This window comes from Phragmites australis, chromosome 15, assembly GCF_958298935.1.
Source record: "Phragmites australis chromosome 15, lpPhrAust1.1, whole genome shotgun sequence".
NCBI classification, from domain to species: Eukaryota; Viridiplantae; Streptophyta; class Magnoliopsida; order Poales; family Poaceae; genus Phragmites; species Phragmites australis.
In genome coordinates, this window is record NC_084935.1 from 28,049,401 (window position 1) to 28,120,854 (window position 71,454).

Here is a 71,454-nt window from a genome sequence, read left to right on the forward strand (position 1 = left end):
AATGGATTTGGTCCCACCTCAAAACTCGTTCGGAAAGTGGAAATAAATATTGCAAGAAGTCAACTCGGTCTCATAATTCGATTCGGATTCAAACAGACAACCGTGTGGCAAACAGATCATGTGTTTTTCATATGGAGTCCTAGGGAGGCGTTTAAATATAGCATGGAAATGATATGAGATAATCTTTCCATCAAGTGGCATAAGAGCCTCCGTTGTCCATTAGATAATCTCATTTTTTTCCTTTGTTTAGTTGTGTTCCATCACCTAGAGTCCAGAAAATTGCCCCACAAAAAGACTATGTTCTTCGTTCTTCTGCTGTCCAAATCACTTTGTGCCAGTTGCAATTTTAATTTAGATTTCATGTTGTTGAATTTGAGTCCATCGTCGATGTCTTTGTTGTTGGTCTATTCATTATGTTCTAAGTTCTAAATCCTTAAGTTTCCACCACCAATTTAGAGTTTAAGTCAATTCGGACTAGAATTCAATTTGGAATCATAATGGCAGCTCCACCTCTCTTCGGCCATATTTCTCACATCCGAACTCGGTTCGAGTTGTTTGAGTACAAGTTGGAAAGCTTTCATCATGTTCTTTCCAACCAATCCAGCCCCATTAACAGATTCAACATGAGCACTTCGAAATCATCAAAACAAGCTGACATTGTTAGCAGTTAGAGATAGAATAGGATTTTTCTTCATAGTTTACTTTGCTACGGATATTTCAGAATTGGGAATCTTTGCCAACAATTGTTTGCACAAGTTGCTTGTTGCATAGGTATTGATTAGCTAGAAGCTTTACTAGCTTATAATATTGTTGCAGCCAAAGTAATATTTATTGAGTTGTTATCAATTGTAGCTATAGCTTGAAAAAAAATAGAAAAGAACGAAGCAAAGTGCCAAAAGAAAGAGTAAAAAAAGAAGCAAAGAGTGCAAAAAGAAAGAGTAAAAAATCAAAAAAAGGGAAGGAGTAAAAAATGATAAAAAGAAAGAAAAATCATATTCGCATTGCAGCCCTTTTGTTCCATTGTGCTTGTATTGTATTTTTAGCTTGCTTGAATTAGTTCTAGGAACGCGTTCGGGCCAACAACCATAACGAGTACCGTAGACTTTTATTTAGCTTTGTTAATCTAAATTCATTATTGTTATTTCTTGCTACTAAATATTGCATGTCAGATCTCCACCTTCTCTTTATCAAAATAGGTTTCCCCTTGCAACCACCTTACTCGCTCTGATTAAGGTATCACAAATCAGCCACTGGTTATGTGATCTACTGTGATTGGTAAGAACACTTGTAAGAGCGTGGTAAGACACTTGAGACTGTGCGATGCAACTTTCACCACCTAGTAGTTGATAGGGATAATATTTTTTTGTTATCTCTTGTTTGCTACGAACCATGACAGGTAGAACGTTTGAGGAGGAGATGTAGGAGTTAATGAGGATTCAAGGACAGAAGATCGATGAGTTGCTTTAGATCGCGAAAGCTCAAACTAAAAAGATAGAGGAGATGGCGAGCTCCACTACCATTGTTTTATCTACTCCTGTGGTTCAAGCTAACCTTTTGTAGGATAAGAAAATTAACAAAGCAATGGATAAAGAGAAGAAGAAGAAGGAGAAAGATGAGACAGTTGCTACCCCATGCATGTTTCAAAAAGGTACAAATGGTAATGCACCTATATCAGCTGAAGAAGAGAACAAAGGTAATGAAAAATGTGCTACAATCACTCAATGTGAGAATTATTTTGATGTGCAGAAATCGTCCACCAATCATGCTATTGTAGAGCAATTGTTAATAGAACCAATTCATGATTTACCTTTGTGAAAAGATGATTTCGAATGTGTGCCTTCTCAATTGCTCATGAGTTGGCATTTTTTACCGCTATATATAAACTACCCCGCGATTCATTTGTTTTTACCGAGCCTCTACGTTCAAGCACGCATGCACGCTCATCTCTCTACTCTCTGCACGAAGCTGTTTGCCACCTTTCACACTTTGGACCGAAACCAAGGCAGGTTGATCCAATGGCTTCGAGAAGCAAAACAGGTAAGCCAAAGACCTACTGGATAAGGTGATCGAAAGTCCATGAAGCAGTCCTTGCCGGTATTAAGAAAGAATGTCTAATAAGTGATATATCGAAAGGTCAGACTCCCGAAGGACTAAGAGACTCCGACGCCAGAAGACCACGAAGCCCTTGTCTTCATGGATTACTTCTGAGCTAGACTTCGACTACCCTACGATGAAATGGTGGCAAAGGTCCCCAAGATGTTTGATATCTTTCCCCATCAGCTAACACCGAACGCCATTGTTCAGCTTAGCCTTTTCACCAGGGCAGCAGGGTCAGAAGAAACGAAGGCCTCAGCCAGACCCTTCGTTGCCACCCACTAGCTCCATGACCAGCCAAAGCCAGTTTTTGTGGACGACGTTCAGAGTGAAGCCCACTACGACTACATGAGCTTCTCTTATCGAGTAGGGTTGGCTACACCAGTTGTGGCCTACAAAAACAAATGAACAGAGGAGTGGACACACTGGTGGTTCTATCATAAGGTAGATAAGAGGGATTACCTTGTGTCGAAATGCCAAGATTACAAAGGTAATCGCACCCCGGATGTGCAGTTGAAGACCTCCCAGTGGGTAGCGTTCGAAGCCTTTATGAGGTATGCAAAGCACTTGAGCACTCGTGACCTTGTCGAAGAGTTCCTTGCAGCATGGGTCTGGCCACTAAGCGAAGGGTGGACCATTCCATCCTTCAGACCAAAGGGGCCAGAGGGACTTTGCCGTCCCCAGTTTGATTTTAGGGGAAAACTAGGTATGTTTCTTGGCCCAACTCCCATTAACCTTCAATTTTCTACTATTTCTTAAAAATTTTGTACTTTGAAATGACCGTGACAGTCGCCGAGGTGGAGGCCAGAGCCTGGATTCTTCTAAGGAAGGTCACCTTAGCCGAGGGCCAAGCCTGTACTGAAAAGGCCCTTGGCCACCGGCTCAACTGAATCTTTGAGCTGCGGGACCTCGCTATGGAGATAGGTAAAAGCTGTCTGGGTCCTTGGAGGCCATGGCAAAGAGGTTTGTCCCTCGAACGCTGGCAACGGTGAGACCTCCACCACCCAAGCCCAGAGGAAGAGAAAAGGTGGAAACCTTCTGGCTTAAGGAGGCAAGAAAAAGAAGGCCATTGCCTTGATGAAAAGACCTCGCCAACTAGCCTTTGGCAACTCTAGGGGTGATGATGACCTCAGGGGCCCCGAAGCCATTCAAGCGGTGCCCCTTCGACAAGCGCCTCCAAAGGACACATTAGATGTGCCCATCTCTTCACCGAAATGTGCTACAACTTCTGCGTGAATTGACTTGGCCCCTCTCATGATTAATAGCAATGACGATGACAATGAGCCACTGAACTTGTGAGTTGTTGCAAAAAATAGTGGAGGAGAGGGTGACCGCGGTTAAGCATGATGAGAGGGTCAAAGGGGCAAAAAATGTCGAAGAAAGTGGTGATGAGTCGGACAGCTTTGGCCCTGGCTCCTTCGAAAGTCAAAGAGCTATAGAGACCGAAGAGGAGGGAATGCTTCACCACCGTCGGGCAATCACGGTGGCAAAGACCTTATGTCAATGAGTGCCTCACGCGATGCTAGAGTTATTAAGGCCAAAGCACTATGACTGAGTTCATTTGAGCCAACAGTTGGAGAGGTGAAGGACGCAAAGAACATCTTCGATAGCTTCGCCCTCCCCAAGCTCGAGATACTACTAGTGCATAAACCTACTTCTAAATGCACGGATGCCTTCGACGTTGTGACAGCGAAGGTACTTTTTATTATTATTATGCTCTCCTTCGCATAGTCGTACTTATAATCTTGTTAAAGGGCATGCTTCTTGCGCGTGCTATGCGCAAGCGTTCGGAACAAACAAAGGCTTGCACGAAAGGGGCACGTGCGATGAAGGACATGCTGCTCCAAAGAGCTGAGAAGGCTGAAGGCAAGCTTGGCGAATATGTCCGGTAAATGAAAATTATTGTTCTGCACACTTAGAAATTGGAGATGGAGGTAAACACCCTTTGTCAAGGCGCAGAGGTGTCTAAAGAATGTGCATGGCCGAGAAACATGAAAATCAACGCCCAGCCGAAGCGTTAAGCAAGGAAAAGCAACTTGCTCAGGATGCGGTCCAAAAATGTGTTGAAGCTTTGGAACCAAAGGCGCTAAGGGCTAGCGAGATTATTGGAAAAACTCTTCAAGAACTAGGCGCTTTGACCTTAACTCCAGCCTTCGACAACGGTGACCTCGATGGCCTTCTTGGGTGGATCGCGGAATCGTCTCAATGCCTTCGGCAAGCAGGCCACTTCTATAGCGATTTCTGCACCACAATTTCTAGCCGAAGTCTTATACAATCTTCGTAGATGATAGGTTGTGACCACCACAAGGTGTTCTAAAGCCCTTCGTTCTGCTACCCACCGGACATGTCGACCGGGGCAGTGTCGAAGGCATCGAATGCCACTACCAAAGCCTTCACCAGCAATTACTAGTGCCAACACGGGCGTGACATTGCCCTTCGAGACGTGGAGAACAACGTCTCGCATTATAGTTATAGGAACAACACCTTCGACTACCTGCATAGAATCCGAAGGAAGGACCTACACAGGAAGCAAGGATTTTCAAAATATCTAACAAATGGGGCGTAAGTATATTACAAAGTTTTCTAAAATATCAAATATTCTGATCACAAAAGATAATACGGAGCCACCCATTGCTCACACCTGCTCTGGATAGTCTGGCACATTCGATGCTTCGGTAGTCTTTTGCGAATAAGTAGGCGGCAAAGTAGATGGCACAAAGGTTCTTCTAGCGGCCAAAACATCCCTGGTCTTCGCGGTAGCCTACAACAAAAGCCAGACATAAATAAGTGAGAGAATTAAAAAATGCTGGGATTCATTCCATTACCACCAACCTGAGATAGAATTTGATAAGTATTAGCGAGCGAAGGCTAAGGTCTATGATGCTAGAAATGCTAATTCAAAAGCATTTTGGGAGTCATTTATGTCTTCGGACTTAGAGATCCGAAGAGTGGAACTGGAAATCCATAGGATAGAATGTGGAGACCCTAACCCTCCATCAGGGCTTCTTGAGCCGAAACCTAAACAGATTGATGAAGAGTACAACTCGACCTCGTTCATGCACTTTTCTTACCGGCGGCAACCTCAGCCTTTGTAAGGAGCACCATTTATTGAATGTCATGGTGCTCCGCTAATGCTCTCACCCCGCACTTCCTCGGATTGTTATGTCGGGTCAGCATTGGACCTAATGGAGCCTTTTCCCATGAGGCGAGGTATCGCTTTCCAAATTGGTCGTAGTCAAATGTATAAAAATTTTGTAGATTTTGACATTGATGAATTTTCAAAATGAATTCTTGTTATTCTTTCTTGTATTATTTCATTGAGCCTTTGGCTCTCGACTTTTAAGTCATAGGGACCTTCGACAACACCATGCATGAAGCGTAGATAAAGAAACACCATCGCCTCCCAACTTTTAAGCAGTAGGGACCGTTGGCAACAATGTGCGTGAAGCGTCGATCAAAAAAATTCCATCCCCCACCGTAGGGACCTTCGGTATCAACATGTCTGAAGCGTCAATCGAAAAAATGTCGCCCCTTCCCCTCGTCTTTTAAGCCGTAGGGACCTTCGGCAACAACATACGCGAAGTGTCGATCAAAAAAACATTGCCCCCCACCCCCCTCGACTTCTAAACTGTAGGGACCCTTCGACTTCTATCGAAGCAAATGCTTTCCTGGGGGTAACTTCCTATATTGTCTCGTAAAAACCTCATGCTCTGATGAGGGGTTCCCCCTGTGAGGAAAAGAGCACAACACATGTACATTGCTTGAATTGAAATGCAGAATTTAAAATGGCATAAACATAAATTTACTATAGGTGCTTTGCCTATTATTGCAGAGGCCCCTTTTGGTGTCTTCGATTACACATAATACTTGTGAAGGTTGTCTGCATTCCAAGTGTACGGAAGCTCTTCTCCTTCGAGGGTAGCCAAGTGATAAGACCGAGGCCTCTTTGAACTTTTCACCAGAACAGGTCCATCCCACTTGCTTCATAGCTTTCCCACAATCAAAGAATTAGGAAACCTTCGGAGCACAATGTCCCCTAGAGTTAACTCCTTTGGGGACACAATCTTGTCCCTCCATCTTTTTGTTTCCTCTTGGTACTTCGCTAAGTTTTCAAGCCTACATTATGATTTCTTCCAGTGTATCTTTTGTTACCAGCTCTTTGTTCTAAGCTATCTCAATGGTGACATGAAACGACTTATTTTTGCATTTCTCTGGAGTCATAGCCTCTTCACCGAAGAGCAAGCAAAGGGCATGAATCCCATTGATCTGGTTGTTGTCCTAAGTGACCATCGTACCTTCGGTAGCTCCTCAACCCACTTTCCCTTCGAGAGACCCTGCAACCACTTTGCCACACAGCCAAGACGTTGACATTCATGCTTTCGACAGCTCCATTCAACTGAAGATGGTATACCGAAGCAAAGCGAATTTTGATACCCATGTCTTCGCAAAACTATTGAAGCCTTCGCTGTCAAACTGCATTCCATTGTCAACTGTTACTTCGTGTGGAATGCCGAAGTGATAGATGATGTTCTATCATAAGAACTTTTGAACATTTCTTGATGTGATCTTTGCCAATGGAACTGCCTCTACCTATTTGGAGAAGTAATCAACTGTCACTACAGCATAGCAAAAGTTTCCTAGAGCTGCTAGCAACTATCATATGATGTCAATCCCCCACCGAGTCAATAGCCAAACTGGTGGGATGAGCTGTATCAATGATGAAGGCTTGTTGGAGCTCTTGGCCATGTATTGGCATTTTGTATAGCTTCAAATTATGGCCTCCACATCAGAGATAGCCTTCGGTCAATAGAATCCTTACATGAATGCTTTTTTGATGGGTGCTCGAGTGCCAATATGCAAGCCACACAACCCTTCGTGTATCTCTTTAAGTAGAATTTATCCTTCTGTATGGGATATGCATCGAAGCATCGGTGCACAAACTCCCATCTTATACAAATCAAACCCCATAATTTTATAGTTTCTAGCTCTTTGCATCATACGCTTTGCCTCTACTTAGTCTCCAGGCTCATAATGGCCCCAAAGGTAGGCCATTATGGAAGATCGCCAATCTTTGCTCTCAACTATGGTGACATGACAGTCCACCTGCTGTAGGGCTTTGATAGCTGATAACTTTAGATTCCGATAAAAAATGTTAGGAGGTAGCGACCGCTATTGTGCCGCAGCTTTTGTGAGGTCATCAGCTTCAGAATTGTCATTTCTTGATATGCTCGTGATAGTGAAACCCAAAAAATGCTTTTCCAGGCTTCGCACAGCTGCCTTGTATCTTGCCAACTATGTCTCCTTCGCCTGGAAAGTTTTGTCAACTTGGACTGCGACTACCTGGGAATCTGTCCTAACTAGCACCCATCGGGCACCTAGGGCTCATGCCTTATGAAGGCTGAGGAGGACTGCTTCGTATTCTACAACATTGTTGGTTGACAAAAAATAGAGTCTAGCCACGTATCGCAGCTTAACGCCTGAAGGCAAAGATATGACTGTTGCAGCTCCACCTCCCAAAGCCCCCCAATCTCTGTCAAAATATATGATCCACATTGGGTCTAATTGTACTTCTTCTTCTTCTTGGCCTTCGGCCTGCAGTGTCCAATCTGCTAAAATATCTATTAAGGCATGAGACTTTATCATCGTCCGCACGATGAAAGATAGCATAAACGGTGCTATCTCCGTGACCTATTTCCATTTCTTCTCGTAGCTTCTCAATTTTTGAACATATCGTGAAGAGGGAAAGAGGTCAGTACCATTATCTTACGTGCTATGAAATAATGGTGAAGCTTTCGTGAGGCCATCACTACTGCATATGCCAATTTTTCATCTTAGAATTGAACCTCTTCAATCCCGCCAATGCCTCTGAGACATAATATACCAGAAAATGTTGTAATTTTTCATTGACTAGCATTTCTTGCACAAGTACTACGCTTACTATCGAAGGGGAAGGCACAATGTACAGCAACAACTCGGCCTTCAGATATGGACTAGTCAATGCTATGAGCTTCGTCAAGGATTCTTTCAAATCATCGAAAGCATTGTGCTGCTCTACACTGCACCTAAATGGATCAGAGCATTTGATAGTTTTGAAGAAGGGCAAGCTTCACTCAGCTGACCTGGCAACGAATCGGCTTAGGGCTACCAATCTTCCAACCAATCGTTGTGCCTCTTTCCTACTCTGCGGATGTCTCATATCAAGTATTACTTGTATCTTTTTCAGATTTACTTTGATGCCCCTTTTGACACCAAAAATCCAAACAACCTCCCAAAGCAGACACCGAATGCGCACTTTTCTGGATTCAACTTCAAACCCACACTTCATAGATTTTCGAAGGTTTCTCGCAGGTCATTCAAATGATCGACTTGTTTGGTACTCTTGATGACTATGTTATCAACATATGCATATACATTCCTTTCCAATTGCGACTACAGTATAATCTAAACCAATTTGGCGAAGGTGGCCCCAATATTTCGAAGGCCGAAAGCCATTCTTATGAAATAGCATATTCCAACGGAGGTTCTGAAGCTTGTTTTTGCCTCGTCCTCCTTCGCCATCGAAACTTGATGGTATCCCAAGTATGTATCTAGAAAGCTTAACATTTCACAGCTAGTTGCGGAGTCTACTACTTGGTCAATGTGTGGCAAAGGAAAGTCATCCTTCAAACAGGCTCTTTTTAGGTCTGTGAAATCAACACACATTCTCCATTTACCATTGCTTTTATAGACTAACACTGGGTTGGCCAGCCATTCAGAGTGTAATGCTTCGCGACTGGCCCCAGCATCGATCAATTTTTGCACCTCAACCTTCGCTACATCTTCTCTTTCTTTTAACACTTTTTGAAACCTTTGCTTCTTTGGCTTTGCCTTCGGATCAACGTTCAGAATGTGTTCGATGATATCTCTGCTAACCCCTTCCAAATCTTTCAGTTACCATGCAAAAACATCTTCATTATTGTGAAGGAATTCTATCATTCTTCACTCAGCTTCTTCAGTCATTTCAGCTCCTATGACCACTACTCTTTCTGGTCTATCCTGACACAGCAATACTTTCTTGGTTTGGCCTTCAGGTTTAGCCTTTGGCATACACTGTCTCTGGAGTGTATCTTCAGCTTCTAAAAGCTTTGACATAGGTTTTGTCATGACATGAATTTTGCACTGGCCCTGAGTAGTTCCCACATCAATTCTACGAGCCATTTTTTGATCTCCCAACACCGAGATGATGCCTTCAGGGCTGGGTATTTTCATGCACAAATAACCATGTTGTGGTGTTGCCCCAAACTTGTTTAGTACCCCTCTTCCAAATATTGCATTGTATGGGTACGGTATATCAACAACATTGAAGACAATACCTTCTGTTTGAAAGTTTGATCCTTCGCCAAAAGAGACAGGTATCTCGATCTTGCTCAAAGCGTTGATTGCTTTGCCACCGAAGCCCAGCAATGGAGATCCAGCCTACTATAAGACATTTCGCTGCAAACCTGTCCTATCGAAGGCATCCGCAAAGATGATCTCTGCCAAACTACCGCCGTCTATAAGAATCATGTGAACTTCATTTTCTAAAATGTTAGTCGCAATGATGAAGGCATCTGTATGCAGGTATTCCAGGACCCTCATGTCCTCTTGTGAGAAAGTGATGAGAACATGAGACCACCTCGAATGGATGAAGGCAGGGCTTATACCGACATGGTTAACCCTTCAGATTCTTTTCGATGCCTCTTGGACTCAGTTTCTTGGTTAGAGCCACCAGTGATTTCCAACACCATGTTCAATCCATGTGTTAGTGTGTTGGCCAACCTTCTGGTTTCTAGGGGAGCTTCGATTGTAGACCTTGGCGGAGGGGGTGGAAGCCATGCTTCAAAAGCCACTGATTTTGCATAGGTCTGATCTAGTTTTCCATGACAAGATTGAGAAAGGGCAAGCTATATGCTTTTCGTGGATGATCAAGGCACTTTGTGGTTTGGAAGACATCTAGTAGTTACTAAGGTTCCTGAGCTAAGAAAGAAAATTTTGGATAAAGTTCATGATTCTTTGTTATCCATTCACTCGGGGAGTACCAAAATGTACCAAGACCTCAAGCGGAGATTGTGGTGGACCCGCATGAAGCGTGAGATCGCTCGTTATGTCACCGAGTGTGATGTTTGCCAGAGAGTCAAAGCTGAACATCTCAAGCTGGCTAGTACGCTCCAACCCTTACCTATTCCCTCTTGGAAGTGGGAGGAAATCGGTATGGATTTCATTACCGGGCTACCTAATACCTCTCAAGGGTATGACTCGATTTGGGTTATTATAGACCGGTTCACTAAATCAGCCTATTTTCTTCTCGTCAAAACTATGTACTCTGTCAAGCAATATGCGGAGCTATACCTCACCCGAATTATTTGTCTTCATGGTGTTCCTGTGAAGATAGTCTCCGATCATGGTTCCATCTTTGTATCTCATTTTTGAAAGATTCTTCATGAAGCCATAGGAACTGAGCTTTTCCATAGCACTGCCTACCATCCACAAATCGATGGTCAAACAGAGAGGTTAAACCAAATACTTGAAGACCTATTGCGAGCTTGTGCTCTCACATATGGAAAGCAATGGGAGATTTGCTTGCCGTTTGCAAAGTTCTCTTACAACACCAACTACCAATCCAGTATTAAGATGTCACCTTCCAAAGCTCTCTATGGAAGGAGGTGTCAAACACCATTGAATTGATCCGAGTCTGGCGAAAGAACCTTTTTGGGCCCGAATTTGGTCAAAGAAGCAAAAAAACATGTCCTGACCATTCGCAAAAACCTTCTCATGGCTCAATCTCATCATAAAAGCTATGATGATCATCGTCGACATGAACTTATGTTCAAGATTGGAGATTTCGTCTATCTCAAGGTCGCTCCCCTCAGAGGAACGTAGTGTTTCCAAATAAAAGGAAAGTTGACACAATGTTATGTTGGCCCTTTCTAAATTATTACCCGGTGTGGCGAGGTGGCCTATCAACTGGAGCTACCTCCATCTCTCTCCGCCATGCATAATGTCTTCCATGTCTCGCAATTGAAGAAGTGTCTCCACGTTCCAACCAAAGTTGTGACAGTGGGTGACTAAGACCTTCAGCCTAACCATTCTTATTGCGAGCATCCAATTTGCATTCTTGATGAAACCGAACGGAAGACGCGATGCAATGCATTCAAATTTCTCAAGGTGCAATGGAGTAATCACTCCAAAGAAGAAGCAACGTGGGAATGTGAAGGTCAACTTCATGCCGATTACCCCGAGTTCTTCTCCAATATGTGATTGTTGCTTTAGTTTCCATCCCCACAGCATGGTTGTCATGAAATCATGAAGTTCCTAGATTCGTCGTACTTTCCCCTAAGCTCACCCGAATCTCAGAACGAGATTCTTTTAAGGGGAGGTTTGTCACGTCCTAAATCCTTAAACATGTCCTTAAGCATAATCATGCATCATGTTTAATTATGAGTTTTGTTGAGTGCTTGTTAATCCTAATGGCGACTTAATTTTTCTTGGGGTTTTGAAAATATCTGACTTCTCTTTTAGTTTAAGTTTCGCTTATGCGTTGTAGATGAATCCAATTAATAAGGTTTCATCTCATTTTGAATTACGGCACAAAAATTCCTAGAAATTTTGGAGCACTAGAGCACCTACTTTGGGTTAATCAAATTTAGGAGAAAAATAATAGATTTGTGCAGCTGAAATTCTTGTTTCTTTTACATGTGGGACCCACCGGGCTGGCCCACACCCTCTCCTCTCTTTGGGCTGCAGCAGCCCCACCCCTCCTTCTATCCCACTCCTTCTCACTCTCACTCTCTCTTGCTCTCTCAACCAGCCAAAGAACAAGCAAGCCAGCAGCTCTCTCTCTCTCTCTCTCTCTCTCTCTCTCTCTCTCTCTCTCTCTCCACATTTCTCTCCAAAATCCTACATCAAGAACAAGAAGCAAAGTATACATATCACACCATGGTGTTCCCTACCTCTCTAGCTTTCTATCCATCCAATTCGTTCTCACATGCATGAAGATTTGAAGGAGTGCAAATCATTTTTGTCACACCTTGTTTTTCTGCAATTTCAGCAAGCCTTCTTCATCTTCTCCAAGCTTTTCCCTCTTATTTTTCCCCAACCCTCAACAAGACTTTGGGTGAGTCTCATAGGTTCTCTTGCTGTGAATGTGCGTTGGGTATGGTTGGATTTCGAGTTTTGGAGCTACAATCGAAGAATGGTGAAGCACCGGTGTTCTTGAGGAAAAAGAGCTAGAAGGATGTTTAGATGAGGTAGGGCTAGTGAATAGAGATTGTGGAGTGAGCAAGATAGGTTTAGAATCTATGTTTTAGTGCCTATACATGCATATGTGGGTTGGGTTGAGACATGCAAGTTGAATCAGTCAACGAAACATCAAAAACTCACGTTCTGCTACAACCCAGAGGTTCCGGGTTACAACCCGAAGGTTTCAAGTTAATCCAAGAAATTTTTAACAGAGAACTCTCACCCAGAACCTCACACGGAAGTTCCGATACCCGGAGGTTCTGGGTTCAACCCGAAACTTCTGGATTTATTGTTTATCATAGGTTTTTCTTTTTTGTTAACTTTACTGATAGCTTGTATATTTCATAGTTAATTCATAAGAACTCCAAAAATCATGAAACCAATTGTGTTAGCTTCATATGAGTATTTGCTACATGTAAAAAAATGTTGTTACTCAATAAAATATGTTTCAACAATTAATTAATTAAATGTGTTTTAGCTTAATTAAATCATAGTTAATTAATATCATGTCTTAAAATTACGAAACCACTTGGAAAATTCCTGTTATGATTAGTGATATCTAGGAAAAATATCCTTTGGTATGAAAGTGTTGTTTAAATTATTAAGCTCATTTAATCTTGATATCTAGCTTAATTACGGTCCTTTTTGAACAAGCCTTAAATAAATCTTTTATACCATGAGCTTTCACACTTCAATTCATATGATTCTCGTTGCCTCATATTCTTTACTCATTACTTCATATCTCATTCAATTTTCATGGCATTTGGTTCATGTATCATAGCATTTCGTCACGTTAATTGTGATGCACCGTTCTTTCTTTTAGCGATCGATGAACCGGAGAGCGACGGGGGTATTCTTAAGGTGGAACCTGATTGTGATATTGTGTGTGAAGCATTTGAGAAAGGTAAGCATCTAAGCATGTTGCACCCATTACTTTGGATCACATGTTGGCTTTAATTTGATAAAGTATACTATATGTATGTCACACAAGATAGTTAGTCGAGGTCGGGTTTTTTGGAGTAGATCCTAATTATTGCATTATCCTCCCTTGGTATTGTTATCCTTTGATCCATTTTAACCCTGAGGAATAGCACTTAAAGGTCTAATTTAAAAATGAATATGTTATGCTTAGCAAGGCTTAGATCATCGATAGAAGTTGAGCTGTGGTTTGACCATTATTCGCGATCTTAGGGCTTAATTTTATTCACAAAGACAATGATGATGGAGGGATGTGTAGGTTAGTAAGGATGATGCGAGGTTCGGACGGACAATAGGGATGGCTCGAGAAGGGAGTCTCAGATGCTATAGGCCCGCTTGAATCATTTGCGAACCGACCGTTGTTGTAGTTGGTTTTGACACTTTCCGTACTTACCACATGTCGATATAATAGTAAGATAAGCCGAATATCTTTTGTAGTTGTGACCTTTTGGCTTGTTGGTCTATGGTGTCGTGGCCATAATAGGCTTGTAGAGGTAACGTCGTAAAGGTGTTGTGGGCATAATAGACTTGTAGAGGTATCTAGTTTGCTCGGAGAGTAGTTCTAGTTACCTCCATACCTTTAGGCATAACTAGGGTGCTTCAAGAGTAGCCCTAGTGGATCTTCGCGCCTATAGGTGCATGTTCAAATAGTCGGGGTTCAATTGAAAAAGGTTGACACGGGTACCTTCTTGTGTGCACTTTAGCGGGTGATACAGGCTGAATGGTTCTCGTGTCATGTGGGTAAAGATGTACCCTCCCTGCAGGGTGTAAGATCAATTTGAGTTGTCACGCTTTCGGTTGTGAGCATGCTTTTATCCATTTGGATCAATCGTAGAGTTTCGGCGTTGGGAAATGGATGGTGTTGTTGATGGAAAGTTGATATGGCACAAGTTACAGTTATGTAATGTTGATGGTCTTAAGATAGAAGGGTGTCTTGGGTAGATGTAGATTCTTACACTTGAGTCGAAATTGCATTACTTATGAAATCACTTAACCTTATGGCCGAGCCCTTGCTAATTTATCCAATTGCATTCTCCTTGGAGTCGGGTTATTATAAGTACCTGTTATGGATTAAGCCTTATGAGTACCTTCGTACTCACGTGTTTTATTTGCTTTTCAGGTGAGGAAGAACTAGTATTTGGCTATTTTACGCCCGCCAATGTTGGCAATGGGCAGGAGTAATGCCATCTACTCATGAGATATCTTTTGGGGTGGCGCCTTAGGGCAAATGGTGATATCTATCTTTTGTTGTTATGTAATTTATTCCGCTGCATAGCTACTCTAAAAATGTCAGTTTATGTATTTTGTTATAAAGTTTAAAATTTCTTAAAGATTTGTAACTTAATTTAATTACTCGCTCTTTATGATGTGCTTGTTGTAAAAGTGTGTGTTCTGATCCTGGAAGTAAACACATACAGGGACTACCGGGGTGGTATTCTGGTTAATCATTATGGGTGTGAATATAGAAAAATGATCATCCTAGTGATTAACTAGAATACTATCTGGACTGTTTCTCTCATGTATCAACAGCCTTCGGCTTCTTTTTGGGTGGTATGGCTTCGGAATGTGTCGATCCCCATGGTCACCGTCAACTATTGGGAACTAGTATCGCCAATAGAGTGATAGACCTTTAGACCTCAGAGTGACCTGAAGGCTAAAGGGAAACACACACAAAATGGGGAAGCCTTTACTGTATTAATGTCACATGTCTTGTTAATTATAGTTACACCCTATTTGTAAGTCGTACCCTACCATCCCCTGTTACTCTTTATGAGATTACCCCTCCAATTGCTACATTCTTGGCACATTCGAGGGTAATACGGTCTATTCTAAGTACATCCAGATTATTTACAAATCTTGTGCTTCATGGTCTTCGGTCACTAACAACGGTCCTCCCTTTGACCATGCCTTCGTCCTTACCTCCGTCTTCTCGCTGGACTTGTGTTACCCTTCGCTTGGACTTCTGAAGGTCTCTACTCAAAAACACCTTTGGCGTCCCTTCGGTTGACTTCCTCCTGACATCGGGCGGAGGCCTTCAGCCAACCTCAGAAGGCCCGATTAAGGCTTTGCCTAACCAGGCTGTTGGAAGCGCTCCTGCGGCACAAAATGTCCGAAGGGGCCTGTGAGACCATTCCCCAAAATGTTTAAAGGAGAAATTAAAACTTAATTCTGAGTTGACATGCTTGTCACAAAATACTTTTCATGTTGTTAGCAAATTCAATGATAAAGAAGAGTATATAGTGCATCGAGTTTATATTTGTTCAAATATGAAACCTCCTACTATTGTGCCATAATGTGATCATTTAGAGGACCGTAGTAGCAATATTCATGTCGTGTCAAGTTTCTCTAGCTTTGTTTGCAACCTATAGAATATTGCTTAAGAATGGGAGCGTTGTTGGCTGCTACCATACACCATAACCATTACTTTGCCTCACCTTTCTAGTACAGAAGATGCAAATCATCAAGGAAATTGATACTAGGTTGCCATGCAATACCACCTCTTTTAAAGAAGGGGAGCAAGAAGGACACATGCATACATTGTATCAAAGTTATCTATTATGATCAATTATGATCAGGTGCAATCGTTAAAAGAGGATTGAAATTGTTTGATAAATAACTGATGATATTACCTAACAAGAGTTCCTTGCATATTTTGTTTTGTATAGAAGTTTATGGGTAAGATAATGCGATACATAATAATACACATCTGTCCAAACCGATGATGCTTTGCTATAAACAAGGGGAGGATGATGTGACCATGCTACCTCCAGATGCGACCATTCATTAGGAACTACATGTGAATTCGTTTATTAAACTTTTATTTATGTTGGGTGAGAATATACTACTGCCTAATATTAGATAATTATATGTTGTTAGATTATTATCCTTGGTATGCTCTTGTGGGCTAGGGGACCCTCTCACCAAACTTGGTTCCAAGACAAGAAAGATTCTCCAACATTTTACAAGCCATCACATCACCTCCAATCCAAGCCAATTCATATTGCAATCCATGTTCCACTCAGATTCAGAATCCAAATCAAATTTGAAGTCTGCTGATAGGCCTGCATAAAAGTATTAATAATTCTTTCGTTCTAAATCCAATGGAGATGTATGAGCACAATCTAGAAAGATGACATCATCTACATTCCAATGGATTTGATCCCACCTCAAAACTCGTTCAGAAAGTAGAAATGAAGATTGCAAGAAGTCAACTTGACCTCAGAATTTGATTCAGATTCAAACAGACAACTATGCAGCAATTGGATCTCTCTCATACGGAGTCCTACGAAGACGTTTAAATACAATATGAAAAGGATATGAGATGATCTTTCCAACTGATCTGGCCCCACTACAAAATTCATTTCGTGCACGCCGTAATCGTTCGAGAGAGGCACAGTTTCATCCTCTATATATAGTTAGCCACAAACACCTGAATAGTTTGGGTTTTTCTTAGATTATTCTGTCACATTGCAGTTTCACCGCTTGTTCAGTTTGAGGAATCTCACTTCATGAACTTCATCTAAACTCGCAATAGAATTTCAGATTGCATCTTCTATTCTCTTACTTATGTTCCCAATTTGCTTACAGGGAAAGCCTTCTTGGCGAGATCAACTGCATCCAGCACAGTTAATAACCACAGAGTAGTGGTATAGTGGTTACTAGTGATTCGATCTATTTTGGTCGAAGCCTTTGGATCATCAACGTTAAAACTCCATTGATCGACGTATCTCACACCTTTTGGAAGATCGGGCCATACTTCCATTAGATAATACAATAGACAACTCTTTTAATAAACTATTTATATCATTTCCTCCTGATTTAATACATATCCACATGTAATAGGTAATAAAAGTTTGCATGCATCTTGAAATGTACTATAGACTGACTATGCATCAGTAGCTAGTTTTTCTCTCTCATCGCATTAACTCTTCTCCACAAAGATAAAAATATGATATGGACATCCTTACAGCTAGCTGATATGGATTATTGGAGACTCCCTACGAGCGTCTATGACATGAGTAGATATAAGGTTGTTTGTATCATATATTTTATCTAGGTGGATGATAGATGTATTGGTCCAGATCTTTCGATGTGAGAGGGGTAAATTTTTATTTAAGTGGAGTAGACGTTGACGATCCGACTACAATGTCCAAGAACGTTGCGCCTTAGCGATCGTTACACCAACTCTAGACGTTGTTTGTTATCTTTTGGAGCACGATCAACCTAACCACAAATGGTATTTGTTCCTGCAAGCAATCGAAGAACGAGCAATAACAAGCAACTTGATTGAGAATGTAGATGAAGAACACAATCTGAAAACAGAAGTGGCGGGATTCCAAAAATAAGTAATCGGACGGTCTAGTCGACACGTGCGTTTACAAGGTGAAGTAGCAAAAGCTAGATCTATTATATCAAAACCCAAACCCTAGAAGAGGGTACGGCTGTCTATTTATGAGATAGAAGAAGAGGGGTTTTGGCCAAAACAACAGGAAGCCAAACTGGACTCTAATACAAGGCCCAAGTTTGATTGACTGGAAAACACATACAACTTTCTTTGACGATTCGAATAGCTCAGGAGGAATTTTGAGGTGAGACTGGATTCATCTGAAAGTAGACGAAATTATCTTTCTATCAAGTACTCATGGGCCTCGAGAAACCTTTGGGATCAACAATTATGGCCTTTGTTGGTTGTAGCTATCAGGAGGGCTGAATCTGAATTGAACTTGCCTCCACTTCTATACTTGGACTTAGGTTCTTCTCCCTGGTTGTTAAGGACAATAAAATCATCACAATATTAGTAAATCATTCTTGTAAACATTTGTGAGCAACCTAGGAACAAGTTCACAAGATGATTAAGTTGGTATGCTCATGCTCGCGTTATTGATCTTTCTATCACCTGTTCAGTGTGTTATTTAGTAGAAGAAATATGTGTATCTATAGAAAGTATGTCATCATCAGTGAAGGAGAGAGGTAAACAAGGGAGAGAAAAAAAAATATAATAGCTCTTAATGTATAGATAAGCTCTAAGCGCGTGAGGCAATAGAATCAACACAAAAGGTATATAGTGATTGGTGGAGAGAGAACATGGGTAGATAGTCTAATTAAAAATTTATTGTGCTATAATTCCACCATTGAAGAGGTTTACTATTATACTATGTATAAATGATGTAAAAGAATAATAGATATCAATTAGCTGTGAATATTAGAGATGATTTTACTAAGCATCGTCTAAAAAACTCTTAAGTCAACTAAGAATCCATCTCAACAAAACAAAATTAAAAGAAAAGAAACATGTGACTTAGCCAAACATGTACAGCAGTTGCTACTCGATTTTCTTCTGCCCAAGTCTAATTGCATCAGCTGATTACTGTGCAATCATGTTGTGATCAATGACGGATCCATCGGGGGCTGAGGGGCTCAAGCCCACTACACGTGATTGCACCACGAGAAACAGTAGCAAATAGTAGAAAAATGAGAGAGAACGAGGAAGAGAAAGAAGAGGAAGGAGGCTAAGGAGGAAAAAGGAGATCACTGAATGTGGATGTGTCACTCGCTAATCGATGATTTAGGTTCACCAACCCCCATTGTTACCTACCTCCTAACAACTGAATAACTGAGCTGGATTGGATGGACCCATGTCGGTTGGAGCAAGAAATGGCACCACCAAACACGCAACGGTGTAGAACACGTCGACGGGAATGCATAGCTACTAGCAGTAAACTTCGTGTATCTGTGCTGGCAAAAACAAAAGAATGATGTGGATATGTGGTGTATATCCAAAGTCATACTAGGACTGTTATTATTCTTAACTAAAGTCAGGCAAGAATGGAAAATTAGAGGAGAAGAGCAGGTCCAACAGATGGTGAGGGCGTGGGGCCCGGCCACCGAACAAGGTGTTGAAATCGCAGAGGGAGAGAGAGAGAGAGCTAGCTTTCCCTGCTACTAATTGGTTTGGTTTGGTTTGCTTTGCTTTGACCCTTATTTGGTGTTGCTGTTGGTGGCTGTTCGAAGAACAGCATCAGGTAGCTGATAATGGCAGGGAGATCCTTTTCCCTCTCCTGCAGACCTCCTCCCATTCTCCTCTGTGTGTCCCTGAGCTAGAGAAACAACATCACCAAGCAAGAAGAGAGGGGCAGGGAAGGAGAAGGCACAGGCATCTGTTCTTGCAGGGAGGGATTCAGGTTAGTTCCTGCCTCTTCTTTTCTTGTTGAGGTCATCATCATGTTTAACAAGCTCTGCCAAGAATCGGAACCTATTATTGTTGTTTCTTCCTTTGATTTGTAGAATCTTTTGGTGAGAGGGTTCTTGATAGGAGATAGAAACTAGGATTGGGCTGTGTCCTTTGGCTGAGATTGAGAATGAATTGGAAGGGAACTAGGGTTTGGGGTTGTGTCCAATCTCTCCAGGCCAATTGCTGTTTTGGTTTAAGTTTTTGTAGGCTTGTTACACCCATCAATCCAACTCCATTCATGTCTTGTAGTGATTAATTTCTTGCTAATTTTACCAGGTTGGTTGGTTCTCCAGTGATTTTTGGAAGGCCCAGAAATTGGGGATTTTCCCCATGTGCAAGAATTAGTGCTTAGTTGTTCATGATCCCAGCGTTCTCCGCACCAAAATAGCAACAAACTCGTGAGGACCTTCATTTGTCGGTGCCCTGTGAGAAGGCTTCGGTTGCTGAAGATTTCATTTCCTGCAGAGGGCACTGTTGGTGTCCCCTTCGATTTTGCAATCCAAGACAGAGTATGCGGCGTGTCCGAGTCTCGTCCCACCAGTCTCCTGTCCACAAGCTAGGCGACTCACAGATGAAACTGACACCCAAATTCCGGTTTGCCACGACCTCTGCATTGCCGTCGCCGGTTCCATCCTCGGATTTGGAGCAGTCCTCATGGGAGACACCACTGATACCTGGTCTCCCTGATGACGCCGCACTCAACTGCCTCCTCCGGCTGCCTGTTGAAGCGCATGATGCCTGCAGGCTTGTGTGTCGCCGGTGGCATCACCTCCTGGCCGACAAGGCACGATTCTTCATGCAGAGGAAGTTGCTGGGATTCCATACTCCATGGCTGTTCACCCTGGCGTTTCACCGTTGCACCGGTAAGATAGAGTGGAAGGTGCTGGACCTGAACTACCTAACCTGGCATACGATTCCCACCATGCCGTGCCGGGACCGGGCTTGCCCACGTGGGTTTGGTTGTGTTGCAATCCCCAGCGATGGCACCCTTCTTGTTTGCGGTGGTCTGGTCTCTGATATGGATTGCCCATTACACTTGGTCCTCAAGTATGAGATCTACAAGAACAGATGGACGGTGATGACCCGAATGCTCGCTGCTCGGTCTTTCTTTGCTGGTGGTGTGATTGATGGACAGGTTTACGTTGCTGGAGGTTATAGTGCGAACCAGTTTGAACTCAATTCTGCAGAGGTTCTTGATCCGGTTAAAGGTGTTTGGCAACCAGTCGCTAATATGGGCATGAACATGGCTTCTTCTGATTCAGCTGTCATCAATGGTAGGCTTTATGTCACTGAAGGGTGTGCATGGCCTTTCTTCTCGTCGCCGAGAGGACAAGTGTATGATCCGAAAATCAACCGCTGGGAGGCAATGCCAGCTGGAATGCGTGAAGGATGGACAGGATTAAGTGTGGTCATTGACGAACATCTGTTTGTCATTTCAGAGTATGAGAGGATGAAGGTTAAGATCTATGATCCAGAGACGGATTCATGGGACTCGGTCAATGGCCCAGCGATGCCTGAGCGGATTATGAAACCCTTCTCCGTCAGTTGTCTGGACAGAAAGATAGTTGTTGTTGGCCGAGGTCTCCATGTAGCGATTGGCCACGTCAAGAAGCAACCTGGTAGCATTTCTGGTAACAGGAGTTCAAGCTACTCCATTTGTTGGCAAGATGTGGATGTTCCTAGGGAATTCAGCGATCTGACACCTTCGAGCAGCCAGATTCTGCATGCTTAACTGCTCGTAAAGCCATGGTAATTGCAGAAAGACACAGCTGATCATCCTTGTTCCGCTTTCTGATTGGCCAACTATTTAAACTGCCCCTTCGAGCTGTACAATTGTACAATTGTTGTGTCCTGTATGTTAGACTATTTTCTAGTCAGAGCTCTATAGTCTGGAGATGCTGTACCAGTAAAGACATAAATTAAGCTTCTTTTCAAGGAAAAGACGAAATAAATTGAGACATTGCTGTAAGTAGATATCTGTCGGTTCTTGGACGGGATTCTTGTATTTTTGCTTTTTGCTCTTTACATTGAACAGAATAGTTGCTGAGTGCATTCTGCCAATGTTGCATTACATAGTTGACAACCTGATCGTGTAAATTTTCAATTAGTCTCCATTTGTGGCAGATGAAAGGGTCCTTGAATCATTTGTAGGATATTTCGTGGCTGTGCTGATTTACAAGTTATGTAACGCAGTTCTTCAGTGATCAGAATTCAGAACTGTAATTTTTAATTTTTTTTTGGTAAAAAAAAGTTCACCTCTAGATTCTGCATAGCTTGAATGTACTTAGTCCAAAAAAGGAAAAAGAAGATAACCAAAATAGCAGAAAGGAAAAAAAGATCATAAGACAATCACCAAAAGTGGGCTATGATGGTGCATTAATCCGGAATCTAGATTGTCATCTAAACCGGTAAAGATGTCTTTGATCGCTCGCTCTAGAAGAGTACATGATGATGTCATTATATGTTGATACTTGGGTCGCTGCAACATAGCACATATACGAAGCCACCGGGTACAAGTAAAAATAACCTGTAAAGCAAAGTTAATTTCCTTCTATTAAAAACAAATGTTATTTCTATATAGCTATAATGACAAAAAAAAACTGTCATTGTTACCATTATATTTTTTTTCAATTGTTTAGTAAGACCACAAAACTAGTTGTCAAACATATTTAGAACACTACACGGTAGGTAAAGATTTAAAACCACTTAAATAATTATCCATACAAATCTCGCAAATGAACAATAAAAAGGATACGCCTCAGCGTAAATGACAGAAATGTACATTTCTGATTGCTTGTCATTGTCCTTTGATTAAATTATTCTTTGTTGTTGGTCCTCGAGTGTACATGGAAGTAGATATTTTGATTCTTGCAGTTATTTACATCTGTGTTCCAGAACCTTGGAGTCCTTTTCGGAGGCCAAGGATGGAGAATTCTGCTGTCTGAACACTAATTATGTCTGCAGCAAGCAGGCATCATGCTTTTTGGCTGAAAGCTTCTGTTATTTTGTTGGAACTATAAGTAGTGTTTGGTTGGAGGGTGAGATAGGATAAGAAGATTATATTTAATATATTTGAGAATTAGATGATTTTATTTATATATAGATGTTTGTTTGGTGGGTAGGATGGAACAAGTCTATTTTGAACTTTGGATCTACTGTCAGCGACACGTTTCACTCAGGACGGCTGTGTTTAGTCTTTTTTTAAACAGATCTGTCCTGAATCTTTAAAAATATTTTTTAATTCAAAACCATCTTATCCCACTAAATTTCAACCAAACAGCTAAAAATAAAATAGATCCGTTTTGTCTCACCCCATCCCACGAACCAAACACTACCTGTCTTTTGTGTCTTTGACCGTACCAGATGTTGCATCGTTTGTCAAGAACATGATCGTTTAAATTTGTCATCAGCCATCTTTGTAGCAGATGAAAGGATCCATGAAGTGTTTTTATGAAAATACAGATTCATGAATTGTTTGTACGACAATGCGCTTTAGCTCTAAGGTGAGTTCTGTAAAATTACTTTTCCTGTGATCAAATTGGAACCGCTGTTCGTTTTCGAATATAAATTGCACTGGTTCTGGTTCTTGGATGGCTCCGCTCCACGTATCCAACCTTGTTCTGCATTTGCAGTTCAGAGTTCAGATGAGCAGAATATACTTGTGTTCAAGAGAGCAGAATGCCAAGCATGTGCGCGTGGTTATTAATGCTTATAGTTCATGAATACGTGGAGTGGAGCCATCCAAGAACCAGAACCAGTGCAAAAATCTAATCCAAATGGCCTCTTGTGGTCTGGGGCCACCATCGAGTCAAATAGGATATCTTCAAAGGATTAACAACCAAAAGAAAAAAATTACCACTTGAACTGCAATGATTTACCGATCGATAATTTAGTCCATGCTGTTAAGAATTTTTTGAATAATAATAGTAACTATGAATATTTTACCAAACTTACAAAAACAGAGAATTGAATAGATATCAGTATCCAATCTGAATCTTCTGCCAAATCGAAGCAGCAGCAATGGAGGCGCTCTACTTGCTCGCCTCCTTGGCCACCACCCTCCTCGCCTCCACCCTTCATTCCCTCCTCCTCCTCCTCCGTCTCCTCTTCGGGCGCCGCACTGCCCCCGGCTGTGGGCCCGACGGCGGCGCGGCGCGGCTCTACCAGGGCCGCGTCCGGCACTCGCGCCGGCGGCCGGCGGCGCACGCCTTCGAGTACCCCGTGCGCTACGCCCTCGTCGACCTCGACCGCCTGCACCTCCCGGACCACCTCTCCGCCGACGAAGCCCGCCGCATCGCCTCCACCTCCGGCCCCGTGTGAGTAGCACATCTCTAACGTTCTTTCCTACTGAAAATTCCGTGTTTTTTCTTGTAAAAATCGCGTGTTTCGTTCTGTAAAATCAAAGGTAAGGAATTTTTGCGTTGTACAAATTCTCCATTTCATTGTACAACTGGAAAGCAGAGCAGTTTCTTGTAGAAACCGTTCCTTGTGGAAATGTTTCTTGTGCATTGAGTCGCATTGTTCTTTCGTTGACGAAGGCATCTCCTGACGATACCGAGGAGCGTGGGGTACGAGCAGAACCCGCTCAGCATTTACTACTGCTACGATTCGGCAGCACAGGAACAAGATGAACAGCTCAAGATGTGCATTGCTGAGGTGAGGGGCTGAGGGCTGTGTATTTCATTAATCTCAATTGGTTTTTGGTAATTCTCTGCACTGTTCTAATCTCTTGTTATTGGTGTCAGGTCACAAATACTCCCTGGGGGGAGAGGGTCATGTTCACCTTCCAACCCGGTTCTGATCTCGTCGCGAAGCCCCTACATGTCAGCCCCTTCATGGTATAACCTCTGTTTCCCCAAAAATAAGCTGTTGGGGTGTGATGAATCGTGAACCATTTTATGGCAAAACTGATTGCTTGCAATATGAAAGTTACTTTGTTCAGTTCAATTGTATTTGGGGACTCGTTACAAATTCTTATACATAGTAACATAATGAATTTTCTGATGCTAGATTGTGTGGATAGATTAGTTTCTGGTAACTCTGTTGGCTATGTTCACCTCTGTTGCATCTTCTTAGCGAGTTTCTTTTTGTTGGCATGAGTTCTAGGATATGCTCGGCAACTGGAGTATCCGTGCCGATGCCCCTGGGGAAAGCCTCTATGTGGCTATATCAGTCCAGCATCCAACGCTTGGGAACTATTTCACTGCAGCTTTGCACGCGAAGTTAGTTGGACAGACAAATAATTCTGTTAGGGTTGCAACATTCTTCTGGCTGATGCCGCACAAGGTTGTTGCATGGATATACTGGGAGGCAAGTGTCCTGTATATGTTATGCACTTTCTGATTCCATGCCTATGTTGACAGTTTCATTTTCATATTGAACAATGAATATTACCTGATAACTCATAACTCTCAGGAAAAGACTATTAATAGGTAGTAAAAATGAGATCAACTTGGTGTCTGTTTTTTTCTTCCTTCCTGTATGTCGGTCTTGGAATTATCTGTCATAGTCTGGTTAAATCAACATATGACCATATGACAGTAATTAGTCACTGAGTTTATGATTAGTGCACAGCAAGTTTTGAGTTACTGATATTGAGAGAGTTTCTAAGATTTATTTTATGAGCCCCCATTGTTGTAGTCATGTTTAAAGCACTGTGTCAGCACAATTTACTTTAGGAGTCAGATCAATATGGGTCGGTTCATATCAAATTTTAGATTGAAAATAGCAACTGGTGTAGATTTAAATTGAGAAACCAGAATAACAGTGCTCCATTAGGACGTTAATACAAAACCAGCATAAGCCCAGCAAATATTACAACTCGAAGACTAAGTCCTTGCACCAGTCACGCTAACATCCCCCGCACACACTGAAGGAAATGAAACATGGGAAGACTGAATATCCTGTCCTGAATAACAGTGCACCATTAGGACGTTAATACAAAACCAGCACAAGCGCAGCAAATATTACAACTCGAAGACTAAGTCCTTGCACCAGTCACGCTAACATCCCCCGCACACTGAAGGAAATGGAACATGGGAAGACTGAATATCCTGTCCTGATAGCACTCCAGCATAACTTTATTAGTTTATTACTCCCTCGTGTGGTGTTCTTCAGTTCACAAATTGCTCCCTAATGCCCCAGCCAAGCTCCGCTTCTGGTGATAGCATTCCTGCCTCGAGCAGATGCCTTGCACCTTGCAGAACTGATAGCTCTGTTTACAATCATACAAATGTTCAAAATAGCCTAACTTGGACAAACCCAGAAATCTTCATGTTAGCTACAGAATCCCATGGCATTTACTTAGGAGCTCGTCAAGATACAGGACCTGACTTGAGCCTTGAGGGATCTCAACAGTTGCCTCCCAGGAAAATTCTTGCTCGTACATACTTGAAAACAATGTCCCAAATGTCTCTTTTCATTACAAGACGCATCTGCTCACTCCCTACAATCTTGTTTCAACAAATCACATCTTGCAAAATGCAAATTTTTAGCTGCTTACCAGAAAACAAACCATCGCCTTAGTCCTTCCTCTTGCAGATCCCATTATTGAGAAAGACATATGGGCCACCGTGTACTTACGCTTTCAAGTAAGGTTTCATTGACCATTCCATTTATCCGATATCTCTTATGCGTACAATCCATTGGATTCCTCGATTCGTGCAATCTGTTCAAAGATCGGTTTTTCTTTTGCTTTCATAAAGGTTTATAGTTTAGGACATGATGCACCCACTTGAATCGCATAATCTGTTGCTATGAACTGCTAATAATTAAGAAGACTTTTCTTCTGGATATAATACTATTAAACTTCTCAAGAAGTAGCTAAAGTTTTGCATCGGTATAGTAGCAAAAATTGAAGTAAACACATGGCATTTCCTTTACTGATATGTCATGACCAACTGATAACTAATGACCATGGCAAGAGCTACCTGTGTCAGCTTATGTAACTTACTCGTTGCACTTAGAATTAATTCCTGCCTGAAGTTTAGTACTTAAGCTTAAACAAACTCATGTGCAGCTACAGCATGAATTTCATTTCTTAGCGCTATTTCCTGCCTAGTCTTACTGGTGCTCTGCTGCTGTTCTCCAGGCCCTCAGACTTTGGCTGAAGAATGTCAAATTTCTGGACCACCCCAGGTATCTGAACTCGGGTTACAGGGATGAAGCACTGAAGCGTGATCTCGAGATCCGATCCTCTTGCATCTTCCTTAAGAAACAGAAGGTGAACAACCAAGGAAGCAGCAGCACCGACGAGGCAACTGAAAATTCGGATCATCTAGATAGCCAGGGTAAAGGGAACATCATGAAGAGGTGGTGCGTATGGAGGGATGCTCAATGGCCATGGTCATGAGTCATGACATCACCCACCATTTGATTGATGCATCTGCAGACATTGCAAGTTGCAAGCGCGCAATAATGAACATTATGTCTTGCATGATCACCATTGATAAAGAGAACATTTTCTTCAGTATATGTTACTAGTTTTTGACCAATTATTCAGCCTTGTTTCTTGTATCCTGCTGTGCATGTACATGTTTTTTTGGCTACAATTTCAGCTCCATGCGTCTGGTGTGCTTCTTGTACTCTTTTGAACGGTGCAAGTACATGTTTAGGCTACACTTTTCAATGTAAATGTGCCTGATTTCTGCGAGATAAAGTGCCGGATTCTCAGCAGCCGGTCAGGGCAAAGACTCTAGTCTGCTGTGTGTTGATCAGTCAACCTTTTGTGCTTAGAGAAGCTTAATTAATCTCGTAAGCTTTGCATCTCCTTTTTTGTCCTTTGGAAGGGCTGCGGAATCACCTGATTGGTCCATCTATATACTAATCAATCGCTTGCATTTCACACGAGGCGCCTAACATCCGACATGTATCCATCGATGGTGATATTTCAGACAAATCTTTTCTCGACGAAGCAACGGCGGGCAAAACGCCCACCTATTTCAGACCAATCTCAAAGGTTCCGTTGTGAATCTTCAGGCAGGCCTTTTTGGTTAAGACTTTTGTGTTGCATGCCATTGGACGTCTGAAACGAAATCACGTAAATTTACTTGTGCATTTGGAGTAAGTACATGTCAAAAATGTTTTTGAAAAGCCTTCGTTTCAAAACAAAACAAAAATTATTTCAAAAAAATATGTATTTTAAAAGCTGGCAAAAGTGATATCGAGAGCCTACGAGAGAATCGAATTGAAGGACTAGTGAATTAATATGCTGTAATCTGACATCGTTGAAACTAAATGTTCACGATGGCATGCCCCGTTCGATTGCAGGAGATATGCTTCAAACGTTGGCGAATAACTAACGAACACGTGGTTTCCTTCACTCTGCCTTATATTCCACGTGCGAGGAAGTGTAAGAACAGCGAGAGCAGTGGCGTGCAGCAATGCCCGTCAATGAGATACGGTGTGCCTTCCTCTCTTTCCGTAAAGTCACATGCTAGCGTATGAGGATCAAATACAAGATCAACCATATCAAAACATAATATTTTTTAATGAGATTTGGCCATCTTTCTATATATATATATATATATATGTATAACTACAGATGTTTCCCTATATTTATATATCTATCGTACCTACGGTTACACGGTGGTGTCTAATATTTATAGGTGTTGGAATACAAATCCAACTATAACTCTATCCTTATCCACCTATTTTAACTCAAGTTTATGTGTAATCAATTTTATACACATATTCAACACATATCCTAATAAACTCCACCCTGAGCAAATATGCACGCCAACCTTGAAATCGTCATGTATGAACCTTCGTGTATACAGGCTTGAGTCGTTGAAGCGCCACGAGTCATCCCTAATGCTTAAAACTTTTATTATACCAGTCTTTAAATCAATCGCTGATAAATAAGAGTCTTACAACATGTGAAACTATAGTCATGTAACAAAGATAGTAGTGAAATAACTCCACTAAACTAATAAAACATACATCACTAAGCAACAGTGCATGAACAGCATAGTCCATGATATTAGAGTGCCCAGTAGAGTGTCACACCCAGTTTTCAAGAGAACAAACCAGATGTATTTCACATGTATGCCAGGATCAAGTTTCCACATATGCAGTGACTTCATAAGTGATAACATAACAATGTCATTAAATAACGATAATATTCATTATAAAAGGACCCAGAGATCTAAAAGAAAACACTAAGATAACTTCCACCGGCAGCAGGTCTTCCATCTATCCACAAACGTTGTCTGGGGGAGCACCAGCCTAGGACATGGCCTTCAGGTCGACATCTTCCTTCACCTAGAACTCGGCTCTATCATTTGGGAGGTCTTCGAAATCTTCACCTTCTGAGCAGCAATAAGGGTTTGGGAGAAGGCAAGCGTGAGTACATAGAGTACTCAGCAAGTGTGAGAAAAATATGGCATGCAAACTTAAGATAAGGAAAAGCTTGACTCGGGTTAATTGCAACTATACCAATCTAAACTAGGACTCAAAAGATATAGCAACCTATTTACTATGTATGATGACTCCAACAGTAAAGGGGGCAACTCATCAGATTCCATCCAACTACCAGACTCATAAGATATCCAATATCCAGCTACCAACTCATCGGAGTTCCACCACCCAACTACCCAAAACCATCCATCCAAGATCCCCACTAATTATAAAGAAGTCCAAGGCTGCTCTTGACCGTGAGCACGGCTGATCGATCAATTTTATTCACGAGTCGTGATTCCCATTTTGCTTTACACTTCCGGGGTGTAGAGCCAGGATCTCACTAAAAAGCCTTTACAAAGCGCCTCCAAATCCATATGCACCCACTAAGGTTTCACCGCTAACAGGGATTTCATCAACTGTAGAAGCCCCCTCTTGTGTCACTCAACCGTCCATTGGTGCGTACAGAATAAGAAGAACATCTAATTATTTGGTCAGGCCGTACCCATATAAGCCTCGTGGTTGTACTGTTATGCCGGGTAACAGGCTTCACAAACCGGTCCTTATGATCCCACATAGGAACAACCAAAAACCTCCTATGCAGCACCACCTTAAACTAACCATCCAGTTGGGATCGCTATACCATATTACTATAAGATTACCATACCCAAATTCTTGTTGCATAAACATTAGTGTAGATTAACATTTACCCCAACCATAACAGCACTAGCATATCTACCCTTCATTTTTCATGACTCGTCAACGGCGACAAGGATAATCAAACAAAATCTAGGAAAACTCTAACCATGGAATTCCAAATTAGACAATCATACAAGAAGGATAAACAATTATCATAAAAGTCATAAAAGAGGTGCAAGATGCTCAAGGACACTTGCCTTCAATAGTGGGTTGTTCACAATTCTCAAACGTCTGGTCCTGCAAGCTCACACACTGCTCGTCTCCTTCGATGGCGGAGCACGGGAAGGAGGTCGATGACGGTGATGGCGACGGAGGAGCTCGGGTTGTTGACGGGGAGTCGCTCCGGTGGCCGAAAGGCGGCGGGAAAGGGCCGGTGACCTTCCTCTCGAGCTGGCGGCCCGGTCGACGAGGGCGGAGCGCGGCATCAGAGCGGCAGCAGCATGAGCTCGGGTGCGCGACAATGGCGCTGAGCGGCGGCGGCTAGGGTTGCAGTGCACATGGGAAACGGAGGGGGAGCGCGCGTATATATAGAGGGGGCAGCGGAAAATCGCGAGGAGGATGGATTCTGTTGGGATTTGGGTTCGGGCAACGGCGCGCACGAGCTCAAAACGAACTCGGCTGAAGTGGCGCGGTGAGGAAGATAGCGCTGATAGGTGGGCCCGCCGAGATGGTGTCACACAGGGACAACATGATGAACATGCCACTCCACAGGTAACTCGGGTGCAGATACAACCAAGCCTATTCATCAACTTCACAGTCTGCATCGGTGAAGTCCAGACCGTCCATTGAAAGCACAAGTAAGGGTGAGTACAAAAGTACTAAGCAAGTCTCAACCTTTGCCCTACAGCAGAGGTACGAATACATGCATATGTTATCAACAAGGGATAAGCTATAACCCACACTTCACCAAAAGACCTTTTACTCGATAGTACGAGAATATGATCATTATCGCTCTCTGACTCATCTTTCTTGGAAACCACAATATTTGTCATGCCCTTCTTAAGTTCCAAACAATCTTTTTTTGATATGTCTCCGATCCTTACATTTATAACGTTATGGCCCATTTTTCTTCTTTTTCTTATCAGTCTCCCTGCCTCTGTCACCCCTGACCAGCAAGCCATATCATGATGAACCCTCACCTGCATTGTTCTTCTTCCTTTGATCATGAGCAAATAATGCCATAAGAATATCATCAACTTTAACTGTCTCTTTTCCATACGTCAAAGTAGTGATCAAGTGCTTGTCTTCATTATCAACTATCACATCCACCTTCATAAGATCAGCTACAACTTGATTTAAGACGCTTATGTGCCCAGCAAGATCCAACCTTTTCTGCATCTTCAGCCCGTACAATTTTTGATTTAGATATATCTTCCGGGTCAATGTTTTGGATATGAATTGATCATCCAATTTATCTTAAATTTTCTTAGGTGGTGACTCATCTATTACATGGTACATGATCTGATCAGAGAGATATAACCTAATTGTTGCAGCCGCTTGTGCTTGCATCGCCTCTCACTTGTCATCATCTATCGTGGCTGGCTTTGACTCCCTCAGAGCCTTCGAGGTGCCATGTTGTTCTATCGGATCTTTAACTCTCATCTGCCATAGCCCAAAATTATCAGTCCCGTCAAACCTTATCACATCGAATTTAGATACCATCAACGCCATCTATCTATTGCTATAGACTATCAAATCCCTTCGCTCACGTGTACCTCACATGTGCTGTACGCGTCGCTACACGCTTATCCCGTGCACTGCCTAGATGCACCACTGCATGCATGCCGCCTCATGCACCACCTATGCATAATCCGCCGCTATCGAGCCCCATCGACAACCACCGCTTGCACACGACGAAGTTGATCCGCTCAAGTGCTGCCTGCAGTTCGCCATCAACTGTCGCAAGCACCGGTTGATGAACAATCCAATTGTAATTTTATGCAATCCCGTGGACTACCTCTTTTCCTTCTGTTGTTTCTGTGCTTCTGTTCTATTGCACGGCCCTCACGGCTCCTATTTAAGTTCCAGACGTCAGAACAGTACATGCCCGATTCCAACTCCCAATGGACCTCATCTCCTGTTCATGCATGGTAATCGAACTCCTACGCCCACGCTCGGCCTCCCACGCCCGTTATCAAAGCCACGTGAAGCCGACCTGACGTGAGTCGACTTGGAGCCCACCAGATTGGTCGATGCCTCCTCGCGTAGCTAGCTCCCTGTCCGCGATGCACTCCCGCTCAACTCTCCCACGCGTCAGGGCCTCCCAACTATGAGTTTTTTTATTTTTATATTTTCTAACATTAATATTTAAATAAATAAATCGCTGATAGAAAAAATATAAAAAAAAAACACCGGCGCTATGTTAAAAAGTATAAAAAAAAACTCGTCAGTCGCCCTCCTGGGCCAACCGCCTGGACACCGCGCCCATGTAGCTCCCGTGCTGGGCCTGTCGCTCCACCCGCACGGCCCACAGAGCTGAGCCGGCCTACTTCTGTGCTCAGCACCTGTCCACGTGCTCCAACTCCACCGCCCGACTAGGCCAACACCGGCACTTCCACCTGGGCCCGAGCCCTACCTACCGTGCCAGCTGCACCGCACCCACATGAGCCCGGCCGCGCGAGCCTGTCACCAGCCGTCCGGGTGCTCCCGACCCGATCTTAACTACACTTCCAGCCGCATTCGCATGTCCTAGATGCACACGTCTCCAACCGCCGAGCGCACGTGTCCCTAACCGAGCACGAACCGTCGTACGCACGACCAAGCCACCGCCTACGACCCAGCACACCTCCAGTGGCGGAGCTCTACATCTGGGAAAATTCGAGCTAACAATTAAGCGCTTAAACCACTTAAATCAGATGACATATTAATATATAAAAAAATAAAATAAAAAGTATACAATTTAGATAGTACTTTTAACTCTATACTTATATGATATAACGAATTACATAAAAATGTGCAATGATATAAAAATAATAACAAGTAAAATTGAACCTACAATTACAAGTTACATATGTAAAAAAATTAAGATGTAAAATTATAATTAATTAATGAACAAACATTAGTAATAAAAAAATGCAACATACCACTAGCATTAACAGGAGGTAATCGAGGTAGTTTTTTATACGACTCTTCGGTTCTTGATAATTATATAAAATACCTTTATCTTTAATACCTGTAAAAGTATCTGGCTCAATATAGCAAACCATCCTATAATTCAGCCACTCATTCAGCATCTTATTTCTCAATTCAATTTTGATAATTTTTATAGCTGAGAAGACTCTTTCAATCGTGGTTGTTGCAACATGCAAAATTAAAGCCAATTCGATAAGACGATAAATCAATGGAAAAATACTATGTCTGCCAATTTGATCCATCTTAATAGCAAGATTACTAAGGTTGTGACAACTTGTAAAACTAGGATCATCTCTTACATCAGCAACGAATATGTCAAGTTGGTCCTAAGAACTAGAAGGTCATATTTGTTTATAGTATGCGGATCTATTTACTGAATTGGTATGCGAAGATCAGGATCAACAACACTTCAATTAGAATCAAGTACAACATGAGGATGAGGATTGACATTACCATTGGTGGCTCTGGCTCCTACTGTTTCTTCTTCTAGTGTTTCTTGTTCTTTATTTTCTGGTTTTAGAAGAGGTTAGCTAGATCCAATGCTAGACCATACTACAGGAGTACGAGCAGAAGCATAGTAAGATGACAATGTCTTGATCTTTTTAATTGTGTAATTCTAGTACCAATTAACTGGAAGATGCGATATAAATATAATCAGATTTTAATGTCCGCAAATGATACAAAATTTAATCAATTTGGGGATTATGGAGGGGCGCAATTACCCTGTTGTAGTGCTGCCGAGTGCCCTGCTGCCATGTTGCTACCTAAGTGCCCAGTTGCCAAGCGCCAACGCCCTGTTGTCTGCCTGCCGCCTTCCAGGTATCAAGTGCCTTGTTGCACAGTTGCATTGATGCCGCCTGCCTGCCCCAGCTGCTGCTGGTCCTGGTCGAGTGGCCCACCTCTTCAGAAGCCACAACAACACCACGCGTCGGCACCTCCTGCCGCGGGCATGCAGGCGTATGATCCTGCAGCGTAGATAGCGACCCCACGAGTTGCAACGGCACTTCGACTTGGCTAGGGTGGCTAGGGTTTAGCAGGAACTGTGCGAGCAAGTTGGGGAATGGGGATTGGGGACCGAGAGTCGAGATAGATGGATCGATTAGAGATTGAGACGGCTAGACAGGCCGAGGCATGGAGCGACCCAGTCCTAGAGCAAGCAAGGGCAGTAGGCAGGCCTCCTTGAGCAAAGGAATTGGGCCTGGCCGCTGGCCGCCTGGCCTGAGCCGTGGGCTAAGATCCTAAGGCGCTAAGCTGAAGGTTGGGAAAATTATGGGGGTTATTTTGGACCACGACCCAGTTGCTCTATCCCAAAATCCACCCTTCCACACCTCCATCAACCTTCGAGTCCACCATGGTCTTCGCCATCATTGCCGTTGCTCCACCTTGAGCAAGCAACGATCATTCCGATCTGGATCAACTGCCTGTAATTCAAATCGCAAATTGGAGCCGTTGCACTTGTCCATGACGTATTCCAGCTGCACCGTCATATCTAGCCATCACGTTTGACTGACTCGTATCAAAAAGCAGCATCCAGCCTTCATCAACCTGATCTTTATATTTGGATGGATCCCCGTTGATACAGCTCATTAGACGGTTCACACTGTCATGCTCAAAGTGTCTGAATCCACCAATGGAGTCGTCGATCGTCGCCATGCTCCACCTTGCGTCATATCCCTCTCCAGACCGTGCAAGTTTTTGCGCAGCGTGAAACATCTCTCATGCCTCCACATGATCTTTCTCTATAGCTCTGATACCACTTGTTATAGTACGCGAAAGCATCATCAAGATCACAAAATCAAGCGTAATATCAACAACACCAAGACACCATATTTTTTTTACGAGGTTCAACCTTCTTCCTACGTCCTCGAAGTATAACTACATACGCTCCTCCCTATATTCATCTATCTTTTATATATGTGGTTACACGGTGATGCCCAATATTTATACGCTAAGAATATAAGTCCAAGTACAACTCTATCATATCCACCAGTATAAACTCAAACATATTTATAACTGATTTTATACATATATTTGACACGAATACCAATATCACATCGTGCTGTGCTACTAGCTCAGTCAATTCCAGTGAAGTAGCTAGAAGAAAAATAGTAGTCATGTTATTTATAGTGTACGAAACATACTCTTTGCAATTAGAAACAACTTATTGCGCAATGAACAAAGAATTCACCTAGCGATGCGGCTGTCAAATTAAATCACAAGCTATACTAATTTGCGGCTACACGCAGAGTTTTTTTCTTTTTGAAGCGAAATGAGAAGTTTCTTAGGGTACGAATATATCAGCACGGTTTGAAGTTTCAATGCAGCTTGTACGATGATTTAGTAAAAAATAGGGACTACGGCTCGAAACCAAATTTCTTAGGAAGTGTTTTTCATAATGTTCAAATGGCTCGCACTGTGGGGAACTCCCCATATATAGTTTTTCGGTCAAAAAAAAAAGAACTTCAAATGGTACATATATAAGTGCTTTCACAGTCTTGGGAGGTACCATGAGGTACATCAAATTATACTTTTGAAGATAAAAAATTACTACAACAGAACAGATCATAAGTAGCATTCTATCAGTACCGGTGGTAAAAAACTATTACTAAAGATATATCAGTGCCGGTTCTTAATCTTCCACGCACGAACAGTGATTGAGTCGTTAAGAACCGACACAGATACTGACTATCAGTACCGGTTCGTGTTAAGTCGGTATCAGTACCGGTTCTAGCCACAAACCAGCACTAAAGCTAAGTTCGAACCCGAAATTTTGATTGAATAAGTTTTTGGCTTATTGGACAGACTATCAGTGCCGGTTCTAATCACAACCGGCACTGATAGATCGTCTGGACTCAAAATTTTAATCGAATCTAACTTCAGCTCGAGGAAACGTCTGGCACTGAATATTTTTCTTGGCTCTTATCCACATGGCGCCGGAGTCTCTAGATCTCTCCTCTCTCTCTCTCTCATTCCCCACCGCCTCATCTCTCTTTCTCTCTCTCTCTCAAACCGGCTCGGAAACCTTTTTTAGTGTCGATTGGAGGTATGAATCGGTACTGAAAAGAACTTTTAGTACCAGTTCCAAACCTGATACTGATAGTCACTAACTATTAGTGCCGAATAAAGAGTGTCAGTTGAAAAATCGGTACTAAAGCCGTTTTTCAACCAGCACTCTTATGTCTTTTTGCATTAGTGAATGTAGTACCTAGTCACTCAAATTTGGTACCTCCCAAGATGGCCAAAAGGCTCCACATATATATTATGCACGAGCTCTTATAGGATACTACAGTAGATTTTAGAGCATTCAAGCAGAACACACAACGAGAAAAAAAACAACTACTTTCAAATGTCCATTTTCTCTTTCCCAGCTATCAAACCTCCATGATTAGTACCAGTATTTTTGGCCACTTAATTTTCCCTGGTTTTCTTGTTCCCTTTTGCAGATGCTATTGAGTCCAAGATTTGAATTTCTGTGCTGTTTCACGACATAATCAATAGCCAACGTGCCAAATCAGGAGACACGTGTCTACCTTTCTTCGTTCTGGATTCACCATGGACAACCTAATTCGCAGTTGAAAGGTTTAGTTCAACGAGATTCGATCAAGAAAGCGGTTGGAAGCTTTTGACAAGAAGAAATAATAAGTTTTTAGTTTTTTAGGACTTCGAAATGACGACGCAAGTATGGATATGAACGAACATGTTTCTTCCGTTTTCGTAACGTGTGATGCACGACGCGAAGTTATTTACTAGTTAGTAATTTGCAAGTAACACGTACGGCAATGCATGTGATACATTTGCATCCATGTGTACGGAATATGATAGCTATCTAATTTCTCTTGTCTCTATTTCGTAATGTGCAGTGACATCATGCATGCTCCACTTAATTTGATGCACGATTTCAAGTTTGCAACCCGTTGCATATAAGACATGCCGATAAGTAAGTTCTTCTTTTTTAAGACAAATTGGTAGGAGCGTCGCCTTTCGATTAGAAGATAAGTTTTTTACATACTCCGATAGTCCATATGGCAACCGCATGGATGATCTTATATGATCTATCGATATTTGAAATGTCAATAGGTCCTAATCGGTATTCCAAATAGCAATAGGTTACTAGTCGGCATTTGGGTTGTCGGCAGAGTGCTAGTTGCAATCTACAAAACACCGATACGCCCCTGATCGAGCGTATCCGTATCGGATATAGTATCCGATATGGATACGACTGCAATACGGCTACGATACGTATCTATTGCGTATCGGAAAAAAAAAAGAAAAATTGGATACGTGCTAGATACTTAGGCGATACATCTCCGATACGGCTCAGCCCAAGTCGACAGGGTCCCTTCCGTCCTCCGGCCATCTTCGCATTCGGCACCAAGGCCATTACGGCGGCATGCAGCGGGGCTAAACCCCTCTTGTCGCCAGCAGCAACCACCTCCTTTGATGTGGTCCTACCACCTGGCTTCGGCCCTGCAACAGGTCGCCTCGCGAACCCTTCCTTCGCACCGACCGCACCGGTAGCGCCGCCGGCGGTGGCGGCAGCCTCCTCCTCCATCGAAGAGGACCTTGTGGAGGTCGCTTCAACCACTCCATCACCGACGCTGCCTTGCTGCCTCAACCGCACGGCAACGCCGACAACCAATCGACACCCCGACCTCCGCTAGCTCCATTGGAGCCCGGAGGCCCTCAGCCTTTCTGTGGGCTTCATCTAGTCGCGCCTCGCGCACGTGGGAGGGTAGCAGCCCTCCCTCTCCGGCCACCAACAGTGTTCCTCTCCGGTGCCGCTCCCCAGAGCGGCAGATCACCGACAGTGGCGGCGGTGGCTGTGGGTGAGGCGGTTAGGGCCCCAAACCCTAACCATCCCCCACTCTCACCCTTTATATGGCGTGGGGAGGGAAAGCGGGCCCAAAGGCCGCCTGGGCCTTAGCCCAAGTTGGCTTGGCCTGTTTCGGCTAGAAAAGAAAAGAAAAAACAAAAAAAAATTGAAGGCATTGGATTTTATTTAGCCTTGACTGTTGACTACTTGGATCATTGGATTGGCTGTTGGAAAAGAGAGAAGAAACAGCACAAAAACAAGGTAATTTGTTTATGCTATTATAGTTTATATGCATTATATTACTTTTTTAAAAAATAGTAAAATGTATCGGCGTATCGGGTTTTTTTGGAAAATGATGTATCCGCGTATCCGTATCGACCTGATACCGATACACGTATCTATATCGGTGCTACATAGGTTGCAATTTTTCGGAATCGTATATTGAATTTTTTCATTTAAACAATATTATTCCAAAAAGGATTCTCTTCTTCACTCTTTGGTATTGTATAGTAACTATAATTCTACAAGTGTCAGTTTATTGGATCCCCTCACTAGCATGATTCCTCCATCTCAGCATCAACATCATATCTTGTTTATAGAAGACCAAAGGATAAGTGCCAAACAGGGAAAAGCTCTCGTTAGATGGTAATTTAACCTGATTATCTATTTACCTACGGGTAAATATTCTAATATGGTCGGGTATAAGTAGCATTTGGTACCCACTGGTACGTTCGTGGATAAAAATAGTACCTAATAGGTAAACAGATACGGATATGGATAAGACATAACCATATCCACAAAACTCGTATAGCTGTCTGACGGATGGGCTCCATCCCTCCAAACAATAATCTTCCATGGGCTACATGCCCACATCTACCTACCTCGTGGGATCATCTCATCGGCTCCTATTTCTTGAGCTCAGCCGCCACATGCCACACCCCACCCACACGACCCTTTTCCCTGACACTCTGTCACACCCGGTTTTATAAAGAAACAAAATCATATGTAAACTATATGTATGTCAAAATCAAGTTTTATTCATACAGCAACTTCATCAGTGTATCACACACAGTGTTATTATTACAACGTTTAATTTAAATAAATAGAAAGGATCTCAATGGTCTTAAGCAAAATACACTAGCAAAACACAGCGAAGCTCCTATCTTTCATAGGCAATCGACTGGGGGTTCACTAGCCTAGCAGTCTTCATCTTCGTCTAAGAAGTAGTCTGATTCTCCTTTATTGTCTGAGTAGCGTTTTGATGTATATTTATATAGAAATAGCAAGTGTGAGTACGTTTCATACTCCGCAAGTGTGAAAGGTAACTGGCATGCAAGCTTAAAAAAAGTAACATGCTATAACAGGTACAATTTACATAAATGTCAACTATACTAACGTATGATTTATAAAAACATCCTATTCAACTATGTGAAGAATCATTAAACTTCCAACTTCTAGAAACATCTCAACATAATTCCGTAACTACTTGAAATCCGCATCAGGTTCCCAAACCAATCGACTTGATACCCATCGTAGGTAATCAAGAACTATCCACTACTATTACTCATCACATGTAACCAACCATCCAATTGCTATCCATCACAGGTAACAACCCACCAACCAAACCAAAATAATCATATGAAGGGACCACACCACTCTTAACCGTGAGCACAACTGATATATCAGTTTACACTCTGCAGAGGTCGTTCAACTTTACCTACGAGTCGTGATTTCCATATGCTCGTGCCATCATAGCATTTACACACTTCCGAGATGTGTGGCTAGGTTTTACTACAAGGCCATTACAAAACATCCTCCATATGAGAATAAGCCAGCTGAGGTTTCACCCAGTGCGCCTTGTAGCTCCAGAAAGAATCACTCCTTCCTTCCTACACTACTATTGGTTGATATTGTTGAGGATCTGCTGATTAATTGACCAAGTCGTACCCATATAACTCTCGTGGTTAAACTATTAATCGGGGTTACCCATTCCACGAACCGGTCTTTAGGATACCGAGCAGACAATTCCACCAACCGTAGCACTTCCACACCTGTGCATTCCCGAACCATCATCAACCAACCTTCTGCTCGACATCCCTATATTCCAAGTTGCTACAATAATTACAAGAATTCCCAACTCATAATAGCATAGACCATTAGTCATGTTTAACCAACAACCCAACCATACCCTTGTGCAAAGCTAAGCATAAGCTACCCACTACTAACAACTAGGGCGACAAGGGATATATGGACAAGGTACTATAAGTAAATGGGATTCCGAATTAACTGCATGCATATTTGAAATAAAGAACACATTTGAAAAATTAGGATCATAATGTTCAAGGACACTTGCCTCTACCAACTTTCTGCTCAAACTCTTCAAAAACTTGGTTCTAGAGATTCTCAAAAGACTCCTTGTTTGCTCTCAATACACACCAGAAAACACACAACAATGCTTACTAAGAATAGTACACCAAATAATAACTAACATATATGAAAAAGGCACTAAAAGATAGTACATGCCACTACAAACGCGAGATCGTGAAAATCGGCTAAATCGGAGCTAGAACGAGAAAGTAACACTAAAAACAAGTTAAATATAGAAATTTTTAGGAACTAAGATGTAAAAAGATATGGGCTGTCAGGTAAATACATAAGTTTAGGGGCTTAAGTGCAAAATTGCCAATTTTCCCGAATTAAAAATAAATCTAGCTGACTGGGTAAAAGGCTTGCTGATGTGGATTGACACATCAGCGCATCGGCTGATGTGGCTGCTGACGTGGCTTCCACATCGGCTCGGGACGGTGGACCAAGTGCACAGGAGGCAGTAGACCAAGCAGGCGGCGCGGTTCACGGGTCCACGGTGGACCAGACCCATACCCCTTCGGGTAGATCTAATATGGGTCATTCGTCATAGATTGGACTGCTGTGAGCGCTCGGGAAATGGGCTGGCTAACTACGTGGTGGCGGGAGGGGAACACGCATCGGCGGACTCACCGGCATACTAATAGAGCTCATCGTTGAGCACGGAAAACGACGGCGAGCAGCGAAGGATGATGCTGAGGCTATGGAGAACCTGTTTGAGGGAGATGCGGATGTTACCGAGACTCATTAGAGCTTGTCCATGGTGCGCAGCGGTGGAGAAGTCCGGCAAGCGGCGAAGGAGACCTTCCGGCGACCGATGGGCATCAAAGATAAGCTGGCGAGCTTGCTCTTGTGCTTGCGAAGCCGAAGATCCGATTGGTGAGGACGAGGCGACTCCGGTGCGGCGGTTCTGCGAGCTTGACCAGAGCAGCAATGGCGGAGACTGTGCTAGGGTTCGGGGAGGGCAAAAAATGGCGGCTTGGTTCGGGGAAATAGAGCGAGGGTGGGGCGGACTTAAATGGGGGGTGGGGGAATGCATAGAGGAGTTCGGATTTGGTTGGGGTTAGTTAGGGTTCGGATCGTGGGAAGGCGGCGGCGATCGTTGGAGATTAGTCCAAGTCGGCTCGACGGCGCGGCGTGAGGAAGAAGAAGAAAACGGACTTCTTCCAGGCGCAAACTGAGAGGATGCGGGTGGAGCAGCCGCTAGGTCGGCCTAGGCAGGGAGGCGGGGGAAAGGGGAGGGAGAGAACAGGCTTGGCCCGAGAAAGAAAGAAAAAGAAAATAGACTGAAAGAAAAATGGAAGGGGGATTTCCGTGCAGGGAAGAAAAAAGGAATTTTTCTTTTATAGAAGCATTTTCAAACTTTTTTCCCAAAATTTAAATGGTGCGCCTTGGTGTTTTCAAAAATTCATTTTTCACACAAAGAAATCCTAATGCTAATACTCAACATGAATGCAACAAAAACAAAAGCTAAATAACCTAAATTAATTATTTGATTTAGAAATTAGGTTTTTTTCTTAGGGTTTTCAAACAAAAGTTAACACCTAAATCTAAGGAAAAGAAAATTTTATTATTATTCAAAAACTTAGAAATTTAGGGTGTTACACACTCAGCCGCTAGCCCCGCCGCCTCGAGCTCCAGAGCTGCGCCTAGGCTCCAGATTTACGTTGCCTCTAAGCTCCAACCCTGCGGCCGCCACCGCCCAGCCCCGCCTCCAGGAGGACCATGACCGTGCCCTGCCTCCAGCAGCCCACCCTGCTGCCTGCCTTGGAAGCGACAACAGGTGTTGAACTGCTGAATCATAGGATGTTTCCACTCTTGAGCTTGCTCCAGGAATAACAGGTTATGCATTAGTAATTTCTTTTTTTTAATCAGTAATTTCTTAGGATAATCACAGACGAGCAATATATTGTTCGCTAATTGCTATATATTGTTCAGATTGCTACTTGCTATATATTGTTCAGATTGTTACTCGCTACAGGCATATAGCCAGCGGGTAAACGGGTATACTCACTAGTGACGAGTTTGATACTCGTTCTTCGCTCGTGTGCGTCCACAGATATATTTATGGACGAGTAAAAAATAACAGATACGAGTATGAATAAGCACAATCTATACCTGTCATACCCAATTGACATCAATACTCCCGCCCTCCTAGAGGAGCTCCTCTCTGCTCCTCTCTCCAATTTGTGCTCTGAGATTCATGCAGAGCATCTACATTTATACTCAATGCACTTTTATACTTTCTAAAACCTTGAAAAAATTGTACATGTACATGTAGGTATGCACCGGATTGTACAAAATACAAATTTAAATATATCGCACGGATCTCGGAGTGTTTGATAGAAGTGTACAAATATAGTTTAATGGGAGTCACTCCAATTCTATCTTGTGTCTTCTTCACGCCCTGGCGGAGTATAGTAATTATAATTTAATAGATGAATTCTAGATCCAAAATAGTTCACAAGATAAACAAATAAATATGTACTTCTATGAAACCAAAAAAAACTTTTCTTTTTCTCTTTGTGATTTGTACCCTAGCTACAAACGTTTAATTACAATAGGCACAAATTCAAAGTGCGTAAAAGAACTATCCGGTGAAAAAGAGGCAAAAGCCGAATGCTAGCAAGCTGTACGTTTGGGTTTTCTCCCTAGCTTGCTAATTCTTTTGGCCTAAATTTTTTTTGCTAATTCTTTTTTGAGTGAATTATATAAAAATATAAGTATCGTGCCATTTGTAACACAAAATTATAAGTATTATGTACCAATTTCACATAAAACTCGATTTTAAATGAATTCATTAAAAAATTGTCTTATAATTATTCAAAAATCTTAGAACTTTTTGTACGTGTTACATAATTTATAGGCAACCCATTTTAATTAGATTCACCAAAAATATATGTAGAATTTAAACTAAAATTCTCTAAAAACACTACTTTTATAACTCCTAATAATTGTTAGGGTCTCAAATAAAATCCAACAAATCTAGAAAAAATACTAATATTCTTATTATATGATGAAATAATTTCTAAAATTATTTTCAGCCCTAGGTTATATGGTAAAAAAAATAAGTTTCTTTGTAAGTATATAAATGGAGCATATAAATGGGGCATTAAAAAGGAAATCACTCTTTCACCACATAACATATGGATGAAAATAATTTTAAAAATTAGTACATAATATAATAACAATATTAGTGAATTTTCCAAAAAAATTGGGATTTCGTTTCAGACCCTAACAATTGTTAGGAGTTATAAAAGTAGTATTTTTTAGAAAATTTTAGTTTAAATTTTACATATGATTTTTTGAGTGAATAAAATTAAAATATATTGCACATGAATTATGGAACATATACAAAAAAAATTATAATTTTTGAATAAATATAAAACCACTTTTTGAGTGAATCTAATTAAAATTGAGTTTTGTGTGAAATTGGTGCACAATATTTGTAGTTTTATGTTACTAGCTACAATACTTATAATTTTGTATCATAAATGGCATAATAATTATAGTTTTGTGCGATTCACCTTTCTTTTTTAGACCTCATGAGTTTGACACCTGGATGTCTCACTTTATAGGAACAAACAATTGCGTCCGACTTAAGGACTGTGAAAGCATGGCTGATTGATCATAGAAGTCTGAAGAAAGTATATTCAATTATGGAAGGGAAGTTTCTATAAGGACAATTCGACTATTTATTTATATTGAGATTTATATTAAAAAATAGATAAAAATATAAGATAAATAATAGAATTAACGAATGGATAAGTATCAGATAAGAGGAATGAATGGTCGAGACAGATCGTGCGTGTGTAACCTAATTCCAAGTTGTGTTTTCCTTCAATTAAGAGTATAATATCCACTCAAACCTGTAAGCTAGTTGCTGTATGAAACTTGATATGGTTCTTCTTCCGTTCCATCCAAGGAAGGACGCTTTCACTTTCGATAAGACGATCTAATCTCAGTTTCTGTATTTTTGTGGTGGACTTAAGGTCCATTGTTTTACTATCCGTTTGTATAAAATAAACAAATGGAATTGTTCGAAGCTGGCGTAATCAACTAGATTCCCATGCATGGCATACGTATCAAGACATTGACATATTGCCCAAAAAGAGCAGTGTTGAAATTTAGGCAAGACAAGGAGGAATATAATAGGCCTCACGGTGGCCAAGAGATCCAGCTTTTTCTTCATCTAAAAAATAAAAAGGAAAAAATTGCATGCCACCATTCTCTTAATTCAAAGAGCAGCTTTTTCTATCTCTCTTACCTAATATCTATTCATTCATTAATTCACTTACATATCTTATATTTTTTACTTAACTTTTCAACACGAATCTTAACAAAAATAAACAATCTTCATAACCCATAGGTATGCAAGGGTTAGTAGAATTTTTCCGAGATACCAGTAACCAACACAGCATTCAGCCTGACACGTGGGGCCACGAGCTCCTTTTAACCCAACACGCAGAATGAAAACGGCAACGGCGGCCCCTGGAAAAGGAAAATAAAATGCATAAAAGCACGTGCATGCCGAAAATAAAGGAAATGGAATTCGTAAACTAGAGAGAGAAACACGTTTCCAATAAGAGCGATGGAGAGAGAGGTCAAGTCTTTAATTTTGATTAGTGTGTGGTTTAGACAAACCCAGCAAGCAAAACCAGCAAAGGTCAAAGCGGGGGAAAACCAAAAGGAGAGGCGCCAACCGCGCGCGTTCTCCACGTGCGCGCCAAAACCACCACCGGCCGCAGCCTGTCTACCCATGCCGCCATGCGCGATCGCGCACTTGGCGAAGACGAGGGCGGAGGTCGGGAGGAATACATATACGACCAAGCCACTCCACCACCTCGTCGACACACCTCCTCACCCATCGATCCTTGCATTGGTTCCAAGGCGCCGGCCGGAGGAGGAAGAAGAAGAAGAACAACGACTGCTAGCTCCTCAAGAGGTTAGTGATGGACGACGTCGCCGGAACGGCGGTGGCGCGGGGACGGCGCGGTGGTGGAGGCGACGAGAGCGATGGGAGTAGCGGTGGTGTTGAGCTCAGTCTCGGGCTGAGGACCGGGAGTCGTGGTCCGGCGGCGGCAGAGCAGGCGGGGAGGAGCATGATGACCATATTCTACCACGGCCGGGTCTGCGCCGTCGACGTCACCGAGATCCAGGTAATTCATCATTAACCGCCTACTCTAGCCCGGTTTTGTTAATGATCAGTTTGGTTTAGATACGCATATATGGCATATCATGAGACACATGGTCCCTTTCTCCTCGGTACATTTAGAAAAAATTGTAGAATTCATATCGGTCCATAGACTTCTTTTAATAATTCTACTCATTTTGTTTGGGCTTTAAGTTTAATGTTTTTATTCAGTGGTCACAGTTATTGGCAAGAACTCATTGAACCTATGGTTTAGGCTCATAACAAATTAAAAGCTACCCACAATAACGAGCTTGCAAAATATATTGTTTATCATAAAGAGATTAGTTGTTTCTGTTCCTTGTTCACCTTAATTGTTATTTGAACAAAAAGAACACAACAAATTTTTGGTAAAAGTTCTGATATCATTTGAGGCCTCCGTGACCATGTAGTTATATCTTGAAACAACGAATTTATACCTCATCTATCATTTTTGCTATTTATAAGTTGGTTAATTTTTCGTTAAGTATACAAGCCGAATTTCATTAGCCACTTACGTGTCCAAATTCCTCAGTTGGAGCACCAAACGTCTATATACTACGTATACTCTCACTTTTTCTAGATGGAAAAGGATTCCAAATCAGATACGAATTCCGGACTGGAATCAGCCATCTGCAGAGTAATTTCAAAGATCATTTTTTTCCCTAGAGAGAGAAAGACTACACGTTGATTCATGAAACATAAAACAAAAACTAGTACACGTCGATTTCACAAGTCTGGTTGAAAATTCTTTACACATTTCTACACGTGCTGCACCGGATCCAGGGGACAGAGGACGAGCATCGTCAGTTGGTAGATGTGTAGTTGACCAACACGACAAACACGCCGATCAACTCCTCAAGTGCTTGCGATCATCTTAGTCTGAACCACCTAAAATTGTCCTCGTCGCCGGCCGCCGTCTCCACACACGCAAACGGCAAACCCGGCCTCCATCTTCATTCGCCGACGTCACGGATATTCTTTCGACTTTGACGCGTCCATTGTCTCACGTCAATTTCTGCATGTCTTGAATCTTAATTAGTTTGGATCACATGCATAATTCAGTTTGGTGTCATTGTAATCTTTGGTGCAGGCGAGGGCGATCATATCCATGGCGAGCCACGAGAGCTCAGCTGACCAACTGCAGCGCGGAGACAGCGGCAGCAGCAGCGCCGGCGGCTACCTGAGGCCGGCGGCGGCTAACGTGGCGCCGGCAGCTTCTCCCCGGGCTGTGGCGGCGTCGGTGATCGACCAAGTTGCCACGGGGCTGTCCATGAAGCGGTCGCTGCAGCGGTTCCTGCAGAAGCGGAAGGCGAGGACCGCCGCCGCCGTGGCGCCACCCTATGCCGACGGCCGCCCGGCTCATCCGATCAGACACTAATTAACCTTCTCGTAGGCTGCTAGATCAGGGGCTGCTTTTTTTCCCGAAATAAAAAAGTGGAGGGGAATGCATCGATCATAGTTTTTTCGATTGGGTTGGAGGTTATTTGCTTTCGTTATTTCGTTCTTGACATACAAAGATACGGAAGAAATATTTTATGATCAAATACAGTGATCACATGCGATTAACATTACATTAAGAATTTAAGATCCATGATGCATGTAATTAATCTGTAAGATTTTACGGTACACTGCGTGCGCGCGTACAGTGATCGATCACTTCAAATAAACATACGTCCCCAAAATTATAGTATCATCGAGCTAGCATGCGTCCATGCATGCATTAATTAATCATCCTGAGCTGATGATGAATCTTCCATCGAGGCCGGCGTCGATACCGACCGGCCGGCGGTGAGCCTCGCGAGCAAGGTATCTACAAGCGCGACGGCATGACGCCGAGCTTGTCGGCCTCGGTGATGACGTGGTTGCGGGTGATGTCGGAGAGGGAGGTGCAGCCGCTGAGCGCCATGGTGAGCTCGAACTCATCCCGCATCATCCGCAGCACGTTGGACACCCCAGCCTGGCCCGCCGCCGCCAGCGAGAACACCACCGGCCTCCCGATCTGCATCCACCCACCGATATCAACGTCGCGACGCCGACGGATGAATCTTTAGCAAGCTTCTGCTGGATGGAGTATGGACTATGCATGCATGCATGCGTCGAGTACTTACGAAGACACCGGCGGCGCCGAGGGCGAGCGCCTTGAAGACGTCGGTGCCGCGGCGAACGCCACCGTCCAGGAACACAGGGAGCTGCCCGCGGGCCGCCTTGACGACCTCCTCCAGCGCGCTGATGGTCGCCGGCACGTAGTCCAGTTGGCGCGCGCCGTGGTTGGACACGATGATCCCCGCCGCGCCGTTCTCCACCGCCAGCCTAGCTGCAATATCAATCCGGCCGCAGCATCAACTCAGTTAGTCGCTATGTGCTCGATCAATTTATAAAATGAGCATGGAGACGAGGAGCCTACTGTCTTCTGCAGTGATCACTCCCTTGACCAGGATCGGCAGCGTGGTGATGGTCTGCAGCCACTTCACATCCTTCCAGCTCAGGGTGCGGTCGATTTGGCCGGCGACATAGGAAGCCAGCCCTGAATCGGCAGCCTGATCAGAACACAGAGATTCCGTGAGAGATGAATTTTACAGGCGCAATTTGCAAAGTACACTGAAATGTGAGCTCAGTTCACCTGGTCCATTTTGCCGAGGTCTAGACCTTCGAAATTCTTGAGCGTCAGATACGGCGGCAGAACAAATCTGGAGCAGCAACAGCCACAGTCAGCTTATTTGTCTGAAACTCTGACGATTCCCCCCCCCCCCCCCCCCAATTTTGTTTACATAACTGTATCCTTTTCAATGTTCAGCACACTAATATAATCATCAGTCTAGTCTATTGTTTCTACATGATTAACCGTGTTTGTATTCCGTGGAAAAAATGAGGGCACCTGTTCTTGATATCAGCTTCCCTACGGCCAAGCCGCGGAGTGTCGACAGTGAGCGCTATCGCCTTGAATCCCGCCCTTTCAGCTCTCCTGACAAGCTGTTCCACCACTTTCTTGTCCTTGTAGACCTACAAATATTCATGACAATGATGCATGGCCATTGAAAAGGCTGCTCCGATGAACAAAGAATTATATCAGTAGCTGTGAAATGTATTTACATATAGCTGGAAGAAGCGAATCCCTGGTCCAGTTGAGGCAACCTCCTCAACACTTGAAGTGGCCCAGGATGACAGTGTCTGAAAAATAGTATGCCATGAAGGTGTGTTCAGTATCATCAGCATAACTGCATCACTCTGTGTTGTTCAATTTATCTGTAGAATTTATTCTGTTGTAAGCCTCTGGAATATCTACAAACCATTATAGTGCCTGCTGCTGATGCTGCGCGCGCAGTTGCGTACTCTCCTGAAAGCAGGATGGATGGAAATTTCAGTATTAGCTGAACAGTCTAACACAAGTTGCTTCCACGCTGAGATTTGTTCAGTTACTTAACATGTCATGCTCTTGTGTGGAATCACACAGCTAAATCAAGCAAAGCCAAATAAAATCTCACGGGGACGTACCATCTGGGTGAGCCATCTTCTGCATGGCAGAGGGAGCAATCATGATGGGCATTGAGATCTTGAATCCCAGCACAGTTGTGGTCATGTCGATCTTGGATACATCGATCAGTATGCGTGGGCGAAACCTGGCAAAAACAGACATTATATACAGTTGAGTGATCTTGTAGCTCTGAAGAGATTTAAGGTAGGTTTGAACGCAGGAAGCACAAGAAACAAAACAATTCTCACGGGAATTTGGAAATATTCAAGTTCCAAACAGGAAATTAGTGAGAATTACTTCAACAACCAACTCTACATTAATAGGCGTGTCATTTCTGTCATTCAAATTAGCTGTTAACACCATTGGACATTTCGATATGACATGAGTAGATTCTCGATATGGATTGGCAATTAACACAATATTCCAAACAACAAGATAACGTGAGAATTGACTGAAAATCATAGGCTAGCTTGAGCTTGTCATTTTCCTTTGTTACTAAGTTGTAGCTCTAGGGTGAGTTAAATACAGTTGATGAGTGAAACAGGAAGTAGTAAAGCCCTTACAATTCTTTGTACCAAAAATGACAATATAAGCACAAGAGTTCACCTCAAAAATATAACTAAAACTTTACGAAAATTAAGGAGTAGTACAAGCTGATTAATGAACAGAACTTAAGGCCTTTTTTTCATCTTTTCTTTTTAGAACTGGCCTATTTATCTTATATACACTGCTGCTTCTACGCATATGGAAACATAGTATTGGCAACAGCTGTAACATAGCAAAATAATTCAAGGAGGGCTTACAGGATCCTAGAGAAGGCCTCCCTGTTCTCCTGGAGAGTCCACTCATCCTCGGCACCAGAAGCATAGTAGTCGTAGATCATCTTGGGAAGCTTCTGCTTCGCGATGGCCTGGTACTCCATGACATTGGTGATCTCCCCCATCTTCGCGACAAGCTAGCGAACACTCACACCACTCTATAACAAGAAACAAACGCAATCACTTGATCTGTCCAAAGAGCAGAGAAAACCTTCTGAAGACAAAAAAAAATTGCAAGAAAGTGGAGGCTACATCTGAAGAAGTTTACAGCTTTACATAATCACAACAATAACAGATGTAAAGAGCAGATTGCAGGCTTCAGAATTGATGTAAATGCATCAAGAATTTAGACAAGCAGTCCATTTGTGAGAGACAGTATCCCAGGATGCGAGAACTGGAGCATGGACTGAACCAATGACCTGATGAAATTCTCTTTCCTTGCAGAAAGCTGTGGCTGCCCCCTGCAGGCACAGGGGAAGGAGGAAGCGAGACAAGTGGAAGCAGAAATGGAGGGTGTGGTGGCGATGAGAGTAATATAAGAGATGAGGTAGTGACTCTTGGAGCTTTCCTACGTACAGAAAAAGCAAGAAAATTATTGTGGAATTGGAAAGAGATTTATGGATGAGCAATTGGAGGTGGGAAGCAAGGGTGTCCCTCCTACACTGCTTCCTCATCCACTTCTACACCATCGTTGCTTCCCTTCCGTCCCCAGAAAAAAATTAGTATTCTATAACTTAAATTGTTTTCAGTAGGTTTATCTCCTCCCATTGTCACAAAAAAAATGCGTTCAGTTCAAGGATCGCGTCTTCCTTTTTTTTTTTTCAAGAATGTTTTGGCGTTTTGGGTTTCGTTGGAGACAAGACAATTGCAGTTTGTTTCAGAATTGAGCAGAGTTTGGCTGCTTCCTACATGGCAATTTGTCCGCTTTTGGTACTTCATTGGCAACGGAGGGCCAAGATGAGGCTGAAATGCTTGTGCAGATGCATCTCACGTTGGCTATTCAACCATTTCACATGAATCATGATCGATACCTTCTTTTATTTATGAATTCGATGAATCATGGCAGTTTGTCATTTTTGTGCCAGGCAATTAAGATGATTTTGCAGAGTATAGTTTTGTTAACATCATCGCAGGAGAAACAGTTATAGTATTCTCGCTGTTCTGACAGTTCAGTGGGCAAGCACGTTTACAAGTGAAACTATTACAACAGAAAACATTTGCATGGCTATCCTCAGGAAGTGCAGTATCCAAACCAAAGGTAACTCTAGCTAAGATCAACTCAAAGCTAAGATGGATGAGGTACAAAATACATTTTGCTGTACTCTTTTCGCAGCAAGTACCAGAGAGATATACATGCAATACCCACAGATATGACAACACTACTTAAATATCAGTGCACTTGCAAACCATCCTTCATCAGGCTTACGGTTGCAGATGGGGCCACAGGTAAAGACATCACGATTCCCGCAACAGGTACTCTTCTTTCTGATTCAACAGGCAGGCAAACTCCAGTAGTCCTTTGCTTCTTGAACTTTTATGTTTCCGTCAGATAAATCTCACTGCACACATAGGCATCTTAGTTTCCCCAAACGTTGTCCCAGTTGTTGTTTGCTTTCGGCGCCTCAATAAACTGTTGGCTAGGTCCCTCAAATGTCGGGGCCTCTGGTCCCTGAACACTGCCCTTCTTTGGCTTTCTTCGGACTCCTAGAAGGCGCAACACAAACCGTGCAAGCTCGCCATAAAGCATACCAGACCGATCGAAGAGCTGCCTCCACCATGATGATAGCAATTTTAGTACAAAGATGATCAACTTATTTGAAACCAATATGACGAGAGAAAAAAATGTACGACAACAGTACCTGCAACATAGCTGTCATGAAAAAATAGGATGCTTGAGTGTTCTGTTCAACAAGGAAAGAGATACGCCCAAAGAAATTGACGACACCATGCATCTGCAGCCATTAAAAAACAGTTATAGGTGTTGTCCTTGACAGATTAAGCACGAGTTAAAGCACGAAAGAAGTGGTCGTTCTTGAATAAACATTCTGTAAGAAAGAGATGTAACTTTACAGTTGCATGTTGCATAGACGACAAAATATTTGCTACAAAGAGAAATGCAACTGAACATTGCCAAATATAATAATTGATAAACATAGATTACAGCAGCGAACTAAAAAGTGCACAGAAAAAATAAACACTGGTGGACCTACAAAGTACATTCACCAGGGTCCCATGTTACAATACTGAAGTAAGTTCACCATGCTCAGAATTTATAACATTTTGAGTTTCAGAGCTAATGAATGGGAGTATTTTGGATTCACAAGGAAAACTTTTTTTAAGAAAGGTCGGGTTGCTTTGGTCCTTCTAGAAATAACCAGAGGGGTCCTGTGACTCATTGGACATTTTGTGTGCCTCAGAAAATGATTATAATAAATAGCACAGATGAACAACTATTTTTCAAGAGCTGTGCCACACTTTATCATGCACTGCGTCAATCAAAACAAATCAGAATGACAATTGATGGCATGTCGTGGAAAAATTGTCTTACCACTCGTAGGAAGGACACCCAGAAACCTGGTGGTGATGCAGGAGGCCCAAGTGAATTTGGATCTGGATTACCATAAGGACCCATGCCCATACCACTCATACCACCCATTCCGCCCATTCCACCCATTCCATAACCACCATATCCTCCCATCCCACCACCGTACATGCCTCCGGCTCCACCATACATCCCAGAACCTCCGTAAAGGCCACCACCATAACCTCCTCCGTAACCTGAGTACATGCTATTTCCGTAGAGCCCACCACCACCATAAGTGTTGCCCACTCCACCATATGAACTATACATATTGGATCCACCGTATCCTGCATCGAGAAAGGAAATGTCAGTCTGAGGACCAACATTGTATTGTTAAGACCACAAAATAAGTGACTTTGGAAACAGTTGATAACCTCCATGGGTATTTCCATAGCCTGTCTGCTGCCAAGGCCGTTGTGGCATAGGCCTCGAGACGGCGCCATTTACATTGTTAGAGACATTCCTCTCTGTTGCAGTAATATTTTCTCCTGGTTTAGCTGTACCAGAAGCTTCGACGACATCACTAGTGCTGCCCCCGGATGGGGGCTTGAAAGGTGCTGGACCCGATGTGCCCTCAGCTCCAGAACGCTCCCATGGCTTTGGTGGTGAACCTGCAAAGTGCACTTACATCTTAACATCAGAATCAATCTCAACCACTACGAAAGGAAAAAAAAAGGTCAAGAGGCACAAGTTCAGTAGCTAACTTCCGAGCATAACGGTGGTACCCCCTAAGTATAGAATGGAAAGCAAGCTTACAGCCAGTAAGTTGGTCCCGAAGCAAAGCATGCAAAATAGCTAAAATGTTTGCCTTGCAGAATACATGAGCAAAAGGCTCCAAATGGAGAAGCACAAGCAGATGACGATGATTCAGCTAATAACCTCATTTAACTGGAAAACAACACAAAATTATTGCTTTTGCTAGACTGAACAAACAGGAGCTGATTCCCCAAAGGGCCAATTCACCAGACATATATATACACACGAGACGGCAAGCTCAGGGCCCTGCAGAGAACCCGCTCCACAATTTCGCCACGAGCTGACCAATTCCTCAGGGATCAATCCAAGCAACCGCGCGGGGAATACACCGAGCGCCCAGCAAAGTTGCCCACACAGCTCAGGACCGAGCATGGATCAGGCACCGCCAAGAAATTGGCGTTAACCAACCTTGAACCAGCATCACAGGCAGAGCCCCCGCCGGACCGATTCGCACCCGCGTTTAGGCATACACCAACCATCAACGCATCGGTAGCACACAGCCGCTCCCCTACAAAAATCTTCCCTCCAGGTGAGGAAAAGGAAAACAAATCGAAGCTTTCCCCACAGCCAGCCGAAATCAGCCCCAGAATCGAGCAGCCGACGGAAGCAATCGTTCGGACGAACGATTTGGAAGCGAATCGAACGATCCAATCGAGAAACCGGGGACGGATCGGGGATCTAGCGTTGGAGGGGAAGGGGAAGCGACGGACCTGACATAGCGCGCGCCCTCTCCTCTCCTCCTCCTCTCTCTCTCTCTCTCTCTCTCTCTCTTCCGCCGGGCCGGGTCTGGTCGACTCTCCTCTCCTCTGGTCGACTGCTGGAGACGGCGGATAATATAAAATAAAAACACGACGCGGTGGGGTTTCGTTGGTAGCAGCTGCTGCTCGTCTATTTCGTTGCGTCGACTCGCGCGGTGCTTATCGGTCTCGGGTTCGTTTGGTCATGCGGGCCCACGTGGCAGGGCTCTCCCCTCGAATTTTTCCCTTGACATATATTTCTTTTTTATAAATATTACAAAATTAGGCCCTCCTAAAGATAGTCCACTGGGACCCATGCCGAGCCATCACCCGTCAGGCCCGGCTAGTCTTCCGGGTTGTATTGGGTCGGTTACAAGAGGCTTGATCCACGGTACAGCTTATGAAGCATCGTATTGTGCCATGTCAGTTTGGACACAGCTAAAGCACAGTGGGGCAACGACTGGGCCGTGGCAAGGCGAGGCGATGGGGTGAGGCAACGTTAGGGCAGGGTGGTGGCGGGGCGGCGACAGGCTGGGGCGGTGGCAACGAAGGGCTTAATTGAACTATGTCGTGGTAGCACGTCGTGTCGAGGTCTCGGTTTCGGCATGACCCTGTTGATCATGCCGTGTCAGCTCAGCCTAATTAAAGTTAAGTTAGACTAAAATTCTGGTCTCTCGTGTCGGCCATTTAACCATCTCTAGATCCTCTATGGGAAATCCTATAGAAATAGATCTATACCACCTAATCATCAGGTAATCTCCCAAACATTGGGTGACTTTTGCAAAAATCGCTCAATTGTTAGGCAACATTTACAAAAGTCACCAAAATATTGTGTGCCTTGCTCTTAGCCTTCAAAGCGCCATCCAAATAGTTACTGAAAATGTTAAAAAGCTTTGGTGGTGTATAGGATTCTACCCTCAAGTTCTCCACAAAATATTAGTCTAAATAACAGCTTCTACAATGTGAAGTAAAAAAAGATAAGTTTTAGTCTCATAATATAATTTATTTTTTTAACTGAACTGGTAGGAGAATTATCTATTACATTAATAAGAAAAGGAAGCCTAACAGGCTGAAATGATCGGTTAATTATAGAAAAAATCAGTAAAAATCACGCAACAAAATGAGCTAAGAACCTACCTCAAGAGCTATACCTAGAACACCACAACGTATTTGTTTGACCTGAAATTTTATGGAGCACTTAAAGATAGCATAATCCCCAATATAAAAATAGATGGTGTTTTGAAGGTCTAAGCAAAGCATCGTAATATTTTCCTAATTTTTGGAAAAAAATCGTCCAAACAAAAGGCGATGGCGCCGACAAGGTGTATTTCTTTATATTGTTAATAAAAAATAAATATATTTCCAAAAAAATCCTATCTCCTCAAACGTTGGTTCATCACACAAGCCCACAGAAGCCAGTAAGGCCGACCATTCCCCTCGCAGGAAAGAAAGAGAATTTATAGGATCGAAGCCCAGCCCAGAGGAAGCAAGCAACCAAGCCGTAGCCTAATTGTGATATGTTTTGTAGAGACACTAATTATTAAAATAAATTTATAAAATTCAACAAAGTTATAATATTATGATAGTGTATTTTAAGACAAATCTACCCATGTGATTTTTTTATGTTTGCAAACTATATATTTTGAAATATAATCATAGTCCAGATTTAAAAGTTACGAGAAACATAGGTCCAATAGGTCATGTTTTCCTCCTCGCAAAAAAAAAACCATGTTTTCGTGGGTGCGCTCGCGTGATGATCAACTATCGGCTTCGGCCTTTAGGCTCTTTTCTTTTTGAGTGGGATGTCAGGCTTGATCATATTTGTTGAATTTTTTTATTTTTTATTTTTAATATTTGCAAAAATATATAATTATTTAAATAAATTATACATCTAAACTATCATCGTCCACTAAAAGAGTGACACCAAATGTAAAAAAAAATATGTTCTATTGCTCTCAAAATTCAAAACACTATCAAAATAGTCATAAAAAATTCTGAAAAAATATGTTGTAGAGGATGTATAATCTATCTCTAAAAAAATCTAAAAAAATCAACTCAAATATTATGCTCTACAAAATATTTTTTCATAATTTTTTATGACTATTTTGATAGTGTTTTGAATTTTGAGATTAATAAAACGTAGTGTTTTTATTTTTAAGCTATCGTCTGTTGAAAGGATGATATTTTAATTTTATTTTTTAATGTAGTTTAGATTTACAATATTTTAATATGGATATATATTTTGTAAATATTAAAAAAAAACCTTTGGCCATGTTGTCTTTGGTTTGTCGCACGAGACCACAAAGCTAGCCGGCTCATGATTACTTGAGTTTGTGGTATCATGAGTGAGTCTGGTACAACTAGATGGAGTTGGGTGGGAGTAGGTTTTATTTTCACTCATCTCCATCTGTATGTCCTTCGCTCCGTCTTGCTCCGCCTCGACTCGAGGCTGGGTGAATTTTTTTTGCCCCGTCCCGCTCCGTGGAGCCCTGATTTTGATCTAACCCGTCTCACCCCATTTTGATGAAAGTCGTTAAAAACTCTAGATCAAATTTAATTATTAGGTAATAGCTATCACAACATATAAATCAATAAAAAATCGTATCTAAAATTCACAAGATCTAATCTAACATGAGAATAATTATATATATACATTAGTTTATTAAAAGTTTCATTACAAAAGATAATAAAATTCTTAATAAACTCACTGAGCGTGTATATAACATATACTCAGAGCGGGACAAGACGGAACAGACCTTGACCTGTCCCCTCCCTACCCGACCGGTGCCCCATCCTAACCGATGTCTCGTCGCATCTTGCCCCAATCAAAATAGAGTGGATGGAGACCCAACGAATCGAATAGGGACTTGAGAGCAATTACGTACAAAGGGGCGCAAAGCTTTCCCCTAAGTCATCCTCGTCAAGAAAGAAACCAAAAAATAAGGAAGTCAGCTAGAAGAAGCAAGTAACCAAGCCCTAGCCACACTGACGTCGTCCTCTGCCAGATCCCGTCGGCCGGTCGGTCGCTACCATGGCTCTTCGCGATGCTCCTCCGAGCCTCTATGTGTCACAGCCGACTATACCTGAGGTTGGATCTGATCTAAAAATATAGGTAGGGTAGAGTCAACCGCTCAATCATAAATCAGTGTCGTCGAGATAAAAAATACGATATAAAATAGTCGATGTAAAAATCTCACTACTAAAAAGATAAAGCTACCGTCCTATCTCACCCTATTGATTGGTCGTCTATGAATCTGGGTGATCCAAAGTCCAACTGGACTCAAGCGACTTTGGACTTACTGGGACTTTGGATTCTCCAGCGGGCGGCAGCGACGACTTCCTCTCCCAACGGGGGCGATGGCAGACGCATCCTCGCGGGCCGCCTCTCTCACCTCTCTCATCTGCAAGCCACGCCGCCGTCGTAGCGCCGCTCCTCATTCCAAGACACCGCAGTGCCGCTCGTATCTCAGTTTTAGAGTCGTGGGCTCGCCCGGACGTACGTAATTGCTCTTCTACTGGTGAGTGATCAATCCTAGTTGCTTCCTTGGAACAGATGGATTATCTTGTAGCTTGTTTTATTCACAATCAAATCCAAATCATTAGCTTGGTTTAAATTATGTTGTTAGGCATTTGTAGGGGAGCCTACTAAAAATTATCTGATGACAATTCTAAGAAAAAAAAATCCGATGGCATCCCTTTTTATCCTGAATAGAAAATCATTTGCGAATCCCAAAAGTATATCTCACGACTGTCTTCAAAGCTTAGGGTTCTCACCAATCAAAATTAGAGTGTGTAACTGTCTAATAGCTATGCTCCAAATTTCTCAAGTTGCTCCTGTTGCGTATCTGTATTGTGAATTTTGTTCTGAAAATAGCATGTGTAAATATCCTGTGAATTATGTCATATATACGTGGTAAAATGGTGTTCAACAGACAACATTAAGTTTATGTCAGTTCTTTCAACTTTGTGTAGCACTATATGGTTCATCTACATTCGGTCTTAACAGATCAATATTTGATTTTTTTTTTCCTTGTAATATACACATGTATTTTGTAACTAGTCTGGTATTGGTGAGATGAAGGGCAAACAAATGTGTCTTGAAATGCATACTAGAATGTGCAGCAACTTTTGGGGATGACATGTGAACTGCACTTAAACGTGTGTCATTTCTGATTTGAGTGCAAGTGTTTGGCTGTTAGCTGCTTATTTTTTAGCATATGAAACTGCTCAGCATTCAAGCATTTTCCTATGTGGTTCTTTATGTACAGAAAAATAATTTGTGTAGTTATCACAGTTGATATTAGTACAAAGCTATATATGTGTAGTTTATTATTTCCTTGAGGGTATTTTTTTCTTCTGTGCTCACCTCTTTCTATGTTATATTGATAGCATAGAACCACACTTTTGGACTACTTGTGAATCTATGTCTCACTACCACATTTTTTGTTAACAGATCACTAGTGAGAATGTCTAATAGCAGAATTGATGCACACGTACTCGTCGAATGGTGCTGATGAAGTCACACAAGTTTATATCTATAAAAGTGAGAAAAGATCCCTTGCTTGGAACCATTTTTAAGAGTTACCTCATGAAGGAAAAGTAATATGCGTTCATTGAAAAACAAGATTGCCATATCATCAATATCTTGATATATCCCATCTGAAGAACCATATTGAGTTTCGCTGCAAGGAATTTCCACCGGATATGAACCGCAATTTAATTTTTGCAAGGAGTGAGTGTCCACTACAGATGTTAGCAATTATGTAGTGGATCCAAAGCTCACAAGGGACTTTATGACCAAGTTTTGGATCTATACTAATGTTGCCTTCAGAAAGATAGAAAATCGATTATTTAAAAGATGATGAAATCAACGCACAGCCTTGATATTCATGGTCGACAGACACTTAGGGATCATTGCATGTCGATAGGTGTATGAAGATGAGAGGAGAAAGATTGCAAATGGTTTTGCAAAATTGGATTCTCGTGTCAACTTCACCACTGATATCTTGACATCTATCAAACCAGGACCTTGGAAACATCTGCTTGATTGCGCGTCATATGGATGAAGAGTTCAATTTGCACAAGCATTCTCTACTTTTCGCAATCAATTGCTTTAAACTGTTCATTATTCAATATCCTACTCCAACCCTTATTGTTTTAAATTTTTTTTATTAAGTATTATACTCCAACCCTTCCCAACCCTATTATGTATTATATTCCCCTAATTTCGGAATAAGTGTTCATACCTGCCATGCCGACAAACCAATTAAGAAAAAGCATTGCGTCTGAAGAAAAATAATGAGAAATATTCAGGCATTCACCCCCTCCCCCCCATGACATGTCCCGATCAGTTAGTAGGCTCCTTCACGTTACGAAATAAAGGTAAAGAGTGGAAATTAAAAATGCAATAACTACATTATAGTTTTTTTCTCAAGTTGACAAACATTTTGAAATGTCTACCCCAAAAAGAAGGAAAAAATGATGAAACGAATGGAGAATGCAGAGACCCTGATGAACAACCTCTCAGGTCAAGCACCAATTATAGTTAAAAAAAAACTATGATAAATTTCTTTTTCACCCAAAAGGTACAACAACGTGCATAGTTGAACTCCTTGATCCCCAAGCTTAATGTCGAGAATGGATAGGATTGCAATATAATAGTAGATAGATAATGATTCGAACTCAATTCGATCATATATTCATTTCATTTATACATTGTATATTTATACATGGTGTACAGCTATCTATTGGGGAGGCATCCCTCCCCCAACAGGCAGCAAGGTATGTAACCACCTGTGGCGGTTGTTGGTGGATCGAGAAACCGCAAGCAATCGTAACATTCTTACCTGATTGATTCGTCATCTGTATATTGATTAATGAATAACTCCTTCAAAAATCTTATAGGAAAAACATGGGAAGAGAAATAGTGATATGCTGTTAAAACTCTTTTAAAACCCAATGAGAAAATAAGAAAAAAATGATACAACATATATTGATTATTATCTCTTTGTAAACTCATATGAGAAAACCTTTTAAAATGATAAATCCATAAGTGAATTTAGAGAACAATAGATATGTTTTTTATACCTCCTTTAAAAACCCTAGTAGAGAAAATAGGAGATATAACATATATTCTTATGTAGATATTATCTCATTAAAAATATTTTATGAGAAACTTTGTAAGTAAATTCATAAAGGAAAATAGTACAATATGATGTATGAACATGTTAAAATTTAGGAGGAGACTCCCCCTGATCCTTGCAAACCTTGAAGTTACCGTATACCAATACCATGAACATATTAGAATGTCGAAGTTAGTAAAGACTTTGTGAATACCTTTTTCTATCTTGAGGGTTTTATTTGAAATCGAAATCGAAATCGAAATCTACCAGGTTATAGCAATATTTAGTTTGCAAGATATTTATCTCCCCATTTTATTGTAACTCATGAGGATAAAATAATTTAGGGGTAATATGCTTAGTGATATTGCTTTTTATGTAACATATCTGCATCTGAGCAACATAAGTAACATTATCTTCGTAGATAATGGTGAGTGATTCTATAGAATCAATACTACATAACTATTATATGTGATTTATCATTCTGTAAAGCCATGCACATGTATGTGATGTTTTACAATGATAGATGAAAGTAGTCATTAAAATATGTTTTGATGACTCTTATGAAAAGACTATATCATCATGAAATTAGTCTGTGATCTGACGTTATGGGGATCAGTTATATAGTCAGAATCTGGATATCCCATTATGGTCATATCTTGATTTTTCAGATAGAATAAACCTAGATCTTTGACATAAAAATTTCATCTCCTTTGGAGTTCGGATGAATTATTTATAAATTTTGCAAGTTTTTAGAAATTCAATAGTGTAAACGGGTTATTATTTTAAACAGTCTGTAATACCAGTATAGACAGCTATTTATAAAGAACTGTCTGTACTAATATTAGTACAGACGGCTATATACAATGAGCCATCTGTAACCATAATATTAGTACAGATAGTTTTTTATAAATAGCTATATGTACTAATGTTAGTACATATGGCACTACTTACGACCCGTCTGTACTAACGAGGGTATAAATACCGTTCAACCTGCATCGCCACCTAGTTCATTCCTAAACCCTAGCCACCTCCTTCTCCCGCACTCCTCCTGGCAACATCCCCAACGACCGCGCTCCTCCCCGACGGTCTCCATCCCATCGATCTCCATCCCGGTGACCTCCCTCCAGGCGACCTCCCTCCCAGCGTCCTCCCTCCTGACATCCTCCCTCCCAACGTCTTCCCTCCTGGCGACCTCCCTCCCAACATTCTCCCTCTCGGCGATCTCCCGATCTGTTGATATGTACAACAAGGTTCATTTATGATTTTTCTCAATGATGAATATATGTGATGAGAATTGAGCATGTTCTCTGAGTATTCTAATTTAGGCCTGTGATATCTCTAATTGTTTGCTTGAATCGATAGAATTTGGAGGCTAATTAGTGTGTGTCTCAGTTCTGTTCCTGAACATTGAGATGCACCTGGTGGTTTTGTTCTCCTATGTTCAGTCAGTTCATTTGATCCCTGGATTAGTGCTACAGTAGATTTTAGAGTGAGCTTTACATATCTCATACTAGATAAATTGGTGATCCAATTGTTGTTACTATCCTTTTGCAATTTGTTGTTCAATTTTGTTTCTGTATGAGATATGGTCTCGGCAGTGACCTTTCAGTCCTGTTTCGAGATGTGCACTTTGGCTTGACACTGCAGTACAGCCCATGATGATTCTTTGATCAATGAGAACTTTGTCCAGGTTTTCTTACTAGCTGAATATTTAGGAACATTGTCTAATTAATGATAAATTCGATAGGACAATTAGGGAGTAGGACCATGTTAGTCTTAGGACCAATTGTTACATTGTTTCTGAGAGCACATTTATTCAATTTTTATTCCTGCTATCCAGTACTTGGAATATACATGATGGTGGATACTGATGGTCATGTTTACCTGTTGTTTTATTCAAAGGTGATGTGTGTGTGTGTGTATATATTACTATATGGTTGTTATATTTGCTTATGGCCTTGTGCTAGCCCTTTATTACCAATTGGCTTGTCAACAGCTGGTAATTTGTGGAGGATCTCCCCCCCCCCCCCCCTCTCTCCATTATTTTGTATGAGTTCCTGGTTCAATAATTCTATTAGACAAAAGAAAGTATGAAGTCATTTCAATGAAGTATGGCATATTGGCATGTTTTTAGCCTGTTGAGCTTACCATCTATAAGACTGTCTGTACTCCACAAGTAAATTGTAGTTCTTTTAGCTTTGTTCCAATCTTAACTGTGAAAAGATTATCAGAAGTAGCATCCAGAACAAGAGACTGTAGGATCTATTTATTCGGAAAAGGGTGTATATTTGGAAAGGGTAGTCAACTGTAAGCCTATACTATCTAAATTGTACATTTTTTGCTTTGATTTTATATAGTTCGTTGTACCGTATAAGTATGGAGTTGAAGTACTATCTAAATTATATATTTTTTGCTTTATTTTTGTTACATATTGATATGTCACCGGTTTAGGTGGTTTAGACGCTTAGTTGTTGATCCAGGTCTTACCGGACGTAAAGCCCTGCCACTGCTGTCAAGTTTGCATCGGTCTAATAAGCTCTTGAATGACCACCCATTGGCTCCTGCAAAACAAACATCATTTCACACGCTCACTTTGAATCCAAACTGAAGACACCCCGTTGAACCAAACCAAACACGCACAGAGCTCCGGGAAGCACAGTTCCAGACTTCCAGTGCAATCTTATCGCCGAGGCAAGCAAAGAGGCAACGAAGAGCTACCGCAAAAATCCCATCCATGACTGAAACACTCAGGACGCAACACAGAACCAAGAAACAGCAATCTGATACAGCAATGGCGCACGCTACTGTATGCAACCTGAAGCAGAGCATCGGAGCAGTGCCTGCCCCCTCTACTCCAACCCAAACTTGCTCCTGAGGATCTGGACGAACTCGAACAACTTGTCGGGGGTCCGGCAGCGCCTTGGCGACGCTCTCCCGCCGAGCTTCTCGCAGGTGAGGAACCAGCAGGTGATTAACGGACTGATCGATCTAGTTCGACGTGCTTGGTTTTGCAAGGTTCTCGTTCACAAGATCAACATCTCTGTTTGCTGATAATGCGTTAAAAGTTTGACAAATCTTCGGGCTCAAAGTTGAACACTGTGGCATGCCTATGTTCAAATATCAAATGGGATTAGATGAGACCGGCACTCTGATCAGTAACCACAGAATTATCCTTCCGGGCAATAATGGCTTGTATTTCGACGCTTTATTCCCCTCCGTATTCCCCAGGAAAAAGCGTTACTAATACCTGAAAAAAAAAAAACCCGGAAGGAACAAAGAAAGCAATTTTTTTTTTGTGAGAGAAGAAAGCAAATGATATTAGGCTCTTTTTCACACTCGTTTGGACCGGCCCAACATGAGATGACCTGAGCCCTCCCAGGCCGTACGTCATTGCCTCTGCTGCCAATCGCAAAAGAACAAGGGAATCGAACTCAGTAACAGCCCATTTCAGTTTCATCCTCCAATCCACATGTTTTAATTAGAATCCAAGCGTAAGAAACGATTTGCACTAAACCAAAGACGGAGCAGGCCATGTTCTCTGGGCAAGTAATAAGATATTGTACGTAGATACGGCTGCAATAGCCGAAGCTCGTGCCCTTCGTGATGGACTACTTCTCTAAGGCAAGATGGGGTGGATGATTATCAATTCAGACTATACGGAAGTGATGGAGACTATATTAGATGGTGCGAATTCGGTAGAGCAAGTGGCGGTGTTTTATGAGGAATGCTCATTTCTAACTCACGCTCAATTATGTAATAATGAATATTGTCTTAGGAAAAATAATTCTGTTGCTCATAACTTGTCGAGTGGAGGTTCTCAATCTTGTGTTTGGATTGAGGACCTCCAACATGTATTTTATCGAAACTGGTGAACGATGTAATTGACGATAGATTGTATATAATTACCGTATATTAGTGTCTTATATGTATCCGGACCTTTTAAGATTTTCTATATTTTCAGGATATATATCCATACCTATGATATCTGAAACCTACTCATAAATATAAAAGTTTATCTTTAAGGATATTAGAATCCTACTCAGAAAGAGTCCAAAAGCCACACAGTGACCTCCATACATATATGCAGAGCTAGTGGACCCTGCGAAAAATAAGTCCATTAAAATCCAACAAATAAGTCCAAAGCCTACAAGAGTCTCTAAGCCTTGAGGATTCTGTAATTTACGATCTATATCAACATCTTGTCAAGATTATAAGTAAGAAGCAATCGACTAGTTTATCTATTTAGACTAATAAGAATCTTTATACTATTATTTCTCAAATATCGATATAAGACCACATAAGAACTATTAATTTTAGAAAGATCTGAACATATATAAATATGTGTGTTTGCGGTTACAGAAAATATTCCTTACCCTCTTCACGTATTTGCGACAGTAATGTTATTTGATATCTCACGATGGTTTAAAAAAAAAACGGAGCTTCGTCTGTCTTTATCTTTCAAAAGTAAACCCAACACGGATCTTGAGCTTAAGCCAAAACAGAAGCACAATTCCAGAGCGATTTTGCTGCGGAGGCGAGACGTAAAGCGGAGCTGGGACCCTGAACGAAGGACGTCATGTTCAGTCCACCTGTCAAGTACAATTCGCACGTGCGACTAAAGAGAGGAAATATCAACGGAGCCACGAACCAGCTGAGACTAGTCTCAATTGTACACGTGTTTAGTTGCTTAGCCTGCCGAATCTGGCGAGCACACGAAAATTGATAATAGTTTCCTTGGCTCGTGAGTTCAGGAAAATTCCGTGTCTGTCCTGGTAGTGGCATATAAAAATTGACAAATAATATCGTGCAATGTTGATTTCGAAAGTCAAATTTCCTTTTCAATATCTTTTTCTTCTTCCATAATCCTATTTTTATTATTCTTCCTCCCATTCAATAGAAGTTGCTTGCCTTGCCCACTTGTATTATGGATGACTGGTTAAGATGGGACCGTTTCGTTTTTTAATAGTCTGGCCTATTGCTCTTTCCTTGTGTCTTCCGCAGCGCTGCGACCAGGGTTCACTCTGCGGTAACCGAAAATTCGCGGTCGAAAATTAAAAAAATTCAGATAAAAATTATTTGGAAAAATTTGAAATTTAGAAAAAAAATCGTAATTATAGCCGTTCAGTAACCGGTCGGTTTGGACCGGTTACCGAGCAGTTTTTGCTATTTATCGAGCGATTTTCTCGAATTTTTCGTATTATCGGTAACCGTTCGGTTTTCTCGGTAACCGCTCGGTTTTCTCGATTTATCGAGCGGTTTTCTCGATTTATCGAGCGGTTTTCTCGATTTTCAGTGAAGTTCAACAAAAAAAACTCAAAAATTATCTCAATCTTGTAAAATTAATAACTAATTCGTCTGAGCTTCAAATCAAGTGAAACAAATTTTGTTGGTTTCCTTGTAATATGATCTACATGATAAAAGTATTTATACTCATAAAAAAGTTCAAAATTTTCTGTGAGAAATTGTATTTGTTAAACCAAGTTAAATGCATAGTTTACTCTTTGCTAATCCAAAAATCATGAAACTAATTTTGTTAGTCTTATTATATGATCCTATGTCTTTTAAAAATACATTAACTCATGAATTAGTTATTGTAACATTCATGATTGTGTAAATGTGTTGCGACTAGATTAATTCATAACTGACCCATCACATCTCAAAAATTAGTGAAACCACTTTCATTAGCTTATTTATACTATGATTTACGTAGAGAAAATAATAGTAGACATGAAAAAGTTAATTACAGTGCTGTTTCTTAACATATTCACTTTATGCTTGTGAACTTTGTAAAAGTCATAGAGAAATTAATAAAACTCTAAATAAAGTGAAATCAATTTTAAAGATCCTCTTAAAATATGTTTTACACAAAAAAATATGTATTTTCATGTTAAACTTTTCTTTAACACGAGTTAATAACTGAGCTTTACGCTTCAATTTTTTTTCTTTTTTCAAACTTCCTCCCTATAGAATATGATGCAAATGACATTATTTTTGAAATTTATTTTCACAGAAGGTCTTAGAATTGTGTGTAGTTTTTTAAGATTTTTTTTGAATTATTTATTTATTTTTTTGAATTCAAATTCGGTTACCGTTTGGTTTTTGAAACCGAACCGGACCGAGAAAGTCGGTTATCGCGATTTTTGAGCGGTTATCGTTGGTTTTTTGAACCGTGGCTGCGATTTCTGCTTTGATACGTTAACAATGCAATTGAGAATGAAGGTTTATTTTTATTTTCATTTTTCCGCTTAAACGATAGGCTTCCAAATAGGAGTCATGGAATTAATAATGCTGAATTCAAAAGCTGATTTGTTTATTTCTATAGTCAAATAAATTAATCGAATGAAATTCATCGATTTACCAAGACCTGGGTTGCCACCGCATAAATAAAAATGCAATTTTTTTATGAGACCAGAGAAATGCAAAACTTCTAGGCATGTTTGGATGCTCCTGGCGTTGCCTCGAGTGAAGGTTAGTGGTGATCGAGCGTTTGGATTGCCGGCAACCTTTCCTTAGGACCTGCGCCGGCAAGGTTTTTTCTTGTCAGCTGGCCCTCTTTGCATACGGAACAAATCTTAATTTTTCTAATTTACTGGCTCTAGTATTCATCACTGGCTATCTTTGGCTAATCTCAGCTTTCTGGTAGAAAATAAGTACAATCCACACGTGCGAAGACCAAAAATGTCAACCGAAACCCCAAACTAGCTCAGACTAGTAGTCGTACGCGGTAGGAAAATCGATCTTGGTGGCGTAAGGCAAAAAGAAGTTGAGTTTGATTGGCAACGACTTCAGAGTAGTAATATTAGACTACTAGTCCAGCAATTTAGTCTATATATACTTCAGAGTAGCAATACTATACTACAAGTAGATGCATGCAACGTGAATAGTGCAAGATCAGGAGAAAGAACGTGACTTGAGATTAGGTAGGTTTTAGGCGGTTGCTGTGCCCGGAAAACTTGCGTTCTGCCCGTATTATTTGTGTGTATTTGCTATTTCTTTTGCGTATGATTTTTCCTCTTGTCATTTCACCCATACGCTTCAAGGTTCATTCTTCACCCACTTTTAGATTTACATATTTATGTACTGAAATTCAACTTTTTCTGTATATAATTATTGTACTACTCTTTATAATTTTCTTAATTGTGCTGTACAGTTTAAAAATCGAATGTCTAATGTGAACCTCATAATTAACTCATAGTTTGTGGGCCCGTAAATTTTCTGAAAGTTCGACAGCTGATCCGGGTGATCTATGGTTTGATCATACGGCTCAAAATCCGAATGATTTGACCCAAAAAAAATCATTTGAATGGCACAGTGTTCGGATGGATGTCGAGGGATGGAGGGAGAGGGAGATGGGACGCGAGAAGACCGGGACCTTGTGGTCGGCGATGGCCCACATCGTCACCGTCATGATCGGCTCCGGCGTGCTGGCGCTTGCATGGACGTTTGCCCAGGTCGGCTGGATCGCCGGCCCTGCCATCCTCTTGGGATTCTGCGGCGTCACCTACTACACGTCGGCGCTTCTCGCCGACTGTTACCGCTACCCCGACTCCGTCACAGGCGCCGCCAACCACGAGTTCATCGACGCCGTACGCTGCTACCTCGGTAATCAAGAACGTACAGGTGCAAATGATCTTCATCGATTTGAATTACTTCCCAGTGACTGACGATCGATGTTCGCGTTCCAAATCTTAGGCCCTAAGAAGGCGTTCTGGTGCGCATTGGTCCAGTACACCAATGTCTGGGCGACCCTCGTCGGCTACACAATAACGACGACCACGAGCATAAGGTTGATCAGTATCCTGACTGCCCTGGCAATTCACATGTTGCTTGAGTTTACACTAAGGATTGGTCCAATTTTGTTTCTTTTGCTGCAGTGCCATGTACAAGGTTATGTTTCGCCAAGTGGTGGCTGCACGGCGACTGCCGACTCCCGAGGCACCGCCGCCGGCGCCGCGGCCGAGTCCCCCATAGACAAACTGTCCAATATGTTCCTTGCCGTAGGCAATATCGGCTTCTCGTACATCTACACGGAAGTGTTGATCGAGATCCAGGCAAGTCCTCAAGGGGGAAAATACTCAAATTTTGGAACGCGGTTGCATCGTTCTTTTTCTTCAATTTGCGTTATTTTTCTTTCCTTTTCCTCAATAAATAGGACACGCTCAAGTCGCCACCCACGGAGAACAAGACCATGAAGAAGGCCTCTCTCTACGGCCTTGGAATCAGCACCGTCTTCTACCTTCTTCTCGGCTTAGCGGGGTACGCTGCCTTCGGCAATGGCGCGCCCGGCAACCTCCTCTCCGGCACCGCCTTCCACGAGCCATTCTGGCTGGTGGACATCGCTAACGCCTGCGTCGTCGTCCACTTCATGGCGGCGTACCAAGTGTTCGCACAGGCCGTTTTTTGCAGGCTGGAGAAGTGTGTGTCCGACCGCTGGCCGAGCGCGTGGTTCGTGCAATCCAAGTACCATGTGCGCGTGCCGACTGTTGGCCCTGAACTCTTTTCCTCTCTCTCACACACGATGGTTTTCTCTGGCGATGGCTCAACGCACGCGAACACGTGGGGATGCAGATACACACAGGTTTTGGTGACGCCAGCAACTTCTTTGTGTCTGGGCTTTTCTGTTAGATATATGCTCAGCTGAATACAACGAATACACGATCTCAACTAGCCTATATGCACGTGGTAAGCAATAGCTCGATCCGCTTTCTAAGCCATGCACGCACCATAACATGCAACTAAACATGTGTGATACACTTGACCACTTCTACCTCCATGCAACTACAGACATGTGCTAACACATGCAACACGCCATAATTCTTAAACATCTAAACAAACATGCATGATGTGGAAAACAGGAAATGCAACATGATTAGACTCAACAATCACCTATGTAAGCTTGTTGCTCTTATTTCACGGCTTGGACTCCGATCCTTGAGCGCATCTCTAGGAAACTCATACGTCCCAGTGCATTTGTCAGGATATCAGCAAGTTGATCACCTGTCCTCACATGCTCTACTTCAATCTTCCCATTCTCCACACATTCACGGATAAAATGATATCGCGTGTCTATATGCTTGCTTCTATCATGACAGATTGGATTCTTGCTAAAGGCTATGGCAGACTTGTTGTCAATTTTCAGAACAACCTTCTCGCTTCCACAACCCAGCTCGCTCAATAAATGCCCGAGCCAAATCCCTTGACAAGCTGCTGTGGATGCAGCTATATATTCTGCCTCACATGATGAAAGAGCTACAATCTTTTGTTTCTGGGACACCCAACTGATCAAGTTTTTTCAAGAAAATATGCCACTCCAGTTGTGCTCTTTCTATCATCAACATGTCCAGCAAGGTCACTATCTGAGTACCCAATCAGTTGAGGCACTCCTTCAGTCTCTCTTGTGTACTTACAACCAAAGTCGAGTGTGTCACGTACATACCTAAGAATCTGCTTAACAGCCGCCATGTGCTCTGAGGTTGGCTTCTCCATGAAATGACTCACAATTCCAACGGCATATGCTATGTCTGCTCGAGCGTTCACCAAGTATCTAAGGCTCCCAACAATGCTTCTGTACAAGGTTGCATCAACCGATGACCCATCACTCTTCTTGCTTAGTTTATGTCTAGTCTCCATTGGTGTTTGACACGGATTGCACTCAGACATGCCACACTTTTCAAGAATCTATGCAGCATATGCAGATTGGAACAAGGTAATACCATGTGTTGATTGAGTTACCTGTATTCCAAGATAGTAGGACAACTTGCCGAGGTCACTCATCTCGAACAACTGCTTCATTTCCTCCTTGAAATCTTCTATTGCCTCCATCCGAGACCCTGAAATTATCAGGTCATCCACGTATACACCAACTATCAAGATAGAGTCTTCAGTAAACCTCTTGTACATAGCGTGTTTCATGGGACACTTTTCGAAGCCAAGTGACAGTAAGCTTTTATCAAGCTTGATGTTCCATGAACGAGGAGCCTGACATAGCCGTACAGTGCTTTGTTCAATCTTAACACCTTCTCTTCTGCTCCTTCAGCTGTGAACTCGGGTGGCTGTGTCACAAACACTTTCTCCTCAAGATCACCATTTAAGAACACTGATTTAACATCCATATGGTGCACTTGCCATCCCTGTTGAGCTGCCAATGCAATGAGCAATCTCATGATCTCAAGACATGCAACAGGAGCAAACACCTCCTCAAAATCAATGCCGTCCTTCTGTGCATTTTCTTTTGCGGCAAGGCGGGCTTTGTACTTAACAACTTCTCCTTGAGGATTTCTCTTCACCTTGTAAACCCATTTAAGGCCAATGGGTTTGTGGTCTTCCGGCAAGCTCACCAGCTCCCATGTGTTGTTTTTCTCAATGGACCTCCATTCCTCTTGTATTGCACGACTCCAACACTCATGCTTCTGTGCTTCTACAACACTCTCAGGTTCCTCGGCTGCAAACATGCACAACCCAAAGTAGTCAAGCTCAACAACCGACGTACTATCATACAACTCCTGTAGAGGATGATACCCTTGTGGTCCGTGTGACAAAGGAGTCATAGCCGGCGGCATCACTGACGACATCATTGGTGTCGCGACCGACGTCGTCGGCTCCGCGGTTGACGTCATCGTAGCCAGTGTTCCAGTGGGTATCCCTGGTGGGACATATGATAGTGTCGTGCCACCTAGGGTCTCACCACCCGTGCCATCTCCTGGCATGTTCGCAGGTGATACTGGATCGTGGCTAGCTTGCTCACTCGCACTAGGTGGACTGCCGGGGTTGCCGGGGTTTGAGTGCACAGACGACACATCGCCCAGGCCTTTAGTTCCTAAATCATTAATGGGATAATGTGCAGTAAAAATGTCACCCACATCTTGTACATTTTCTTCAGCCACCCTATCCCAGTGCTAGTGCCTTTTCTCTTCAAACACAACATCACGTGAGATTTGGAGCTTCTTTTGGATAGGATCAAACATCCTGTACGCCTTGCTTCCAGCCTCATAGCCAAAAAAACACCATAGGAACACTCTTGTTTGCCACCTTCTGAACATGTGGAGTTGTCACCTTGACATGTCCAACACACCCAAATGTGCGAAGGTGATATACACTGGGCTTCCTTTGGTGCCAAGCTTCAAAAGGTGTCATGCCTGTCACGCTGCGTGTGGGAGCTCGGTTTAGCAAGTACACTGCAGTTGTTACAGCTTCAAACCAGTACTTTCCTGGCATATGACTGCTATTCAACAAGCTTCTCGCCATTGCAACCACAATCTGGTTCATCCTCTCAACAACTCCATTTTGCTGAGGAGAATATGGGGCAATTAGGAACTGTTTCACCCCCAGATCCTCGCAGAACTTGGTGAACTCCTTAGAAGTGAATTCACCACCGTGGTCTGTGCGCAACGCCTTTAGCTTGAGGTCGACTTCCATCTTAGCTGCTGCCTTGACTTTCTTGAATGCCTCAAGTGCTTCATCTTTGCCTTTTAACAACACTACCCACATGTACCAAGAGAGATCATCAACTAGCAGTAGAAAATACCTCTTGCCTGCTGGTGTTGCAGGTGAGATAGGCCCACATATGTCGCCATGCACCAGCTGCAGTAGCCGCTCAGCACGGTATGCCGCCTCCTGCGGAAATGGTGAGCGTCGCTGCTTGCCAACAAGGCACCCATCACACAGCTGATCAGTATGCTCCAGTTGAGGTAACCCCACGACCATCTCCTTCTCAGCAAGTTTCCTGAGCAACTGGAAGTTCAGATGTCCATAGCGCCCATGCCAGAGCCATGCATCCTCTTGGTAACTTGCCATAAGGCATACCGGCTGCACAAGATTCAGATTAAGTAGG

The 71,454-nt window shown here is 42.3% G+C and overlaps 5 protein-coding genes and 1 pseudogene across 7 annotated transcripts; 4 read left to right on the forward strand and 2 right to left on the reverse strand.

Annotated features, from left to right (window-relative positions):
• Window positions 1-19,158: 19,158 nt before the first annotated feature.
• On the forward strand, window positions 19,159-21,665 carry LOC133893095 (F-box/kelch-repeat protein At1g30090-like). The gene is made up of 2 exons (XM_062334059.1): window positions 19,159-19,511; window positions 19,838-21,665. Exon 2 carries the CDS (start codon window positions 20,073-20,075, stop codon window positions 21,291-21,293), a length of 1,221 nt encoding a protein of 406 aa, XP_062190043.1. The 5' UTR covers window positions 19,159-19,511; window positions 19,838-20,072; the 3' UTR covers window positions 21,294-21,665.
• Window positions 21,666-23,348: 1,683 nt separating this feature from the next.
• Window positions 23,349-27,235, forward strand: LOC133893317 (uncharacterized). Of its 2 annotated transcripts, none has more exons than XM_062334316.1 (5): window positions 23,349-23,877; window positions 24,100-24,217; window positions 24,307-24,399; window positions 24,668-24,847; window positions 26,652-27,235. In XM_062334316.1, exons 1-5 carry the CDS (start codon window positions 23,582-23,584, stop codon window positions 26,910-26,912), a joined length of 948 nt encoding a protein of 315 aa, XP_062190300.1. In that variant the 5' UTR covers window positions 23,349-23,581; the 3' UTR covers window positions 26,913-27,235. The 2 variants fall into 2 exon arrangements, with proteins under 2 accessions (XP_062190300.1, XP_062190299.1); XM_062334315.1 differs by having other exon boundaries at window positions 23,360-23,877; window positions 24,668-24,871.
• Window positions 27,236-44,694: 17,459 nt separating this feature from the next.
• LOC133892615 (protein TIFY 5-like) lies at window positions 44,695-47,137 on the forward strand. The gene is made up of 2 exons (XM_062333496.1): window positions 44,695-45,124; window positions 46,229-47,137. The coding sequence occupies exons 1-2, from the start codon at window positions 44,918-44,920 to the stop codon at window positions 46,514-46,516; spliced, it is 495 nt and encodes a 164-aa protein (XP_062189480.1). The 5' UTR covers window positions 44,695-44,917; the 3' UTR covers window positions 46,517-47,137.
• LOC133892612 (glycolate oxidase 5) lies at window positions 46,712-50,010 on the reverse strand. The gene is made up of 10 exons (XM_062333493.1): window positions 49,848-50,010; window positions 49,414-49,586; window positions 48,631-48,755; window positions 48,426-48,472; window positions 48,229-48,306; window positions 48,014-48,138; window positions 47,759-47,825; window positions 47,543-47,675; window positions 47,247-47,452; window positions 46,712-47,137 (listed from the first exon to the last, which is right to left on the reverse strand). Exons 2-10 carry the CDS (start codon window positions 49,551-49,553, stop codon window positions 46,949-46,951), a joined length of 1,110 nt encoding a protein of 369 aa, XP_062189477.1. The 5' UTR covers window positions 49,554-49,586; window positions 49,848-50,010; the 3' UTR covers window positions 46,712-46,948.
• Window positions 50,011-50,557: 547 nt separating this feature from the next.
• Window positions 50,558-53,636, reverse strand: LOC133892614 (peroxisomal membrane protein 13-like). 2 transcript variants are annotated; one of them, XM_062333494.1, is made up of 6 exons: window positions 53,476-53,621; window positions 53,174-53,273; window positions 52,384-52,620; window positions 51,977-52,296; window positions 51,288-51,380; window positions 50,558-51,193 (listed from the first exon to the last, which is right to left on the reverse strand). In XM_062333494.1, exons 2-6 carry the CDS (start codon window positions 53,184-53,186, stop codon window positions 51,005-51,007), a joined length of 852 nt encoding a protein of 283 aa, XP_062189478.1. In that variant the 5' UTR covers window positions 53,187-53,273; window positions 53,476-53,621; the 3' UTR covers window positions 50,558-51,004. The 2 variants fall into 2 exon arrangements, with proteins under 2 accessions (XP_062189478.1, XP_062189479.1); XM_062333495.1 differs by lacking the exon at window positions 53,174-53,273 and having other exon boundaries at window positions 53,476-53,636.
• A 12,833-nt stretch (window positions 53,637-66,469) lies between these two features.
• Window positions 66,470-69,774, forward strand: LOC133892970 (amino acid permease 6-like; annotated as a pseudogene).
• Window positions 69,775-71,454: the final 1,680 nt, after the last annotated feature.

Coding starts and splice junctions, on each gene's coding strand:
- LOC133892612 (XM_062333493.1), bottom strand. CDS start 49,553: ATGGGGGAGATCACCAATGTCATGGAGTACCAGGCCATCGCGAAGCAG. Junction 48,473..48,630: donor GAAGATGGCTCACCCAGATG/GTACGTCCCCGT, acceptor TCCTGCTTTCAG/GAGAGTACGCAACTGCGCGC. Junction 47,676..47,758: donor ACCTCGGCAAAATGGACCAG/GTGAACTGAGCT, acceptor TGTTCTGATCAG/GCTGCCGATTCAGGGCTGGC.
- LOC133892615 (XM_062333496.1), top strand. CDS start 44,918: ATGGACGACGTCGCCGGAACGGCGGTGGCGCGGGGACGGCGCGGTGGT. Junction 45,125..46,228: donor TCGACGTCACCGAGATCCAG/GTAATTCATCAT, acceptor TCTTTGGTGCAG/GCGAGGGCGATCATATCCAT.
- LOC133893317 (XM_062334315.1), top strand. CDS start 23,582: ATGGAGGCGCTCTACTTGCTCGCCTCCTTGGCCACCACCCTCCTCGCC. Junction 24,218..24,306: donor TCAAGATGTGCATTGCTGAG/GTGAGGGGCTGA, acceptor TATTGGTGTCAG/GTCACAAATACTCCCTGGGG. Junction 24,400..24,667: donor TACATGTCAGCCCCTTCATG/GTATAACCTCTG, acceptor CATGAGTTCTAG/GATATGCTCGGCAACTGGAG.
- LOC133892614 (XM_062333494.1), bottom strand. Junction 51,381..51,976: donor GGGTGTCCTTCCTACGAGTG/GTAAGACAATTT, acceptor TAATGGCTGCAG/ATGCATGGTGTCGTCAATTT. Junction 51,194..51,287: donor TCATGACAGCTATGTTGCAG/GTACTGTTGTCG, acceptor TGGTGGAGGCAG/CTCTTCGATCGGTCTGGTAT.
- LOC133893095 (XM_062334059.1), top strand. CDS start 20,073: ATGCGGCGTGTCCGAGTCTCGTCCCACCAGTCTCCTGTCCACAAGCTA.